This window comes from Zosterops lateralis, assembly GCF_965231275.1.
Source record: "Zosterops lateralis genome assembly, chromosome: 3".
Taxonomy (NCBI): domain Eukaryota; kingdom Metazoa; phylum Chordata; class Aves; order Passeriformes; family Zosteropidae; genus Zosterops; species Zosterops lateralis.
Window position 1 is genome coordinate 12,880,591 of NC_139764.1, and position 72,089 is coordinate 12,952,679.

The window sequence follows — 72,089 nt, forward strand, 5'->3', positions numbered from 1 at the left end:
ACAGTTAATGCCTGTGTACCCCTTGTGAGTTAGAAGCCAAGCTTCTATTGCATGTTTTTTAGATTGATGCAAGTCAGAAGTATTCACTGTTATATGCATATGTAACTTGTCTTACTGTCTGCAAAGTCCTTTTTAAAAAACCCTGCTTGGTTTTCTTTATCCTTGGGCAGTATTTTCACATTTTTTGTGCAGCAAAGGATTTCTTTTGCTATCTTAATTTGTGTAAGGGTGCCTACTCCCCAAGAAAATACTAGGCCAGAGCTGTACGCCTGGATGATATATTCCAGTTAGGAACAAGCTGTGCCATCATTTTAGACAGTTGCTGTATTAGCGAGTCTATATTAAACTTGGTCCTGAAAAATTAGGAAAGCTGACTGGATGAAAAACAAATCTGTGAGTCAAAAGTAGTTCCAAAAGTTATAAAAGAAAGAGTCTGACTCTTGCAGCTGATTATTATGTTAGTATAACAAGAGGCTCAGCAGCACAATCCCAGGGCCTGGCCTGTGAGGATAGGTTGGAAAATACCTCCTCTGATGCAGAGTGTACAAGGAGAAGGTACAAAAGCATTTGCTGCACAGAAGCAGAAAGCTGATAGTGGAAGTGGGTGATGTGGGAATGATGGGAGAAGGTCTCCATTAAATATCTAGGCAGTTTATGTGCCTCTAATTCCAGCTACATGTTTTGGGTAGAAGAGAGATGGAAAGGGAGGTGGGTGAGAATTTTGTTGTTAGATGTCCCTCTCCTGAGTCTGATTTTCTTGGAGGTTGTGCTTGTTTGGTGCCTGGTGGGCAGGACTAAGCACAGCGAGTCAGCAACAGGAGTGTCACCTTTGGTGGCTGGTAGCAGACCTCCAGAAGTTCCAGTTGAGAATGTTTGTGTGGAAGGCCCTTCACCACCTCTTGGCATCTTCCTGCTGGATAACCACTGCATAAAAGTCTCCTGCAGCATTGGTAGCCCTGTTTTTTTGAGAAGGAAATGGAGTCTTTATGTGCACAGCTGTGGCCTCGCTCAGAGCTGCAATGCTGCCCGTGGTGCAGACAGCAGGTACGGACCTGAGAGGAGGAGCTTGAGCACTGGAAAGCGAGGTGGTTCAAGTGAAATAATGAGCTATCCATTCCAAAGGGGCCACTGATTTTGGATGCCCTACTTTCTAGGTGTTGAGACTTAATATCTTGGTAAAATTCACAGAGGAGTTAGAAGCTTCCACTGAAGTGAAAATGAGTACTCGTTCTGCTTTGCTTTGCACAAAAGGAAAATAACAGGAGTTGTCTATGGCTATTTGAGAGATGAATGTTTCAAACGAGAAGAACATTTTTAGCATAACAAAAAGACACATAATCACAGTAGGAGGGCTGAGATTAAAAAAAGGAAAAAAAGGATGGTGAAACATTTGTGGGGAATTAAATATTTGTGAGCCCAATTACATTATAGCTAATAAAATTAGCAATTAATAATTAATTATTATTTCTTAAATACTACTGTGACTTACCACTGGAAAAGTCAATTTATGTCTCTGTATTTAGTGAGCGTGTTATGCCCTTTAGCAGCAGATAACCACTAGTGTATATAGATCATCATCTGTGTTTGCTGCGAGCAGTTGTTCTGCAGTTTGGAGAGGTACTGACTGTTTTCCCAAAATTCTCAGTGTGGGGCTGAGTTCTGCCCATGGCTCTCTCTGTGCATGCAAGGAGCTGCAATGCAGTCTTTTAGAGCACAGATTACTCATTTAGGACGCGTGTGTATGACACGTGCCACTGCGGTGACCTTTCCCATCCCTTCTTTCTGTTTCATTTGGCTTATGCAGAGAATGTCCTTGGGGTTTGTCCGCTCTGTCAGTCAAACAAAGGTACAAGGCTGCTTTTAAATGTAGATTTGCCCACTTTTCCTTTCCTGTTGCTTTTTTTCGGAACTATTGCTTAGGTGCAGGCTGAGAGCTTCTTCTTGGGGATATAGTTCCATGTGTTTTGTGCTGTATTGCTGGCTGCCTTCACCTTGGATGAGTTGGACATAGACAGAACACAGGAATGTGCTGTTCTCCCTGCCAGAAAAAACTGTCTTTCCAAGACCAACGTGGCCTTGAGTGATGCCCAGAACTGTGAACCAGAATATATTTGCCCAGGATCTTGATTTTTTCTGTTGAGTTTTTTCTCAACCTGACATCATGGGTGGTGGCAGAAGGTTGCCAGAAATACTTGAAAAAAGGGGCTCAGATGCTACAGCTCTCCTCTCTTAGGTCTCTGTGCAGTAGATATAGAAGAACTTACCCTAGTCTGCCATATCTGCACACTGCATCTTTGCTTGGGACCTACAGGAGGACTCTAGTGAGACATTATACAGTTGAGAAGATTACGTGTCTAGATAGCTAAACTGCACAAAGATGGATAACAGGTCTAAATATAATATGATAATACACTGCATCATCACCATTGTGTACAAAGCATGTATGTAATATACATATATAATTAGCTGATTATAGAAGCATCTTTGAGTATCTTTGATACTCAAGCTCTGTGTGCTAGACATGGAATCATGATTTCAATTGCCAGCTCAATGCTTTAATGTCCAGTGGGTTTTATTTGACAAGTTCTACTCAGACAACTTATTCTTAATAAATAGCTGAGCATGAAAATAAGGTTTCTTGTTATCAGCAAAGTGAACCTAAGGAACCTGTTGTTACTCTCCAATGGAATTTCAAAAGGAATTAGTTAATGCAATACCAGATTTCTCTAAAACCCTTTTATCCACATTTAGGATGCTGAGCATCTTTACAGATTAGCTTGGGTACAGTGTAGTCAAATTATGGGATAGCATTGCTGTAGCCCAGTTTAGTCAGGTATATGGTGGTTTTTCATCTGATTGAAGGAATTGCTCAGATTTTTTCTACCTGTTGAGTCTGCATTGTTTTTGAGAACAGCATTAAGTGCTAACAACTTTTAAATTCTGCAGGGGATTACACTGAGCCCTCATATTCCTTCACTGTTTAGGAATGGGTTACTTAGTGTGATCTTTATATTTTAAACTACTGGTGAGAAATTAAATGTGTCCTCAGAACCTGGACCTTAGTATTAGGAGTTAAATGAGCATTGGTAGCAATATATTTGTGTCTCATTTAGTGTGCTACCATTGAAATATGCGCATTAAAAGCTTCTTTTTATTAAGATATCCCCTTGATAATACAGTGACAAATCCTTTGCTAGGTATCGTATATATAGCCATACTTAAAGTACTTAATGTAAAATAGATTTCAAGGCAAAACATTTGTGAGTCAACATTTCATTTTGTTTCTTTGCCTTACTGTGAACAGAGAAAGCCATTCTGTTTCTGAAACAAGATACATATGGTGCATGGCTCACCATTTTGGGGAATGCTGAGCAATCCATAAACTTGGGTACACACACTGTAATTGCTTCCAAAAGAGGGATGACTACGGCATGGAGCTGAATTAAGTAATGGATCAATTAAGCTATTTCTCTTTTTTTTTTTTTCCTTACCGTTTACTATATATAAGGAGCATACTTTAAAAATGATTCTTTTTCCTAATTTAAACACGCAATGGTTATATATGTATGTGTGTGTGTGTATATATATATCTCAAAACAAGACCCAAAATATTTCTTTCCTAAATAGAACTGATACATCAGGAAAAAAACCCAAAACCTGTTTCAAGGTGATTAAGGCTCTGTCCTGGTTTAGGGCAAATTTGGGAGAAAACCTCTGAATAAGGTCCCTCCAGAATAGCGAATTCAAGCAGCCCCTCCCCTAGTCATTCTGGGAAAAAAAAATCTCTGTGGAGAAAAGTGGAAAAAACTATTTATTCAACAAAGTGCCCACAAGCACCAAAGATGAATAGCATGAAACAACAAGACCTCTCGCCGTTCTGAAGAGAGATGGCAAAATTGAGAAAGTCCTTGCTGTGGGAGTAGCTCAGCTCTCTGTCTCTTACCAGTCCCTCCAGCTCTGGAAAATGCTGTCCTGGACCAAGGTGGGCCACAGGTGTGAGCTACCAGTGTTCCTCTGGCTTTTCAACCCAGAGCAGGTTTAAACAGTTCCAAGAAAAAGAAAAGAACCAGTCCAGGGAATTTCTCTGCCTAAAACTAACTAGAAGCACAGGCGATCTCTGTCCCACTGTCTGTCCGTGCTGCAATGACACAGTCCAGGAGTGAAATGTGGAGGAGTCAGAGCTGTTTCTGAAAACAAGTTCAGCGCTTCTCTGTCTCCCCCCCTTCACTTTTAGAACCAGTCTTAAAGGTACAGAACAAAATATCCAACATAAACAGAATAGACAACTGGGGATACAAGCATCTTGGAGTCACCCTACGACAGGCTCCCTGGTGATTTTTGGCTTGATCATGTCTTTTGTTGATGGCAAACATTACTACTCCTGAACACAGTCATTGCACAAGAATGCTTTGATGAGATGATTATATTATCTAACTCCTGGAAAGAGTAAATTTTAAATTATTATATTCCTTTAAGCCTAGCTTGTACAAGGGGATAAGGAATTCCTCATATTTTAGGCAAATTTATATTTTACCCATATAATCTAGTAAAAAATAATGAATATGATGCCAAAAAGAATATAAAAATATAATGGAAACAATATAAGAAATATAAATCTCACTTTTTTATTTTTCCCTTAAGATATAAAATCTACTGTGAGTATTAGGGAATGTAATGATCCAAAACCCATGGAGAGCAGACAGGACCAATCAGGTCAAGTAAAAATAGATACAAGCAATTCCTTTCTCTTTCTCTCTCTCTCTTTTTTTTTTTTTTTTTTTTTTTTTTATTGCTTAAAATGGACTTGCTGAGAGAAGTAAGTTGGTAGTTGCTGTTCATTTCCTGAGTAACAGGCCCACCACAGTTGACAGTCATGGAATGTTTTCTCTTGCTGTTCAGAGCTTGGTATCTTTGTAAAGGAGAGGGACATTGCTGTATTTTTGGAACCCTCAGTGACAGCATGTTCAAACATCATTTTAGCCTCCATGAATGCTGAGTTCCCATCTTGGTGGGAGAGAAGGGCACTTTGAGACCAGATTAATCCATCCAATATCCTTAGTGCATAGATATCCTACACTTGTGGGATTCTACACAGGGATGATACACATGGTTAGTATGGGAATGTACAAGATATTGCTGCAAAGAGTAAGCTAAATTTCTACTTACTACATTACTTTCAGAAGCTCAGAATATCTTTTTTTGTTGAGGAATGTAAAAACTCACAAAAGCAGAGGCCACAGCAGCTGTGTGCACAGGCTCTGTGGGTTATGGCTGTGCTGTGCTGGTTGTGGACAAGTGTTAGCCTTACCAGAAGCTGATAATAAAACCCTTGAGTTTCTCTATTAAAATGCAATTGGAGATGAGTCATCAACCTTGTTTTCCTTGTTAGGAGCTATTTACATTGTGCTTGGTACAGCTGCTCTGTCTACAGTTGATGCCAAGCACAGTGTCAGAGCTGCCAGCTCCTTTGGGTCAGAAAAGGACAAATTAAGGACCAGAACAACTGGTTTTGTAAAGCGGAAAATTGGACTTGCAAAGGACCATTCATTGATCTGGGTTCAGCAGGGAAAGGCATTCGGTAGAAAGGTCTGTGTGAGGATCTGTCTGTGCTTTGCAAGGGTGTGGAAATGGGTGGGTTGTTTTCCATATTCTTCCAAGTAAAGTGATATCCCCTGCTATGCTATGGCATAACCATATGCTATGGCACCCTCATCACCAACTCTGTCTTCCTTCTGGCCACAACCATGGTGTTTGAACTTGTGGGCTTCCAGAAACTTCCTTCATGAGAATTGTTTTCTTGTAAACAGTTGCCTCACCTCAACAAACTGAGAGGAAACTGTGAAACATTTTATAAGAGACCTCTTATCTCTTTCACTAATATATGTGGCTTCAATGCTGAATATCTTTAGTTGACTCAGCATTTCCATTAAAGTAATAAGGATAGGAGTAGTTTCTCAATAAATGTTTGCAAATTTTTTCAGTTCCATGGGAATTCTGTTGACAGCTATTCTTTAAAAGTCCTTTAAAATGGATAAGCTTTCTGCCAACATCTCCTGTGGTAAAAATTTTCTCAGTCTGGTTTTGTATTGCATCTGTGCTTGACTATCCCTTTTAATTTCCCTTCCTTTACAAGATATTTTTCCCTCAGCAATGCATAATTGAAATGTCTCAACTCTGCAAGACAAAATGAAAAGTTTATCAGAATTCTCAAAGTGTTGATGTCATTTAGGACTCTTGTTTATTATGATCAAATAGTTTTGTGCTCAGTTGCTTTCCTTTACCTGCATAATGCTGTACAGTTCAACGCAGTTAATAGGTGGTGGCTTGTAAGCAGGCCTAACTGACCTGAATGCTCTGTTTAACTTAATATTCCTTGCCACTAAGCTCTTTATCCCTGCTCTGGCCTGCCTATTTACAGAAAAATTTGGGTTGTTTTCGAAAACCCTTCTTGCATTTTAAAGATGAACTTTTGGTTTCTTTCCTGGTTTAACTTAAGGGGAAAAAAAAGCTCTGCAAAATAAATCAGGGGCAATTATATCCCTGTACTAGCATAGGCCAGCCATGGAAAACCAAGAAGCTCTGAACTGGAATGAAGAATTGTGTTATTGCTGATTGTGAGGATAGTGCAGATTTATATCTGAGGATGCAAGGCTCTTCAAGGAGCAGAGTGGCCTATGGCATGAATTTGTGTCCTCATAAACTCTCCCTGTCTTTGGCAGTGAATTCAAAGGCAGCATTTCCACAGTGGGTGAGTGCTACCGAAGCCATTTTCAGCTGTGCAGATATTTCTGCTACTTTTCTGTGGATGCTGACGTCTGTGCTACTCTAATGGGTGTACAGAACTCTGTCTGTGTCCAACAGCATCTGTGTGTGTATTGATAGGTGAAGTTTTACCCTCACCGATGGTGGGAGTGTTGATGTTTGTTAGCTTGACCTTGGTTCTTGGATGGTGGATACTATTTAGAAATGTTGCCAGGGGTTTGCAAAAACAAGGAATTTGTAGTTTGTTGAAAACTACAGCTGAAGGAGGCTGTGGGCGTAGTTCTGTGCAAGCTGAAGCTGGGTCTGCTTAAAAATTTACAAGAGGCATATGTGTATCTATTAGCCTGCACTTCTGTCCTTGGTGCACCATTCTGGAGATGCTGCAAGGCCACAGCAGCCATGCAGGAATTAAGCTTTGGTGCAGATTTATTTCCTGTAGTGTCTACTTATTTTTCAAACAAGATCAGCTTGATCTAGGGAACTGTTGCTTACCTTGTGTATAAAGGAAGACTTTGGGGTTAGTTTTGCATACTTGCCATCTTCTGAGTGTCCAGCTGAGTGCATGCCAGGTGAAGAGAGCTCTGTGTGGCTGTCTGGATCAGCAGCCAGGTGGTGGCAGAAGTGCCAGCGCAGCTCTCTGCCCTCTCCTGACCTGGCTGTAATCTCCATTCAGAAAGCTGGCTGGTTAAATGCATACTGAGAGCCCTCATGATGTCACTGATTCCCTCGAGCTCTGCTAAGCAAGCTACCCAGGCCAAATTATCAGCTAATAAAAATCCTAAAGAAGTGGCTCTTCCTAGGTTTTTGAGGGAGGGGATGCTCCAGACACAGCCCAGGTCTCTGTATACTATACCAAGTGAAAGGATTTTTTTGCTCTCACTAATAAGGAGCTCTGAGGAGCATTATTTCCATCATGCAAACTGGCAAGCTGGAGTACTTTTATGTGAGATAAATGATTATAGTAATTTATGCTTGTAGCTTTTTTTGAAGCAAAGCACCATCTTTATGTTTTCCCCATCTTTACAGGTGAAGTCAAGGCAGTGAGAGGTGAAATGACTTTCTGCAGGGTCGGAGTCAAATCTGCTTCTTTCAAAGTACAGTACTGCTCCAAAGGGGGGAAAAGTTTCAGAACCTCCATTTTATGACTTTCTCTGTGTTTCTGATTTCTGCAGGACCTACATGTCTCAGTGTTGTGGAAGTTTACTTTTCCTTGAGATTCTAAATGCAGGTTTTTCTGATAAAGGTGGCAGTGTAGTGTGCTAAAGCAGCATTCCCAGGCTTTGCCTGCAGCTGCAATTAAGTTTCTCTATAAACAAGTGCTCAACCAAATGGTGACTTGAAATCATGTTGCAGCATCACTGCTGAACTACCCTCTTAGACCAGGAAACAACTACCCCAAAAGTTTGTTTTGTTTCTTTCTGGAAGCTTACAAAGACAATATTTTGAGTACCGTGCTAGTGGCACATGGGTCTGCAGTGAAAAATCTTGAGGCTTATTTTTTTCCTTTTTTGTTGCTTCATGTCATGGATTTCAAGTGATTTTCCCAGAGGTCAGCAGATTTCCTCTCAAGGAAGGAGAGGTTGGGATGGAAGGAGGTATAGGTTAGAACACTACCCTCGTTCCAGCTCTTTCTGCATTGCTCAGGAAGGGAGATAAAATGACAAAAAGTAGCTCTGGTCTCCTTGCTTTGATCTGAATTAAGGGTAAATGTGGCTCAATGATAGATCTGTTGCTTGTGGATTCACCTTTGATTATAAAGAACAGCGTGGTAAGAACAAAGGACTGCATCATGTTAAATACAAGTGATGGGCTTTCCAGATACCAAAAATTCAAGTACTTGTGTAGAGTCAGATACGTAATGTCAAATATCTCTGCAGTGAAGTTTTTCTGATTAATAATGGAGTAACACTAATTTACACCAGCTGCAGACTTCTACTCAAAAATTAACCAAAGTGCTTGTTCATTGCTGTTGGCTACATATCAAAAATGATGTTGAAAAGGAAACAGATCAGTAGGAGAAAACATAGATAACAATAATACTCTGCAACAGGGAAAAATGCAAAAGTAAAGAATATAATAAAAATGCAGTTCACAGCTCAGAAAATAGCACTGAGGAACTGCTGTGTAATTAATAAAATTCACAAAGTGTCAATCAAGTAAACAATCTGGTTTGGGACAGTTTGAAAATAAGGGGCTAAATTCTGTCTTTAGCTGCTCATATGTGGTTTTGTCTCCAAGGCAGAATTTACTTTATAATCTATGCGTGAATAACAACACAAAACAAGAGAAAGGATATTTTAATGGTAGCCACAAATGGCAGACATGAGGCAAATCTGCTAGATTTAGCTCAAGCTTTAATTGAGAAGGTTGGTCTTGCATAACAGCAGCAGAGTGAGCTGCCAATCCTTGGACCTATCCTCTAATAAAATATCATTTTTAACTGGTAGCCCTGATGGAAACAGCATCGGTTTCCAGCCAGAGAATTATAAGCAGTTGATTGCCCAGACATAATGGTAACAATTACCACTAATGCTGTGTTGCAGCAGTTTTAGAGGACACAGCAGCATGAGAAAGATGTTCAAATGCCTGTGAAGAAAATATAACATTGGTCTTGCACATAAAAAACTTGATTGGCAAAAAAATCATTAAAAAAATGATTGGATTTTTGGAGTAGGCTAAGAAAGTTAATGGAGAAATGTTTGTCTAAGTTCATCTCACCCTGTGAAAGGCAAGAACATACCTTTGTCTTCCAAATAGTGTAAATTATAGTGGATGAAGATCCTGAGATTACTTTTCTAAGATCTTTGGTAAGATTAAAATTACACATCTAAGATGATAATGTCAGTAGTGAAAGTGGTTAATGACAAGGATGTTAATAAAACAAAGGGCTGCGGGGCTAGATTCTTCCCTCAAGGCCCAGCAGTGTAGTTAAGTGTGTGCCATAGCTTTCATTTGACATCCTTTGGACATGAGAAACTGTGGAGGCCACAGTAATTTAGCATGTGTAACAATTCAGGTTGGATACTAGTGGTAAAATTGTCAAAGGACATGACAAAGGCTAAATTTGTAGGAAGAAACCTTGTCATTTATTGAACCATTTAAGAAAGTGGAAAATGAAACCCAGATTTTGGCTTGCAAGCAACCCTTTGGCAAAGACTCCACAAATGACAGTCTCAGAGTCTCCAAAATCCAAACATCTTGTTTTCCACAACTAGGAGGTCACTACCAAAATCAGTAAGGGATAGCAAGAGCTTTTTGGAGCAAAAATTCTATCCTTATCCAAAGTGATGCCAACATGATATTTGGTTGTTTTCCTTCAAAATTGTTAAAGTTTTGGTTACATTCTCAAGAGCTGAGAATCATTTAGACACAAGATGATGAATGTGCAGCCTGGGAAGAGGACTGAAGTTTGTGTTGCACTGAATTCCACATGTAAAACACAGGAAAATGAGTGTGTATAAGGATAAGAACAAAAATAGATTTTTGTTCCAGAAAATCTGTTATTTTCCTTTCCTGTAGTGGTTTAGATGGGGATGCCCTGAGCTCCTAGTCTCAGAAAACAAGACGTAGAAAACAAAATACCTGTATTTTGGAGAAGAGGGGTCCTGTATGCCAGGTGAGTGCAGAGCCTGTGCCAGGACACACTCCATGGGGATACACAGAAATGTAGGGACTTAGTGGCACATCTGTCTTTGCCTGAATCCTCACTTGCAGCTGTTTCTTTAAAGCACATTTAAAACTTCTGTTGTGGATACTCCACAACCTCTTCACCCATGACTTGCTCTAATGACTTTTTATAACAAAGAAAATGCATGTTCTTCTTTAGTCTTCTCTATCAGGTCATTTACATTGATAAGTCTTGATTTAAACATCATATTGGGTTTTTTGCCCTTCCATGGCATCTTTACAAGTTTTTTATGTCTTTTTCTAAGCTGTTGTGGAGAAGAGGACAAAGTGCTTGAATAGGGCTGTTTCTGTACTGAGAAAAAGGGAGTAACAAGTACCTTCTTGTACTCACAGTGCTCCTGTTAGTACCTCTTGGAAAGACACTTGCTGATTATGTCCTAAACTAATAATGCTGTTTTCCTCCTCCACAGAGGAGACTGCCATGCCACACTGTCTCAAAAGCCTCACAAAAGTCAAAATCCATCATATCTATAGCTTTTCTGTGCTCCACAAAACCAGTTATCCCATAAGAGAATTTAATGAGGCTGGTCTGATATGATCTGCACTTGACAAATCTAAGTTGTCTGTTTCTTTTTGGCTTATTATGCTTGAGAGAATTAAACTGATTATTAATATTTTATCTCAGTATCTTTCCAGGTGTCAGTGTCATGCTACCTTGTCTACAAATCCCCAGATTCCTGTTTTCCACTTTTTAAAGCTGTTCACTTTTATTTGTCTTTCCTCAGGCCTCTGGGACCTCACTGTTTTCAGTGAGTTCTTAAAGACAATCACTAATGGTTTGGAGGTTGTTCTAGCAAGTTCTTTAACCACTCCAGGGTGAGTTTCATCAGGCCTTACTGATTTGAATTAATCTGGATTATTTAAATACCCTGCTCTATCTCTTTTCTCTCCTGAGTATTTCTCCTCTTCCTCAAGCTAATTGTGCTGAGCTTTTTCTTCAAAGGTAAAAGCATAGATGGTATTAAACACTTCAGCCTTCTGTGCCTGTTCTTATCTGCCTGCACTTCCTTTCTTTATTATTACCTTTATCTAGAGCTTTTTCCTAAGCTTGAGCAGTCTATGATTCATTTTGTGCTGTAGCTTCTCAAGGTTTATTCCAGGCTGACTCTTGGCTTGTTCTACACATATGCTGGTGTGTTTACCGCATGTCCACTCAGTTTAAATTGTGTCTCTGGTGCAAATGAGCAGGCAGTGTAGAGTTTCTCTCCTCTGCCAGTGTGCAATTTATACAGTTTGTTATTCTGGACTTCTTGTGCCTGTTTTAAAATTGTACCCAATGCCAGTGGATTGTCTAAGACACAGTTTGTATTTCTGACTTGCCTTACATATTTTTTTCTGTGCACAAAGGCATCAAGATGGAAATATGGAATGCGAATTCACAGCTGAATACTAGAAGTCTGTAGTTTTCAGAAATGTGTGTTCAGGTTGCCATATAATAGGGATACTGGGGAATGGCACTATCTTCTCCATCAGCCTGAAATCCAGAAGAGATGAATGCTTCCAGCTGCCATTGGGACAACTTAGGGCTCTCTATGAAGGAAAGACTTTTATGTAGAAAAGATTAGCCTACTGCTTGTGCAATCTTAAATAGCAATGACCTACAAAGGTATCTCTTTGCACCAAGATTTTTGGAGTTGTCACTGGAATAACAATTTTGTCTTGAAAAGGCTGGGAGATATCTTACAGGGTGGCTTATGGAATACTTAAACCACTGTGGCTGTGCAGAAGAACTTTGGGAAACTGCACCACAGTGACGGGAGTTCTGCGGAAGGAAAGGTTTAGTTTGTTGTTACTTGCTGGAAAGGTGAGAGAGGTTCCAAGGCTGTTAGCAACTTCCAAAAGAGCATCAGCCAATCTGCTGCATCAGGGTTTGTTCAGAGGACCATATTGGTCCCTGGGCTTCCCTTGGGTTTATCCTGAGCACTGAGAAGGGAGTTGTTGAGTGAAGCAGAGCTCCCTTGGTCTGCTCAGCCTCCCTCTGCTTCAAGCCCACAGGAATGGCACAGGAGCCGCTCCTCTGGCACTGGTGTGACACCACTCTGGACTTGTTCTGGCATGACTGCCTTGTGGTATCAGGAATTCCTAGGAGACATGATTCTTTTCTGATGTGAGCAGCTGTTCATCAGATGAAATGCACATTAGGCATTCCCCCATTGCAGCAGGAGGTGTGCAGGAGTCTTTGATAACAGTAGCTTTGGGAGTAATTTTTTCTCCGGGCATGTTCTAAGCCACTGTAGTTCTAGTGGGACCTGCAAGGATTTGGCACTCCTGGATATTTGGGCTTTTGTTGTGTAAAATATGTAAATATTAATTCAAGAGTTGATTCAAAAAAGACTCTCTCAGGTAGGAGGTTTTATGGAGATATTACTGCTTGGGTTTTTTTGGTCTGGAAGCATTGCCTGGAGGGCTGGATCAGTGCTCAGGAGTCTGCATGCATAGGTAATAGCAAGGGAGTTCACTGCAGCACAGCAGAGAGAATAAGGCCCATTAAATACAACATATTTCTAACAGCAATGTTATTATGTACCTGAAGTGTTGACAGTAAAAGAGAATAGAATCCCCTTTTATTTTTAAACCTGTGACAGATTAGGAGACAAATCTATATGCAGCTGTATCAATTTGTTACTTTCATTTTCCTTTGTAAAGGCAATTTTGATTGCAGAGCTGTCCTGTGCCACACTATAGACTCCACTGAGACTTCCTGTTGCACTGAATCAGCAGGCTGTCAAGCCTTGAGAACCATCCATTCAGACAAGGCTTTCACTAACAGATAACTATTTTGTAGCCAAGAAAATCCTGTTTCTTAGGAATCTGTAAGAGTCATGCATTGAAATTGAGAAAGGGAGTAACATCTGCATGTGTCTCACATCAGCAACACTTGTGCTCTAGAAAAATAAAAATTACTGGTTTAGTCATTCGAAAATGTCTCTGTCTTACAGAAAGTAGTTGGGGGTCCCAAAAACCTCAGGAATCAACTGGAAGATCTTCCAAACTGGGGTGTTGTAGAAAGGCCTGCCCAGACTTCTTGCGTATTTTGCAGGACACAGGTGTAATTTTCAGGTATCCAGCTTGTAAAATTTCATTTATGGCAAAGGAGTACAGTGGAAGTCTGATCTCATGGAATGACTCAAACCACAAATTTAAATAAAAATGTCTAGAGGTGAAAGGCAGTGTGTGTAAGGGAAGGTGTGGAAGCTGTGTGAGACCAGAGAAATGCTTGTGGGATTTGGCTTTTGCAAGGTCAGAAGTTGCTTAGGTTACACTGAAAAGTAGGCAGGAACCTAGTTTTTAAGTTGAGATTGAGTAGAAATGAAAAAGTTAGTGCAGAATGCTACACCCACCACGTGCTCTTGTGGCTTTTGATCTGAATTTGTACCAGAAAAAAAAAATCTCAATTGGAAACTAAATTTTATCAGCCGACTCTCCTAAAACTTGCATTTGAAGCATTGTTTGCCATTGCCTTATGTCTTCTGGAAAGTTTTTTTGTGCATCTGTGCTGGATGAACTTAAAAATCTCCCTATGCATCCCATGGCAGGCAGCAAACCACACACACGGTGGTGCAGTCCTGCTGCCTTGGTGGGGGGATTGCTTTTAGGAGGAGGCAGTTTTAGTGAAATAGTCTAAGTATTTTTTGGTTTAAAATGGTAATAGGAGATGCACTCTAGAGAGCATGAATGCATGTTGAACAGGAAAAAATGCCTGATCAGCACAGGCACCTGAGACAGGATCTTCCTTCCCTTCTCTGGAAGCCTCTCTGCTCACACATGTGGTGGTGAGGGCTCTCTGCACCAGTTTGCAGAGGCCCTGCTGCATCTGTTGGTGGGTGAGATGCAGTTTCTTTAAGGAACTGAGGCATTTTAAAGTTCACTAAATATTTAAGCATCTTGTCACAAAAGCATGAATTTCTACTCCCTAGTTGCACTCTTTGACCTGAGAAAGAGAAGCCCGGAGACCTGGTTCTGTCAAAATCTGTGTTTCTGAGTGAAATGAGCACAGAACCATGGTGATGAGTAGTCCTGCATGGAATTCCAGCTGTTCCTCCTCCTAAATCTGCTTTGGTCCTTGACATTTGAACAGTTGTGGTTTTGTTTTCTTTAAAGTCTTAGGCAGGAAAGGACAAGGACAGAGCAAAATATGCAAGTACTTATTTGATTAAACACTTGATTTAGTCTGTGTAAACCTTTTGTCTTTGTTAAATATCCATTTGGAAACTTTGATAGATTACAATGGGAGAACATGAATTCAGGGCTCTGCATGAGGTTCTGAAAGTGTCTGGGGAGAGGCACAGGCTGAGAGGTGCATTTCAGGCCTGTGAAATGTCTTCCAGTGGCACTCCCAAAGGGTGCCGGCTTAGCAAGCACTCAGAATTTGTGAGCATTGCTAAGGTAGGCAAATATTTCTCTGCAGTGCTGAAGTATGTTCAAGTATGTGAATAAGATGGAGTCAGATAAATAATTTAAAGAACCCTGCTTTACAGCACTGCTGAAACTTTATGAACCACAAAGATATTTTCCCTTGTATTTCTTAGCATTTTATTTATTGTGAATGCCTCCATACTTCTGTGAACAAATATAGCAATAAATACAATAGCGTTGAAACATTTACTTGTACAGTTATGACAACTGTGCTGGATAGTCAGTATGGTTACAAAGTCCCTACAGAAAGTCTTTACTAACAGTTAGCACCATTATCACTTTGTCCCAAGTATATAATAATTTCCAGCACTAGACTTACAGAATTCTCATTCCAAGCCAGAAGAAAGTAGACAGACTAATGAGACAATGTAAAAATAGATGTTGCTCCCTACTGAACCAACACTGTGGAAACACATGCCTGATGTACTGCTGACTGGAAAAAAACCCTGGCACTTAAATGAACAGAAGAATTGTTATTTTGGAGCTCTCAGAGCCTTTTGGCTCTGACCTTTCTGAGGGTCTCATTATGGACCTTCATAAATAAAAGTAGGACTGAAACTGCCATGATTAGAGAACTCTAGATGATTTAAGAGATGATTGGTAATTGCTTGTGTGCATGTGAAAATGTTTTACACATTTTCTACAAAATTTGATTATTTTGAATAAATGAAGAAGGATGCCTGGCACTGGGAGCCAGGTGCACTGGCTTCATTGCTCTGCCTGAAAGAGTGGCTGTAAATCTTACGTATCAATTTGTTCCTATAGCATCAGGAGCTATGCATTTACATCTGTTTGCCCTTTTCCACCTGACAGAAGTAAATCACTGGAGCAACAAGCCTCCTCTGTGTGGTGTTGCTTTAGGATACATGTCTGGAAATCTGACAGGTGATGGGTTAGATGTTTGGCCATTATTTGATGTATTAATCCATTCTGAAGCTTTCTAAGGGATTGCGTCACTTTTATACTTTAAGAGTTTAGGAACATGTAATAGTTAGGATGGACAGTGTTTCAGTAGGTGTGTAATGCAGTCAGTATTAATTGAAGTTCTATTGTTTCTGATAAATTGCTGTTACTCAACTGGCTGTCTTTCAGGGCACTATTGATCTTTACTAGCCTCAGAGAATGTGTTTTTCCAGGTGCATTTCCAGCCTGCCATGCCCACATGGCTCACTGTGGCTTGGAGTGGAGCTGGTGCAGACGGGAACAAAGCTGCAAGCAATTTGGCAGGGCTACACTGGATGCTGTGGACTGTTTGTACTTCCAGTGGTTCAGCTTTAAAGAGAGCAATTCTCTTGTGCAGTCAAGGTTAAAATGAAGGCTATTAATTTCTGAAAAGATCATGAGAACTGGACAAGTGAAGAGAATTGTCCACCGAGGAGTCTATTTTTGTTTTAATAGTGCTCTTTCGGAACAATTTAAACTGAAATCTGAGCAGGCTTGGGGTCTCTGTTTTATAATGGTGAAGGGTAGTGCAGTGCCCTTGGGCTCTGCTCAGCTGCCACCCTTTGTTTTCAACAGTTCCTGCCTCTGTGAAAGTGATAACATGGCCTATAATGAGTAAAAGTGTCTAAATACTGCCTATGCTTCAATTAAATGAATGCAGTTGACTTGTAGTGAGATTACAGAATTTATGGGGTGTCTGAGGCAGAAAGGAACTTCTGAAGATCATCTAGTCTCAAAGCAGCCAACTAGAACAGGTTGATTGGGATGTTGTTCAGATGGGCTTTGAGTATTTCCAAGCTTGGAGACTCCACAGTCTCTCTGGGCATCCTGTGCCAGCCTTGATCCTCCAGCTCCTTAGACATCTTTCTGGCCCTGTGCTGGTCTCTCACCAGTAGTCCATGTCTCTCTGGTCCTGGGAAGCTCAAACCCTACTTCCATGCATTGTGTGCTTCTTTTTTATGTTTTGTTGGGACCTCCTTGTGTATCCATGCAGACCTTTTGCAACTTTGTTTTCCTTTGACTCACTGCAAGGGCTGTCCTTGGGTTTGGAAAACAGTCTTTGAAAAGACCCTCATGAAAATCCCCCAAAGTCCCAGCTGTGAAACAGAATTTACCTTCGCAGTTTAACCTAATTTGCAAGACCATTCTTTCCTCTTGTGCAGGAAGCACCTGCAAATTTTGCTAATATTTTTCAAGAAACCTTAACGAAACAAGGCAGACAATTGACATTGTATCCTAGATCTCTGGTGACTGGGATATTCTAAAAGTTTAGAATAAAATATTATTGCCTCATTTGTCCAAAGGTAAAATGAATATCATGTTCAATGCAATGACTTTTTACACAACTAAAAAAAATACTAAGGGCTTGGATTCTTCATTTTTTTCCCTGTCAGATACTGGATTATTTTCTCCATGTTTTCATCAGCCTCTTTATGCCGTATTGTCATTTTGGTACAGCAAGCCCCCATTTGAAATTCATAGTGTTTCCTTTACACTTAAGTGATCTGTGTCGAAATTTCCATATCAGAGAGGTTCTTCATGGGGACACTACATTTTTGTGGAGTTATAGAATAATTTGGGTTGATAGGCACCTTTAAATCCCACTTAGTCCTACCCCCCCTTCAGTGAGCAGGGATGTCTTCAACCAGGCCAGGTTGCTCAGAGTCCCACAAACCTGACCTTGAATGTTCCCAGGGATTATGCACCTCTCTGACCAAACTGTTCTGTACACCCTCATTGTAACAAAAATTCTCCCTTACATCTTGTCTGAATCTACCCTCTTAATACACAATAGGTTTGGATGCTGAGAAATGATGAAAAATTAAAACACCTCTGTGTGTGTTAGGGTCTTTGAGGGTGTCATTACAGATGAAGGACTAAACATTTCTGTTGGATTCACTCAGGGTCCCAACACAGAGCCAAAATGTGCTTGGACACCATAGGGATGATGATTAATTGCACTTTCCCACTCCCATTCAAGTTGCCTCCTGCCTATTGAACTCTGAGAATTTGTTTATATGTTACATTTTCACCATTTGAAAGCAAGCTTTAATAGGTGCTGCTCAGTGCAGTAAGACATCGCACTTGGTTTGTAGTTACCTGTCAAAGGTTTGTTTACAAGAGCTTTATAAATCAGTCTGTCACGTAATAACCTTTTCATTGGTAAACCCCCCTCCTCCTGTCAGGGAGCAAGGTGAGGTGATAAAAGCTTCCACACCACAGTGTATGAATAGAGAGCAGAGATAAATATTCATGTTAACAGAAAGGAATAATATTTAGGAAAAAATTACAAAATCACAGAATAAGTCGGGTTGGAATGGACCACAGTGTGTCACCTGGTCAATCTTCCCTGCTCAAGCAGGGCCATTGCAGAGCACACATGGCACAGGAGTGTATCCCAACAGTTCTCGAACATCCCTAGTGAGAGAGACTTCACACCTTCTGGGCAATTTATTCCAGTGCTTGATCACATGCATAATAAGGAATCTCTTCTTTATATTCATATGGAACTTCCTGTGCCTTAGTTCCTGCCCATTGCCTCTTGTCCCATTGCCCAGCACTGCTGAGCAGAGCCTGGTCTGTCCTGTGACCCCTCCCTGCAGACACTGGCAGACATTGATGAGGCTCCTCTCAGTGGCTCTTCCTCAGGCTGAACAGGCCCAGCTGCCTCAGCCTTTCCTCAAAAGTGAGGTGGTTCTGTCCCCTCATCATTTTAATTATCTTCTAGTCATTGGCCTACATGTCCCCCAGAGCACTCCTGGCTCACAGACAGCTTGTTGCCTGCTAGGACCCTCAGTTCTTCTCCCCAGACCTGCTCTCCAGCCAGCAGCTTGGTTCCCAGCCTTAAGTTAAAAATTTAAACATTTTAAGCTTGAAAAAAGTGGGGGAAAAGACTGAAATGAAAATTGGGATATAGGACAGGGATTGCATGTGTCAAATTCCCATTGGAAGCTGCAGAACATGTGGACATCTTTAACTAAGTAGTTCCCTCCTCAATGGTGATATCAGCCTGCCTGAATCTGCATCACAGAAGTGGAGTGTGTATGTAAAGATTGCCTGAAAAAGCTTCACTTCCTTTCTTTTAGAGGGGCTTGAACTTGAGATACACACAACAAATAGGGGTTTTGATATTTTTTCAGTATTTTAAAAACTATAATCAAGAAACTACCTTAAAACAAGTGGCACATTCTCTAAATTGCCAGTGCACAAACGGAAGACTTAAATACCTTGTGTTCTGAAATAGAAAATGTGTGCTAAGAGACAGGAAGTAAATGCACAATAATAAGAATTGTAATATTAGCTAGAACTAAAGTAGAGCTGCCTGATCACAAAAAAAAAATCCACAAAACTCTAGATAATTTAGTGTAAGTGGATTCAGTATGTGCATCAATGAGATAAGCAGATAGGAACTTACTGCTCTTCGATTCATAAACTTTTAATAAAAAAGATATAAGAATGAAGACAAGTCAGAACTCATTAGGTATTCATCAGATCGCCTTCTGGAGAGGACAACAAAATTAACCTCCTCTTTATTTGATGATAAGCAAACGCAAATTCATAATTTTCCAGTTCGCAAACCTTCTGTATAAAATGCCATTAGTAAAGGAATGCAAAACTTACTTTCAGGTGCATTAGTTTTCAGAGGTCTTAGGGGGAGTTCTAAGAAAAAAAGACATGAAAACAACCAACCAGAACCTAGCCTGCCCTGTTGTATCATCTGCAAAACCTCACAGAATCAGAGAGATGGTTTAATGCACTGCTCTGACTCAGATGCTTAATGGAATAATGGTGGAACAGGACAGGCTCTGGGTGAGTTGGGGAGATCCCTGATGACTAAGCCATGGTCCTGCAGGTGAGGAGCACCATGACAGAACAGTGTGATCACAGCCACCCACCAGCTGTGCAGCCCCTCTGCAGTTTGGTCTGCAAGGGAGGCCATTCCTTTGCACTCTCACCCCGCCACGGAGCACACAGCCTGGGGACCTGGTTTGATGTGAGAATACAATGCCAAGTGCAACCTCATAACCTTTCAAAATTTCAGTCTCAAATAGTCACAGAAGGCAACTGGGAGTGAAAATTATTTCATTATAGCCCTCGTCTGACTGAATCACTCCTGAAATCACTCAGCTTCTCAGCACCATTCCTCTGTTATTTCCTTGTTAGCACACTGTCAGGATAGAGAGATTATTTATTGCCCTTCAGCACAAAAGAAGAAAGTTAACTGCAGCAACGCATCATGGAAAAGGGGTTATTTATTGTAGCATATATCACATCATTTGCATTCTGTGGAAATCCTAGTGTAAATTTGTTCATTATGAAAGTATTTGGATCCTCTGGATCTTTACATCAGCTAGGTAAGTGTTGCTCATGTTCCAGGAGATGTGCCTGCAGTTTACAGCACAAATAGGGCTGTAGCAGGGCGCCTGCTTTGTGATTGCACTCTGGTGTGGATATTGCTAAATGGACTTTCATCAAATCTCCTGGTTCCAGCCTGCCCTTCAGAGCCTACGACTGAGTGTGCTGACCTTCCATGTATTTATTGTGGTGCTGAATTGGGTTTTGCAGCTGACAGTAATGCTAAAACAGTGAGACTGAACTACGGTCAGATGTGTGGGGGGATGCTTAAATCCAAGGATGTCTAGATCTGTGAGGCACCCATTAATATATAAACATTTAAATAAATATTTTCTGTCTGCAGCTGAAGGTCTATTTAGATAATTTTGAGTCTAGTTTTACACTATAATTCTAAATCATTATATTGTCATAATACCACCCATGAACTCTCTATGGACTTAAAGACAAAAAATGAGTTTTTGTTACAATTTTCTCTGGAGATATTTTGTACAGTTGCTAAATTTTTACTTGACCATAATGTAATAGTTCTGATTTCAGTGTTTACTCCCATCAGCAGCCTGACCATGACATAGGAGTGCTGAGACTGTTACTGACACTAAGGCAATGAACTTGGAAGGGATTAGCTTTTAGGTTCAGAAAGCCTCTCCCTTCCCATGGGCTGGAGACTATTGCAAGGGTTACAGGGCTCACCTATTCAGTTATTTCATACCACTGTGACTGACATCAATTTAGGTCTGGCAGCCAGGATGCTGGACTGGCATGCAGGGTGCACTGGATATGTTCTTAGCTCTGTCAGTGGCTACACCTGATACACTGACCCAGGCAGGATACATTTCTCTGCCTCATTTTCCCCACCACTTTGGGGTTTTACCACGGTAAAACCGCCTTGACAGAGCTAACTCTATGACACCGCTGAATGTGTTTGGAAACAGTTGAGGACAACACATAAAACCCTGCTCTGTAAAGCAGGAAATGTTTTAAGCAGCATCTTGACAGGATTATATTTGCTCCTGTGGCTTCTAAAGCCTTACTGGATTCTGATTTTCAACCCTGTTTTCTTCTTCCATGGCTATGCCTCCTTTTGGAGTGAGTTGTTGTGCTTGTCACCTTGGTACTGACTTCGTGATAAAAAACCAGATGAAGGTGATGACCTTGCCTGGATGTCTCAGTTGTGTGCAATAATCCATAGTGATGATAAGCATGCCTGGAAGAAGCTCTTCCTTATTCTAACATTCTCCACTCTAAGGATCTCTGGAGCTGTTTGTGTAAATTAGAAAGGTTAGGAAGCCCTTGAGGTCATGGTGCTGCACTACTATTGCTAGATACACAGTAAAGTTAAAGAAAATAGCAGGTATATTAAACTTGGTAAATTGTCCAATCTGAGCTCACAGAGCTACTCTGCAAAGGGATGAAATCTATAGGAGGAAATGGGCCTGTTTGCAGAGCTTTAAAACTCTCAGTCAAGCTTTAAAACTCTCTGTTCATCTTTTCTGAAGACTAAGTTTGACAGGGATCAAAAGGGTAAGGCTCCATCCAGGTCTGCAAGATTCTAGTCTGGTCAGTAGAATATGTATATATTAGGTTTAGTTTTTTTACCAACTTCCCTTTTTTCTGTTTAAAAATACATAAATTTTAGAATATATGTTTTCACAAATTCAAAGACAATAAATAAAGAGATCACAAAGCCTGGTGACTTGGGAAGCACACCTTTGTTTTCCATTCCCTACTCCAGAATACACAGGTACCTGTGACCACACTTCCTGATGATTATGTTTTGCAGAAGGAGAAGGAACTTTTCCCTTCTGCTGCAGTGAATGCAGGCTCAGTACATCTCACTGCTACTTTTCCAACTCTTTCCCTGCAGTTTGTCAAGGTGCAGTTTGTGCCGTGTCCGGGCTGTGCGTTATGGGAATGCCCTGGGGTTTGCAGTCAGGGAATTTCTTTTCAGTGTTGTTGCTTCTCATCTTGAGCTGATATTCCACCCTGTGGTTGTCACTGCTGGTGTTAGAAGTTCTCCCAGTGTCAGCAGCAGCTGCATCATTTTCTGGATGAGAAAAGCTCTTTGTAAATGAATGCCAGTCAGTCCCCATGCTTGGCATTCAGACCTGCTCTGCTGAAAATGCACAGCATCAACCAGCAGAGAAGGGCTGGAAAGTCTGAGAGCAGCTGAATTCACAGCAGGTCCCTGCTTTCATTTCTGACAACAGCATGCAAAGAATCAGCAGAGACAGCTTAGGAAGCTGCATTTACTTAGGAAAGGAAAAAAAAAGAAGGGAGTGGGGTTATACCTATAGCCTAGGTAATTCAAATTTACTGCACAAAACATAGATATTTATTATTAGTTAACCTTAGTTACAATTATTTAGATATTCTTTCTCTTTGAAATTAAAAAGAAAGTTTTAGAAAATAAATTCTGAAACCAGTCAAAAGCAGGAAAATTTAAAACTGTCCACCTGAACAGGCAACGATTTTAGGGCTTTGTGGTGCTTATTTCTCTTTTTTAAATTTCCATTCTTTGGTTGTATCTGAGTCATGTGCTACTTCATTTTGGCCAAATACTATTTTGAGTTTTCCATACCCCTCAGCTCCTTTTCCTCCTTCAGTAATTTATCTTTTTAAAAATTTCTTTAATGAACAAGGTGACAAATGAAAATCAGAAGTCATAAATATCTCCTGATGCCATTGATAAAATTAGTCTTTATGTGAAGAAATAACAGTACATTTAGATTCCTGCCTGCAGGAGTTCTGTGAAGCAGAGTGGAGACTCATCTTTGCTCTGGAAGCATCTATTGTCAGCTTGAAAAATCACCTTATGTCCAAAAAGAAAACTTGGGAATGTAGGGAGGAACTTGGGGACATCAGCAATGGAACAGTGCTTGCTTAAGCTGAAGCTAGAACCTGTGGATCCTCTTGCTGTGTAGTCATTAATTTTTACACCTTGTACAGGATCTCTCTGATTGATTTAGATGGTAAAGTCTTTCTATCTTGCACTTCTTCAGTGAGATGTTCAAGAGAAGGAGCACAACACATGGACTTCCATTTCCAACTGAATTAATCTCTAAGTAGTTTTCAGGGTCATGTGGATATGAATGTTGATAAAAAATGTGAGTTAATTTCTTTCTTTAGCATTTCTCATGGTTAATGTAGTAAAAATGTGTGGGTTGAAGAAAAGAAAGGAATTTTGGTCTGAAAGCTGTACTGAAATCAGGTTGTAATATAGTGATAGCCTGGCAAAAAGTAATAATTTGCCATGAATATATTTCTAAAACCAGTCTTCCTCCAATTAATCTTTCGCCAAGAGCTTGATATTCAGCAGCCCTTCAAAAAGTTCACAGTTGGCTTCCTCTGTCCTTTTTCATCTCCATTTGTTTTTTTCTTTAACTCAGGGAGGAATCATTTTGCCTGCTTAACAGTGGAGCAGTGAAGTACTGCTTCAGTGTGTAGTCTGTGCAGAAGAAAGGGTTGCTAGAAAGGCATTCCTGAATGGTTTTGATGCTGCGCTGATAGCAATGATAGCAATTCCTTCTGTTTGCACACTTGGAGTTGGGAAGAGATTGCCTTTTTTGGTAGACCATATGTTTAGTAAGTAAACGACCTTGATCTTTTGTTTGGGAGAACATCCTTCAAGCTTGTGAGCAGCATGTGACTCATAAGCTGTTGTTTAAGGGTTTCTCCTCTGAGTTTGACTCTTGGCAAATGCATTGCTGAAGGTCTCCTTGGAATGCCAGACCTTTCCTGTGAACTGCCACGCATGTTGTAGCAGCCACGGAATGACGACCTGCTCTTACAGGCACTCCCCCATCTGAAGTGGTACCACGATGCTGGCCAAGGTTGCTATCAACAGTTTGTTCTGTGTGCTGGTTTTGATCCCTTTGGAGACACACAGAAATAGCTCCTGCTGAAAACACGTCATGTGATCCTGTGTAAAGACACCCTGCAATGTGGTTCCTCAGCACGAGCAGGTTTGTGAATGTGTAATTCTCCAGAAATGCTCCCTTTGGAGTTTAATAGGTCTTGTGTTGCACGTGGCTGCAAGGAAACAAACAAACACCTATTCTTTTGTCATCTGTGTGAGAGAAGGATGTGGTGCTGGTGGATCAGAAGCTGGACACAATCTGGACATGTGTGCTGGCAGACTAGAAAGCCAGGGGAGGGAGAGGATTCTGCCTCTCTGCCCTGCTCTGGTGAGGCTCCACCTGCAGAGCTGCCTCCAGCTCTAGGCTCCCAGCACAAAAAGGACATGGACCTGTTGGAGCAGGTCCAGAGGAGGCCACCAAGGTGATCACAGGGATAGAGCACTTCTCCCATGAGGAAAGGCTGAGATAATTGTGCTTGTTCAGGCTGGAAAAGAGAAGGCTTTGGGGTCACCTAATTGTGGCCTTCCAGTACCTGAAGAGAACCTACAAGAAAGCTGGAGAGGGACTTTGAATCTGGAATGACAGGATAAGGGAAAATGGATCCAAAAATGGATCCAAATGGACAAAAAGTAAGTTTAGTTTAAATATCAGGAAAATACTTCTATACTGTGAGGATGGTAAAGCACAGGCACAGGCTGCCCAGAAAGGCTGTGGATGCCTCATTCCCAGAAGTCTTAAGGCCCTGGGAAGCAACCTGGTCTAGTGAAAGGTGCTTCTTCCCATGGCAGTGGGATTGGAACCAGATGGCCCTTTAAAGTCCCTTCCAACCCAGACCATTCCACGATTCCATGGCAAGTTTCTTACCACTGCAAACATCGTTATTAAAAGCCAGATAATATCTCTACTATCCAAAATACATATTCTTAAAGTCTAGGATTTTCCTTGTGCTGCTAGAAATCATATTTATATTTGTAGTGTCTTGATTCACTTCACACAAAGTGAGTTTCTTACAGATATTACATCACTGAAAATATTAATGGATTTTCTCATTTTTTTGAAGTTGTTTGCATGGCATGAACATATATTAGGAGACAATAAACTTTTACTGACTCTAATATTTCTGAAGAAATAATTTTTTTTATAATTTAGTAGAAAGTTAATCTTTCAAATTTTAATTTTTTTTAATATCTTCCTTCAGGAAACTAAATAATAGAGAATATGATCCATAGGAATTCATATGACTCCAGGATATACTTGTCAGGAAAGTATTAGATTGTTCAGAACTTTTCTTACATTTGTACAGATCATCTGTGTTTTTAAGGACTTCTCAGGGTTTTCCTTTTACTATTCAATCCTTAGAACAAAAATACTAACAAAATTTCCAACTAAGTATGTTGGTGAAATATGTCAAATGATGAACCTCAGAGAGTGAATGACTCAACTGATTAAATATTCATTGCACATTTATCTTATCTGAAGGGTTGCTGCATGATGCACAAATTCAATTAGATAATGCACTTTTAGTTCATATGTGAGAGTATCTCTTTTTTTTTTTTTTTTTTTTTTTTTTTTCTGGAAGTATCATAGTTGAAAATTCAATGACTAGGAGTTGTATAATGTGTTTTTGAAAGCAGGAGTTTGGAATGGGAGACTTTAGGTAAATATAGACTAGCAAAATCTTTTTTTTTTTTTTTTTTTTTGTTTAAAGCATTCTAAAAGGCTAAAATTTTTATCTATCTCTTCTTAAAATGAGCTTTCTGGTATAAAGCATAAAAATTACCCCTCTCTGCCCCAGCTTGTCATTCACAGTTAGACATTCTTGTTAGAAATCCTTGTCTTTTCCTAGTTTTTCAAAAGTTCTCTAGAATTGCCCTTGGTTCTCCAAGAGTAGCACTGCAAAAGTCCGATAATCCAATTGTTTCAGTCAGTTACCCAGAACAGAGCTGCTGAGTGTTGAAAATCTAGCCTAAGGCAAGGCTAAAACCCCCTCAAATTATAAATTATTCTGCAGACATCTTTGGAACCCAGTCTGGGCCCATGTAAGTGAATAACTGCCCTTTTCTGTGGGATACCTTAGTAACCATCATTATAAAATAATGATCTGATATTTTAAAATTGATATTAAGTATTTAGGGGCATGCATTTCCCTCTCAATATTGGGAGGTATGCAGTTGAAGGAATTGCATGGCATATTTAGTTCACATTCCATGGGATGCACAGTTACTTTTTGTATTTGGTAAATATATGGAAAAGAGTTTTTATTTTTAAAGATCAAAGAAATCTTAATTTAATACCCATGTTTTGTTCACTTTTATCTCAAATCTGAACACTAACAAAAACACCCATGTTCATTAAAATTTACCTTAGGTTTGCCAGAAAGGTTAAAATATTTTATGTTTTGAATTTGGAAAGTGACATTAAAAGAAGATAATTTCTCTGACTACAATTTGTCATTATAAATGTGTCACACTACTCAGATTCTGCTTAGTTCATTGTAGGTGGCAGGTTTATTTTGTGACATAATTTATGCACTTCTCTTTCAATGTCTTTTTTGATTTTTCAGAAACTAGGATTTCCAATTTTTGAAAATCATTAAACCTATCCAATCCAAGGAATATCTTCAAAATGAACACTTGGGGATATATTAGCTATTAGAAATTGTGATGGAACTTCAGACACACCCATTTTTTATTTTTTGTGGATTCTTACTGCTGCCTGCATAGAGTGTTCTGGTGGTATTTATGATTTTATTGTACTATTTCATTTTGCAAATTATCATTATATAAAAGGATGCAGGTTAATTTTGGATGATGCAACCTGGGGGCTGGGAGCAATTTAGTTTCCTAATGGTGCTTTCTTCTCAGGCTTTCGTGCCTTTCCTTTTGCTTTTTTCATGTGGGAATATTCATAATGTATTCAGTGGTGTGTAATTTACTGATTGCATGCAAATTGATGTGATTTTTTTTTTAAAGGACAGGGTGGTTTTTTTTTTTTTACTTATCCCTCATCTCCCCCCTTTTGCTTTAAAACATCCACACCAGTTTTTTAATAACAGGAAAAGTAGAACAAACCATAATCTTCCAAGTCTCTTGTGAAAAGAATCACAGCTGAGTTATACAAGGAGCTTAAAGAGAAGTCCAATACCAGTTAATTCCAATTGTCTTGGCATTTAATACAGTGTCTGTGTGCATGGAGTGGTGTGCAGCTGTTTGTGTTCCACTCTCACAGGCAGCCACACTGTGACAAGTAGAAAATAGGATAAGGGGAGTTGAATGCATTATTCCTTATGCTTGTTTGCAGTTCAGCCGCACAGAGCTTGTGGCCTTCCTGACACTGAACGCCTTGAAAATGTGAATAATCCACTGAGGGCTGTTTGTCTGCCATTGTTCAAAGTATCTCCCTTATAGGACAGTCATTTTAAGATTGTCAGGTCTGCCATCAGCTCAGTTGGCATTGCACTTGTCCCTGAGTGCTATTTCCTCCTCTCTGCTGAGCTCCAAACCAGAGCCTCATGGCTGGCTGGTCAATTCCTCTGGGGCTGGAGAGAAAAAAAAAAAAAAAAAAAAAAGTTAAGATCTCAGTATGCAGATACTGCAAATTCTGTAATAGAGGTGATTTTAGAAAAAACAACCTTAAAACACTTATTCATGACATGTAACTGTTGTATAAATTGTTTTTACTACTTGAGTAGCTCTACGTATTATTTAGGGAGATTGTATTAAAATAACTCCACTTTCTCACCCCACTTATAAAAAAACTAGACAAAGGTGTTTATGAATCTTGTTCTTTTATTTGATAAGCACTTTTCCTCTGAGCTGAAGAAGGCTGGATGGTATTTAAGGGTTTGATTCTTTACTTTCAACAGCTTCTGTATATTAAGTCAAGTCTTGTGCGCTTGGAACAGATTCTTATCCAGCTTATGCTGCCGTGTGCCATTATCATCCATCCATGAAAATGAATTCCCTCCCTGCCCCACCATGCAGTTCCTGTTACATTGGATGAGAGGGGTGGAAGCATGTAAATAAATCTGCTTTAAAGAAGTGCATTTCTCTCAGAATAGGTTAGCAGTTTGCAAATAGTTTAGCAGGGTACTTGAGACAGCATCGAGCCTTATCTGTATTAAGGCGGTGTAATGATTGTGAGCACCTGAAGGTGTAGGAGGCAGTGCTGGCATGGTCCAGGATTGTTGTTTGGAAATGTGGTGAAAAGAAGGGAGACGAAGGAGGGGAATCTTCTGAAACTGAATAATGCCCACAGCTGGATATGGGCTCTAGAGCTGAAGGTGTTCCCATCCTGTCAGATGCTTTCCCATGAAAACCCTACACAAATGTAGGACAGCTCCTCTGATCTGACATTATGGAGTATCTACATCCCTACGAGATAATGTAAACCTGGCTTCATTTACACACTGCCTTCAAGTAGTCTCCAGGGTTTAATTATATACCTGTATCCCTTTAAACCTTTGTCTAGTTTGCATTCTATAAATGGCTATTTGCTTTAACTCACGTTTTCATCTTGTTTGAGCTAAGAGCGATTTTGAGGTAATGGTGCCTTCACTGTGAGAGAGTTGTTGTTGAACCAAAGTGTGATATATGATATGTTATAAATGCAATGGCAAATATCGGATAAATAAAAGACAATTTATTAATAACAAAATATCGAACACCAGAAAAATGAGAAAGCCACAAAAATAGGAAATGATCAGCGCCGCGCTGGGTGGATAGGGGTCCGCACCGGGGTACAAGACTCCCAAATCCATGCCGATGCAGCTTTCAGTCCAGCATTTTATAGGGTTTTTCTGCCCTTAGGTAGTCCAGGTGTCCAGGATGGGCTGAATAGTCCGAATTTCTTTTCGATGGCCTTCCCGGATCTCCTCAGGTCTCATTGTCTCATTCCGGGAAAAACTCTTTCTTATGTCAATTTCATGTGTTAGTCTTATGCTGATTTCATTTTGCTTGTTGCGCCGGAGAGTTGATGAGATCGCCAGAGAGTTGATGAGATTGGCATCGTCGTCACGAAGGAATTTCTTCCTTGCATTGGCAAGGAAGTGATTCTTATCGAGGTTGGCCAGTGTCTTTGTCTAGCTTGATGATGTTCATCCTGTCTTTGCAACTGAGACTGGCAGGCTGGGGGGGAAATGATTAGCCCTATACTGGATTTCACAATTTTATTAACATTATTCCCATTACACATCAGGTTATTATTTTATACCCGAATTTTTACCCAAAATTTATCACGTGATATAAAATAATTTGTGCTTAGGATTTAAGGGTTTCAAAAATTGTAAAACCACAAGCAGCTATAGAGAAGGGACTGATTTGCAATTGCAAAAAACACGGCGGTGGTGGCAAGGAAGAATTGGATTTGCAATAGAAAAGAGTGGCTTCTGACAGAGATGGGTCTTCTCCAGGAATGGGTCAGATGGGTCTTCTCCAGGGATGGGTTGACAACGCTCCAATGCTGAGCACCCGCTATACATCTACAATAAGACAATTGGAGTTGTCAAGGGTGTGCATCCCAATAAAAGGTTCCCATAAATCAAATCAAGCATTCATCCCTGCCCGGAAAACTATCGTCAAACCAACAGAAAGAAAAGAAGTTACGTGAATATGCTAACCGAGCAAAAGTGACAGAAAGAATGAGAAAAACCCCTGCCTGAGTTGAAAAACTGTACAAAACAGACCTCACAAGAAGCCAAATTTGTGAACAGGGGGAGGTCTGGAGCGATAGAGTCCAGACCCAGGTTCACCCAGCACCGACCCCGGGCTCGACGCTGTCTCCTTTGATTGTGGCTTTCTGAGACCGATTTGGTAGCGCAATAAAATCCATTTTTAATTATCAATTTGGCTACAACGTTTAGAACAAAAGTAACACGTAAGGGAAAGCAGAAGATGGTCGAGTGAGGCATTAAAAATGAGGAAATGCTACAGAAGATTTGAGGGAAGGGCAGCCGGACATCTCTCAGGGGTGCAGTACAAAAACTAAGGCATCACAGGTTGAAACAATGGAAATTCCTATTTTAGATGGAGGTTATTAGATTTCACCATGAAATACTTGAAAAATTTTCACTGTGAAAAGATTACCAAGAGAGATTGTGGGATCTTTGGAGAGTTTCCAAATTCAGCTGGAGGAGATCCTTAGTGATCTACTCTTAATTGGAAGTTAATGTTTTGGACAGGGGCTTGCTCCAGGTGATCTGGTCCTGGCCAGCCTGAGTGACTCAATTTCCCTGCAGGAACCATCCGTATTCAGCAAATCTTCACTGCAACTTAGCCTGGGGCAAGCCTAGTCCTGATGTGTAGATGAATTTAGGATTAGTTTGCAAATAGTTCTGAGGATCTGGGACATCATTCTTATTTATGTTACTTTACTCTCCATTTCTGAAAAAATCTTAAGAGAAGGAAGGTGCATATCCAGACCTCCCTGTTTTCCACAGGAAAAGAAGCATATCCCAGCCTCTATGTCCTAACTTCTAGGCTCAGATTTTCTTTAAGTTGATAACATTTAACAAAGGCAAATTGCTCAGTGATGGTGTGGTTAGGAGGCACTCACAACTTTCTCAGTGCCCTTTCTTGCCTGCACACCCTTGGGCAGCTGAAAGCCAGCTCGATTTTTGTCTTTCAGAGTCCTGTCTGTTGAACAAGCCTCATGCAGGTTGATTCAGGAGGATTAAAGGACAAAAATTGAGGGAGCAGGAAAATCTCCAATATAATTAAGAAGCACATTTTTTAGTTCCTGCTGTTCTTTCTTATTACTTTTCTTTTCAGTGCATTCACTTAGCTTGCTGCTCTAATTTTGACACTTTTAATTTACCCATTAGCTGTGATTAAGATCATACTGCATTCATGGGGAGTGACTTTGCTTGCCAAGAAGCTTTTCTGAGATACTGCAGCTCTAACAAGGAGACACACCTCACTCTAGTCAAGTTTAATCTTCCCTAAAATGTTCATTTGGAAAAACCTGCATGTTTAATTCCAGCTCTTTCTTTGTTAATTAAATGGTAGTTGTTATGTGTCTATACACATGCAATATAATTATTTAATTACTAAGAACAGAATGCACTAAAAGGCTTGTAGTAGGACAACCCAGGAGGGCAGATTTGATGATCAGTTTCCTGTGTAGTTCTTGCTTTTGTCGTAAAAAAAATTTAGGCACTGTTTGATAAGCATGTGAAACAAAGCATTTATGAGATTGAGTTTTTCACAGGGTAAAAAGAAGAGTAATAATGGGTTAAAAATGATCCTCTCTCTGGTGGCCAGTTATAGGACATGAGGAAATGGAATGAAGCCACATCAGGGTAAATTCAGATTGAAAATTAAGAAAAGGCTCTTCACTGAGACGTTGGTCAGTGACTGGAATAAGCTCCCCACAGAAGTGGTCATGACACCAACCTGTCAGAGTTCAAGGAGTTTCTGAGCAATGCTTTTAGTGGCATGGCTTTATTTCAGCTAGTTTTGAGGTGATCCATATGGATCCCTTCCAGTTTGAGGTATTCTGTGATTGTATGATAAAAAGATGTAGATAGATAAATGGATGGATAGATAATACAAAAGCCATACCAGGAAGAACCTTAAAAAGGGAATACATCACACATATATGGAACAAACAATTTATTCACAGTATGATTAATCACAGAATCAGAGTATGTCGAGTTGGAAGGGACCAACAAAGATCATGGAGTCCAACTCCTGACCCTGCACAGAACCATCAAAAAGAGTTTTAACAGTTTCCAGACTATCAAATGAACAACAAAGAACCTCATTAATAACATTGTCACAGCTGTCACACAAGGACCTCATTTCCCTCTGTGCCTTGTTCTCTGTGTCCCCCAGATGTGTATCCTATTGTTGGCAGCCTCAGCTTGCCCCCAGTAGAGCAGAAGAGGGACTGTAAGAAGCCCTGTGCCCCCTTGAGGTCTTCACCAGCAGCTGTTCAATGTTTTTACCTCTTCAACTTCGAGACTGGATTTGTTTTTATATGTTTCTCATCATAATTTGCTCCCTTTTCCTTGGTTTCCTGCTCAAGTTTGGAAGCTGTGCTCTCGGTGTGAACTAACATAAAGGGCTATGTTTTTTCTACAGGAACCAGCAGACTTGGTCAAACTGGTACCACATATTATTAGACTTGCAGAATTTAAGATAAAACAGACTAGGGAATTATCACTCAACAGCTGCTAAGACCTGCTAAATCCACCTGTGGCCAAGGCAAACCCAGGCAACTGCAGAGACTGTGCACTACCAAATTAATTAACAACTATGTTTTTTTTATTTTTATGGCAAGAACACTGTTTTCTCTGCTATAAAGGAGGTGACAGTGGTTTTATGAGTGGCCAAATGCTCTTGTTCAGTGAAGGCTCATTTATTACTCCTTGTGGAGAAAGGAGAACATGAATACAGTTCTCTCAGAGCAGAATATTACAGGTGTGTACATGTGATAGCACAAGCTGCACTACCTCAGCACAACAGGCACCCAAGAGGTCATATGTGATATTCTCAGTGCCACAAAATGCCTTTGCCAACTTCAGTGGATCTAGTGAAGGAGGGTAAAAAAAGAGTGTGATCTTTATTACAGAGACTTAAAATTCTTAATTAGGCTGCTTTCTGAACTTGAAATAATTTGTTTTCCTATTATTGCCACTGCTCACAGCTTGTGTGCTTTGAGTGGGAAGAAAGAATACAGAATTGTCTGAGTTCTTGTAATAATCCAGAATAGCCAAATGTATTATGGCACTTGCTGTCTCTTGGACAAAAAAATTGGTAATCACTTACATGGGACTGTGACTGTGGTGAAAGCTGCTGATTGGATAAAAGTATTTCTGAAACTGCTGGTGACAGACAGTACTGTGACATGGGGATGCTCTTTGCTGCTATCTCTGCTTTGCCCTGGCAAGTGCTGCTATTTCACTGACACTAAGGAAGGTCCCCTGCTTCTTCTGAAATTGAGAGTAATTCCCTGTTGCTTTTTTGCAAGATCTTGTGTCATTATAGTCACAAACATGATCCTTGAGATCATGTGTCTGTTTGTTATCTACATATATTGATTATGTCCTAAACTCACAGTCATGATTTTTATCTGATTTTGGGAGCTTGAACTCACATCTGCTATCAAATGGCACTTTCAAGATACACTAATGGGTTTTCTTCTGGCACCAAGGACACACTCAAGAGCCCATTTTCTAGCTGAACTTCAGCTGCCTGTTGTCTTTGGAATGCAAATGCCCTCTGCTGTTTCTGCTTGTCTGTTTTTGGGGGGGGGACCAGGAAATAATTGAACATTTTGTACATTATAGAGGTCTTCCATCAAATACAAAAAACTTTAGCATGACTTTCTAGCTATATGTTTGTTATATTCAGTACTGAAAATTATTATCTCCTGTGTTATGTATTTATACACATTATGTGAATGTTGAATGAAAGTATATAATGTGTGCAAGGCAAATCAGATGAATATGAAAGTTAGAGTTACCTTCAATCCTGCTATTTCTCTGCTACTCTATGTCTTTGCCTTCCTCTCCAGTGTAATTTCTAATTCTTTGCAAAATCATGAATTTTTCAATATACTGCACAAAGATCAGATTCATGCTGCTTTATAAAAGTATTTGATGGTAAATATTTCTGTCATTTGAAGTAATTTCTTTATAAGTGTCTAGGTAAATTGCTGAGTTCAGGCTCTTAAAATAACAAAATGAGCACACAACAATTGTGCAAATTGTCCTGGTAGAACATGCTAATGTGCTTCCAGAAAGGGTGGCATGGGGATTTAAAATTAAGCCAAATTTATTCTTTGTTCTCCTCTGTCACAAAGAGGAGCAAAAATGATGTGGGAAATGTGGCAGTTAAATTAGGAAAGAATAGTAGATAATGCATTTTTATACCTGGAGGCTGTAGTGCTGGATGAAGGGGAACGCTTTGAAGGAGGAAATAATGAGAGGAAATTATTAAGCAAAGTTTAGATTGGATATCAGGGAACTCATCGAGACAGTGAAATCTGTTACAACCTGGAATTATCTCCCAAAGGAAGATGCTGAAACTTAATTGCTTTGGACATTTTTAACAAGTCTTGTCAAGCTGCATGGAAGAAATGCAGAGAACAATCCTGGGCCTGCAGGGGGATACAGTAGGTGACGTGCTTGGCCTTGCCGCTTCTTATTCTGATTTTTTAACTGTCACCAGGAGTGACAGTGATTACTGTAGCAATTTTTATTGTGGGTAGAGGCCTGTTGTTTATGTGGTAGTTTTGCTCCAATCCAAACTTACTTTCTGGTGTGGAAGTAGGAATAAACTTATGCTGTGTTTGGGGTGATAACAGTAAGACCAGCACGCAGTTCACTTGGATAGCAAAACTTCTCTTAGGTTCTGACCACAGGGAGAAATTTTCTTCAAATTGCACATAGTGGAATATGGTTGAGTGCAAGGTGTAAGTCTCTGCTGCTTGCTTGTGAGACAAGCTGGAGGCTTGGGAGAGGAGGAGGTGGAGGGGAGGATGTGCTCATTTGCCCTGAGGTCCAGTTGGAAGCCTGACCCCAAGTGTTTTATAGCTTTTTTTCTTTGCAGCAGGCAACATTAGAGCAGGAAGCCAATACACAACAACTCTTGTATGGGATGGTTTAATGAAATTAATAAACAATAGCTGTTAAAGTTTAATTATGCCCTCCTCCTATACCAATCCAGAAAAATATTCAGGATACAGGGCTGTAAACACTATGAAAGTAGGAGAACTGCATAATTAAAGACTTTCATATTAGTTGCGGTGAGAATTTTTGCACGGTCACATTTAGATCCTATTAACTGAAATAAAGAGTAAACTCATTTATATTAATGTATGCCACTGTGCAGGCACATGAACGTGCCAGACAACAGGTATTAAGAACATTGCAATTTCTTGTGGAAATACATGGCATAAACATCCAAAAAGTCAAAGAGCAGGGACCCAAAACCAGGAGGAAAACAGTTGTTTTTCCAGGAAAGGAACCCAATGGGATTTCAGTAATGAACAATCCTGATTTTCAATGGGTCTGTGGCTAGAGCTCATTTCTTCTTTAGCCTGTATATTTCTTTGACTAAAAGGTCAGTGTTTCCTGTTTCCTGGTGAAGACTGAATTTTTGATGAAAACACATATGGGAAAGTGAGGGAAAGAAGAGGGAGCAGGGGTCAAATTGTGAAATATCACAAACCACCAGGAGCAAGGTGCTCCAGTGTGTAATTCACCTGCAGATAGGATGGACAGGCAAACTGAAATTTGTTTGTACTCACTGCCCTCTGTTCTTGAAACATTTCACTGGTGCAATTCTGCCTGGAGTGCTCTTTTGTGTTCACCCATCACTGTTCTAGGCAGTGTGGTGGCCTGGGAGGTGCCTGGCAGATGTGTAACATCCTCCTGTTGGTACAGCCAGAGACTGCTGTGACTTGTCCTCCCAGCATGTGCTGCAAAGTGAAGAGCTTGTTTGCACACTTCTGGATTACCCACAATATTCTATAGCTGGATGGATTTACCTGTCATCTCATGCTCTGGTCACTGCCATCTGTTTGGCAGATTCATCTGCAGTCCCTGTTCCTACAGTTACCATGAGAAGTCTTTGGATCAGGGACCATGATTCTATTATGTGTTTGTAAATCATCTTGCAGGATGGGTGTCCAATTCCATTTTGGGACCAAGAGAGAGCACTGCATTTCCAGGTATGCCTGTTATCCACTGTATAGCAAACCCTTTTCTCACTCTGTGCAGTGGGAAAAATGTTTCTTCTTGTCTTACATGAGAGCAGGGTTTACTCCAGTCCTGCTTGTATTTTCACCAGATGTACTACTGCAGTTTTACCCTTTTAATGTGATGCAGTTACAACGTTCAACCATTTGTTGAGTTAAACATCTGTTGTAAACACCTACACGCTAACCTGTGGAAAAATTTAGATGTGTCATGGGTCAGATAGATTTCAAAGAGCTCGTAGAAATAGTGACAGAAGGGTGGCAGTGGGTGATAATACATTGAGTAAATTACAACAATCAATTTTAATTAAAAGAGACTAAGATAAATCTTCAGAGGGATAAAATGTTACTCAGAAAATGTGGCAATAAATGTAAATATCTTGCTGTGCTCCTGCCTTTGCTTTTGGAGAGGGTGAAGAGGGTGACACACTTCAAAGATTCTGCATCAGTTCAGCTGCATTATTAGAGATGTGCTTAGCAAAGAAATATTGATCCTAACAGCACAGTGAATTTAAGATAAGATCTGACAATATTAACAAGAATAAAGCTTGATGGTCTCTTCCATCTTAGAAAAAAGCATCTCAGGATATTAAAAAAATAAGATAAATATACATTTCAACATGTGAAAAATCCAGATGTAGTCTGTGATATAGAGGTGGTGTTTTTTTGTTTTTTTTTTTTTTTTTTTTTTTTTTTTTTTTTTTTTTTTTAAATCCCAACCTACAAATTACTTAATTTAAGTAAATTTGTTCGGATTTTCAGGGTGTGGCCTTTATTCTGTATTGTTGCGGAGCATTTTTCCTTATTAACAAACAAACATAGTTATAGATTACATAAGGGAAATTTTTATTAAGATTCAGCCACAACTGTGCAGCCATGGGAAAGTTACTTAAATATATATATTATATTTAAATGTATGTACTTCTTATGCAACCACTTAAAACCAGACACAGAGATTCGGGGCATGAAGGTCTCACCTTCTGAAATGGCAAGAGCTCCAGGGGAGGCCTTACCAACACCGAGGTAAGAATATCACCAGTGCCCTTGTCTTCTACACTGCTATCACTACAGAGCAATTATTGATGTTTTATTTTTCTTTTTCATCATGGACTGTGTTGACTTGAAGCTTTGAAAATGGCAATTTGTTTCCAATCTGGAATAGCAGCTCACTCCTGTGGCTGTGCCTGGATCCTCAGTTGTGTCCCTGCTGAAAGCAGGGCACCTCTGGCCTGCTGCTCCCATGGGACTCTCTGCCAACACCCTTTTAGACCTCATGGGGGTTTGGAACCAGATGATCTTTAAGGTCCCTTCCAATCCAGGCCATTCTATGATTCTGTGATTAGAGGTGCTTCTTATCTGGCCACAAAAATGTGATATTAATAGTTTCGAGAGCTGTCCCAGTGAAACTTCCAGAAAGAGCTGTTCATCATTTGGCTTTTATCAATTTTCTGTTATTATTAGAATTGTTATTAGAATTGTCTTAACTGAGAAGCTGGACGCTTGCATTCTGGAAACTTTCTCAGCAAGAGAAACTAGAAGCAAGGTCTCATAAACAAACAGACAAACAATAATGTTTTATTGACTACTTTGAACTAAAGGGGAACTTTATATTGCATGCTGACTCCTGCTGAAATATGGATCCTTTGGAAGGTTTGAAACAAGAGGTAGTCTCTAAATAGCAAAGGCTATTTATTGCTCAGACTCTGTGGTCAGCTGAGACAAAAGCAGAGGTCAGATTAATGACATCAGACATAGTGGTAAACGGTTTCGATTCCATGGAAAACTTCCTAAGAAATGATTCAACAGAGGAACAGAGGATCTGAGGAAATTCAAACTTTAATTCTAAAGACCAGCTTCTAAAAATATATGTTCATTGGGATGGGTAAGGGAAACTAAGCAGTATAATTTTTTGTCTGTCTGATGGCTTACAGAAAACCTTAATTAGCATGTATCTATCTAAGAGATTAATACATGTTTTTTGCCTTGTGTAGAAAGAATCACAATTAGCCATTCTTTCCTCCAAAATGTGCAAGAACTATCTTTTAAAGATAGAAAAGTAATGTACCTAGCTGCTAATAATTATGAAGATTTCAAGGCCACAATAATTGAATATTTTAGGAAGCCACTACTCTGGTAACTGACTTACACTTATGGTGGTATTGCCCCAAGAACTAAGTATTGCAAACTTGTAATTTATTGTGTGAGATATAGAAAAGAGACCTTTTTTAAGTGTTTGCTTTTAACTTTACTCTTCTTGGCTTTTATTTTGTGTGATATATAATTAATTATACTGTTGAATTTCCAGAGGCCAGATACTATGTCTGTGGCTTTAGAGATGAGACACAAACTTCCAAATTACACTTTATGACCCAGTGTCCAAAGCTAATTTTAGCCTGTCTGCAGCTGTAGTAAGCAGCTTGAGTAGCTGCTGGTTGATGCAAGTCCCAGTTCTCTGATAAACTGATGGCATCAGGGCCTGCACTTCAATGCCCTGTTTCCAAACCATCTCCTGATATGTCTGTGTGTCATGGTTACTTGTTGTGGAGTGCAGAGAAAAAAACTGGGATTGGTGGCTGAGATGCTGACAGCATTAATGTGATTATTTAGTCAGTCAGCTGGGTTTAAGGCAGAAAACTCTCTTGCCCCAGTTTCATTGTTGGGGGAGTAAAAATAGAATCTCCAAATGGGACTGGGATGCTCATGCTGCTTGATTTGAATTTTCATAGATAACAGACTCTGCTGCAATGATATAATCTGAATTTGTGGAAGAAATAAAAGGTGGGAGCTGAGAATATTAATATATGTGTATCTTTTTTCTCTGTAATTGAAGAACTAGTGAAGCAGCATCCCCAAGAGACCCCTTTGGAATTCCATTTGTATTGCAAGGGGACCTGAGAGTCTCTGGCAATTATTGCTGATGTCCAGTTGATCACCCAACCAGGTACTCTGCTTTTAAATCTCCCCTATAGTAAACCTGCTTCAGGCTGATGTGAAGAATACAAGGTTATTTCGTCTCTTCTGAGAAGGGAAAGCTCATGGACACAGGTTATGGTACTCAGATAATCTCTGAGTTGTTATGCCTGAAAATTGTGTTTTGCTAAACATTTCCTAGCAACATCTCACGAAACTGAGGCTACCAGGTGTCAAGTTAGTGTGGAGTACTTTTCCAAATGAAATTATGGCTTCTGGCATCTGCTCAATATTTAGCTTTCTTCACTGAGAATATTTTATTATTTGCAGTTGATTAACTGGCTTGCAACACTTACTTTGTGATGAACATAGGTACCCAAGTCTTCACTAAATTATGCTCTAAAGGCAAAAAATTATACAAATACTAGTTCTGTGAAGATCAGATAAGTTGTTAAATACTGGGGATATCTTTTGATTTTGTACAGACGGTCAATATGCTCTCAACTGCTGAAATGACATCCTATATACGGACTTAGTTGCCTGGTTTTGGAGAGTTGCCCTTCATTTTTAAAATGAGGTGGGGGTGGTAAGAGAGGCATGAAGTTGTGGAAGAAATGATGAATCATGATATTTTGGATTTCTCCTGAAGCAAATTTCAGGACATAGTAATTTTTAAAAGAAAACGGGCATCCCACTGTGTGTTAAGATGTCTTTTAGGGAAACCTGATGTTCAAGAATGAAGCTGGTACTATCTTATTGAAAAAAATATGGTTATTATATATGCAATTTCCAACATACTGTTGATTCTGGAGTGTTCCCATGTGATTTATCTTGGTCATCCCTGGCTGACTTTTTTGCCTTTATGGCCTCTCCATCTTTTATAATTCATCTTTTTTACCTATTATTTGGTATATTTCCTATTTAATTTTGCATCTTTCAAGTATCTCTTCCCCGCCTGCCTTGCTGTTTGTTTGTGCAGAGTGGAAGAGTGTTTTCCAGCCACCTTGAGAATGGGGTTAACTCACGGGATAACTTCTTGCTTCCCTGCTGCAACACAGGAACAATCAGTGTTCCTGGCCCTGGCAGTCTGGCAGAATGACTCACAAGCAGAGGAAACATATTTCTAAAGCTGTATCATGTGTGTAAGAGCTGATTCTAAATGCTGGGGAGTTTCATTCTCCAGTTTATGGACTTCCAGTCTGATTTGTATGAGATTTATATTCTCTAAAGGAGAGATTGCAGCACAAACCAAAAAACAGTAGCCCATGGTAAACACTGAAAAGAGAGAGAATATTTCCATTACCTTTGCTAGGCATTGAATTTGGTCTTGGTAACCATGTAAACTAGGAGTTAGAGGCTTTTAGCAGTAGCTCTTCTATAACTCCACTAAAAATGACCTGAGAGTAAGCAATTCTGCATCTATGTATTTACTCACCCAGAAAAGAAATGATGAATCAAAATTTTCTACCCAAACACAGAATGGATTTATAAAATTAGAGATTGAAGAATCACCTAGGTTAGAGACACATCTTACACATTTTAAAAATATCTCCAGGGATGGTGACTGCCTCTTCCCTGGTCAGCCCAACTCAATGCTTGACAATCCTGTCTGTGGAAACCTTCCACCCTCCAGCAGATCAACATTGTCACCCAGCTTGGTGCTGTCTGTGACCTTGCTGAAGTTGCACTTCATTCCCTCATCCAGATAATTAATAAAAATATTAAATGCTTCTGGTCCTAATACTAAACACTGAGGAGCCCCACTAATGACTGGCCACCAGCTGGATTAAATTCCACTCATCACCACTCTCTGGGCCTGGCTGTCCATTCAGTTTTTTACCCAAATAATTCTATCTTTTGAAATCCAAGAATCATTTGTAGAAAAGGTTGTGTAGGAATACACAGGAATATCCCAATGTAAATACTTATTCACTGCAGCCAATATGGAAATGAATGTGCACATTGCTGCCCTAATTTTTATTTTTCATAAGATTAATTATGTTTTCAGTTTCTCATTGCAGCTCCACATTTCTATGCATAGCTTAAAGTATTAAACACTCCAAATCCCATTGCTGTTTTTGTAATGGATCCTTTTCACTGTTTGCTGACATCATGGCAGCCAAAGCTTTGTCTTTCTGCTGTGTTCTTTTGCAGAACTTCCTGAAGATAAGGATCCAGAAGATCCTTATTTCAAAAATGCTGTCTTTTGCATGAAGTGACAGCCCTTGGTGGTGAAACCCAAAGTAACTTCATTTTAGAGATGAGAGAGGCCTAATAATGCAATGACATCTGATTCCTACTGAAGGCCAACAGGAGACAAACTATCTTCCCCATTCAAAATCTTCCTGTTGGCCTTTTGTTCTGGCTATGTGTCCTTTGGAAACACTAAGAGCACACGACAACCATGCACATATGTGACAGACAGAAAATTGTGTTTTGCAGAGATAAGATCAGAATCAAAAAATCACAGAATATTTTGAGTCGGAAGGGACCTACAAGGATCATTGAGTCCAATGAGGTTAAAAGTCAAGTGATACACATATTTGTCTCAATTCAAAAACCTGAGCAAAACTCAGGTTCAGGAATATGCAAAGGTGTGTGGGAAACAAAAAAGTGTCCAAAAGAGGACAATGAAGATGGTGAAGGGCCTTGAGGGGAAGCTGTGTGAGGGGTGGCTGAACAGTCACTTGATCTGTTCAACCTGGAGAAAAAGAGACTGAGGAGACTTCACTGCAATTACAACTTCCTTGTGAGGGGGACAGGAGCAACAGACACTGATCTCTTCTCTGTGGTGACCAGTGCCAGGACCTGAGAGAACAGCCTGAAGCTGAATCAGGGGAGATTTAGATTGGATATTAAGAAAAAGTTCTTCACCTAGGAGGTGTCTGGGCACTGGAACAGGCTCCCCAGGACAGTGGTCACAGCACCAAGCCTGACAGAGCTGAAGAGGTTTTTGGAAAATGCTCTCAGGCACATGGAGTGACTCCTGGGGTTGGTCCTGTGCAAGGCCAAGAGTGGGACTCTTATCATTCTTATGGGTCTCTTCCAACTCAGAATATTCTGTGATTCTGTGAAATTGTTTCCAAATAAGAATACAGCTGGCAGGAGAGGGGGGAGGAAATAAACTGCAGGGGAAGGCGGATCTTGCTAGTTGTGCCAAGCTGGAACTTCAATTACCTGTAGCTGTACAAGTTTCTTAGACTTTGCCTCTCTCCTCCTGTGACACTTATTATTTAATGTGAACCTCCCCCACTTTATTGTACCTTTATTGTAATTGTGGAAGTTAGGGGACCATTTCTGGGGGCTGGACTAGATGATCTTCAGAGGTTTCTTCCAGGCCAAACTTACGTGATTCTATGAAGCTGACTGACACCTTGTCCATTTGTACCTTTCTAGATAAGAGGTCTCTGATAAAAGGCTGTCCTTTATTCTCTCACAGCTGAGCTGTGTTTCTATAATCTGCAAGACCCCCAAAATGTGTTTTTGTGATGCTCACTCAAATCTGCCACAGGCGCTAAGTTGTTCATTTTGCAGTTCAGGGAGCTGGTACTGTTGTGCTGTACAGTTGGACACTGCTGTTGTGTATCCCAGAGCTTGAGTTAAAATTGACTCAATTGCAGCTTAATAGGTGTTGAGCAGACTGTATAAATGCAAGTCATTACTGCCTAAATGTTGTGGAGCATTATGGTGAGCAAAGACAAGTGTCAAATCAACCCTTTTATCCCAAGACAGAATAATTCCCTCCTTTAATCCTGAAACAAATGCAATTTGTGAAAAGTCAGACATGAAAGAGACATGTGCTTCGATGGGCTTTATAAGCTAGTATTGGGGTAAATGTGATATCCAGAGAGACATGTCATGCCTGTGGGTTAGAACAAATTTTGTAAATAATTAGTGGGGTAAAGCTCTGACAAATAAATGATAGGTGCTTAATCTGAGATCAGCCTTTGCCTTTGTGAATTGTGATTAGACTATCAGTGCCACATCCATGATACTCTTTTGGTTTTGTTTTAATATTACACCCCTTTTATCCCCCATCCAGTGTTAAGATAAACATAGCTTTCTGGAAAAAGAAACCCTTCCTGACATTAAATACATTCCAGGCACACTTTTAATTTCTCTTCCAGCATCTGACTTTGAGTGGATGTATTTGTAATAGGAATTTTAAGGGATACATGCTTATTTGGACATCTAGTGTTAAATGCCTTCAATATGTACCATGGCATTCAGTTCCAATTTGCATATCCTACCGGGTTTGACTTTGAGATTAAAGACAATATTCCAGTAGAGACTGAAAGCTCACACAATAACAGCTTTTTCTCTAGGTGTCTCATAGGTATTGCATAGTCTTTCTTTTTATAGGAAATATAGAGGTAGATGCTATCCCTAATAGTGCTAAAAAGCCTTGCTTGGTGTCTCTCTGTGGGCTAAATTCAAGTCCCATTAAGATCAATTAGAAGGTTCTTCCTTCCTGCAAGGAGAGCAGAGCAGACCTTACATCTTTGGACTGCACTGGTTGGAAATGTCTTCATCACCCAAAGCATCTTAGTCATCAGTTTGGGAGAAAAAAAGTGCTGACAGGAGTGGGATTGTTTGGATATTCACATAAATGCTACCTTAAAGTAACTCATGAAGGTGTGTGCTTAAGTTGCACATTTTAGAGTATTGTTAATTGAGAGAGTGTTGAGGTGCTTTTAAAAGTTTGGAGTTTTTTTAGGAAGTTCAGAAGAGGCATCGCATTAATAATAGTGAATCTGCCTTGTAGAAATGCACAGCTGCTGTGTCAAAGGCCTTTTGTAGCATTAGGACTGTTGTGAGTATAAAAAGACCTGTGTGTTTTTGTACTGTTTATTTCTGTCTGAATTGTATCCTGTATTTTTCATCATATGTGATGATAATTGTCTAGTTAATGTCTTTTTTTTTTTTTTGCATGCATGGAAAAAACTGCAGGCAATCTGAATAAACATCAGTGAGCAATATCAGTATATATTGACAGTATACACTAAGGGTCAGCTTCCATATAAAGGTAATTGCAGTTAGTTTTGGCAATTTTTGTAGCAAAATTTTGTAGAAAATTTGTCATTTGGTTAACTGCAGTGGAGGTGCTACCTATATCAATCTATTTATCTATCTAACCTATATATCTCTAGGTGCCTGTAAGCCCAGAATGAGGGATGCCTGGGAGCAGACTCAGAGGTGGAATTGTGACTGAGTGTGCAACCATCAGGGATAGAAAGATTTCTGTGAAATTAATTCTCCATAGATTTACAGCCACCTTGACTTTTATTAACTCATGGCTTGGCTCCTGCCTGATGATTTACTTTGCTGTGTCACTGGGCCTGATGTAATTCTCTGTCTTTTTAGCTCAAGTCTGGACTGACTGAAATGCTCCAACCCCAGGGAAGGTGGTGCTTGAGTTGGCATTTCACTGCTCCCTGTCCTGTCCCTTGTGACACCTAGGCTTGCTGAGTGGATTATTTCTGCGAAGACCAGCAGGTTTTCTTTCTCCCTTCATGCTTGTAGAGTCCATGGCTCTGCTGTAGCAGTGGAATACATGGGCAACTGTTTTATCTTACACGTGACCCATGCAGGATATTCAAATTCAGGAAATAATCACATCATTTACTTTTCATGGAGCAATTTCCTTTTAAATTATGTAGAAATGCAGTGGACAGCCTTGTAATTTGTTTATAAAAATAGATTTCCTTCATACATCTAGTTTTATTGTTGTCATTTGGAAAGAGAGAAAAATAAATGTATATTCAGATAGATACAGGTGCAAATGGTCCATGAACAACAAAGGCAGATTTTAAACAGCTCTAGAATTGCAAGCCATATTAATGCTTTCTAATATGTGCACGTATTAGAAATATGTGTTCACTTTTCTGCTGACATACTTTCCCAGAGGAAATAAACACATTTTCCCAGTTTGGCCATAGCACTCATGCCCTGGCTTTTATTTCATAGCAATGGAGCAAAAATCCACATAAGGGTTTGCCTGATAAAAAGAGATTTGTCTTTCCATATCTAGCTATTATGAGGCAGCCATCAAAATTAAGATAGGAGTGAAAGGAAATAAAATCAGTGGTAATGAAGCTAATATTTTGATATGCATTAGCATTTTACTAAATGACAGTCATATTAGGTCATAGCAAAATACTAATTTGTTCTGGACTTACAATTCCAAAAATCCTGTTCTATTAACATGCTATTCTATTTTTACTTCTCTGTGGAAGAGGTAACAATTCTATGAGGTGTTATGGATGCCTATCTACATTTAAAATCTGTGAAGTCCACTGGCTCAAACACTGTCCCAAAGCCCAGGAGCCTGGGTACTATTCCTATTTCCACTGCTGACCTTTGGGGGATCTGACATAAATTACCTCCTCTGAGGTTTGATACACAATTTAGATACAAAGAGATGGGAGGTGGTGTTTTTTAAAGCCCAGGAAAATACCAATGAATCAGAGGCGGTTTCATTAATAAATCTGATAATGGCAAAAAAGTTTTGTCATAAAAAAGTTTTGTTATAATCTCTTAGTTTAATAGTACCAGTCTTTGAACACTCTAAAAGTCTATGTGTATCTCTTTTGAGGAATACATGGGTAAGGAAACAACAAAGACTCCTCTCAGTCAACTGAGAGGTGCAAGCAATTTTAATAGCTCTTTATCAAGCAGACCTACCTAAAACTCACACATGTATGCAAAGTATTAGTGGGAACAAGCGGAAAATAATGCTTTGGAGTCAATAGTGCTCACTTTGCTTTTGTATTATACAGATCTGTTCAGACTTTGAGACCTCATTTTAGAATTTCTGTGTCTTGTTGAAAATCCACATAGGATGCATAAATCTGTAGTCTGTAGCTGTAGCCCCTTAGGGTTTAGGGCTAAAACACATTAGCTGCTAGGAAGGAAAGTGAACTTTGCTGTCAGATATCACTTGTCTTGTCCAGTCTGTTGAAAGCCTTGGGATCTATGAGCCAGAATTCCAGTGTTTTTGATCATGGTAAAAGCAGTGAGATAATCAAATGACAAAATGCTTAGGCTGGAACATAATTTAAAGGACAATACTTGTAAAATGAAAAGCTTAACAGAACCCAGAGTAAGAAGGAAGCTAAAGATATTGAGACTTGTTACAGAGTAATGCTTATTGCAAATTCAGCCTTAAATGATCTGTGAATTCTGTTTATGAATCTAGAAATGTATTTAATCTTAGAGATACAGAAAACAAACAAACCACAATAGTAGGTTATCTGTAGTGGTTGGAGAGGAAATGAAATGAAACTACAATTGTGGAGCTTCCTACGTTTCTATTACTGTTTTTCATTGCAAGGATCTTTTCCATATGGAGACTCTCTTTAATAATGGTGCCCTATTTTTTGCCTCTGAAATAAAACGTAAGGCAAATGCAGTAGGTAGCTGTCTGCAAATTATTTTTACCTCACAGTGTAGTTACTTTTTAATGAGAACTATAGAAATGGATTAACTGTGGTTCTTGCATCTATAATTCAGGCAGGACACATTTGCAAACAGACTGCCCATCAAGCTGAAGTCATCAGGAAATCCTTCTGTTTACAGTAACAGAAGAGAATATTTAAGCCCTTCTCCCAGTACCAAGACTGTAATGCAGAGCCAAGGTTGTGCTGGAGGTGCTGAGAAGTTACAGCATCCATGAAAAACCAGTGTGTGGATGCTGCCCACCCCCATTCACCATGAAGAGAGTGTCTCTTCTGGCCACTGTGAGCAGGATGGAACAATGTTGTTTTGCCTAATACACTACATTAAAGACTGATTTGATAGTTTGGTATTTGTCTCAATAGACATTTTTATTTTTGTATGACTTGATATGATTTGTAATGTTTTTCAAGTTATGAATTATAATTCTGTCTATGGTGGAAAGTTGACATCTGAAATCTCTGAATTAAGATCTTGTTAGCATTCTAATGTGGCCTCTGTGGCAATCATGTGTTGTAGCATGCTTGAAAAGAGGCAGCTGTTGTAATTTTATGAACAAATACTGTATTTAGATTCTGTTTTCATCTGAGTTAGAGGGTAAGTATAGTTTCTTAAATGAAAGGATTGGCATAAAACATATAGTGCCAGTTCTGGAGGTTTTCCACTGCCAAAATATATGGGAACATGCAAGAAAATTATTCCTTTGTCCTAATGGTTTCTATTCAATCATTTATTTTATGGGGTTATTTTGTGCGGCAGTAGTTGTAACCTATTGTTCAGTTTTTCTCTTGGTTTTGCTTAATAACTGTGTGGAGTTGCATTAATACTACAAGCAAATGCAATGTCCTTCCTCTGGAAGGGAGGTGCCAAATTGCCAGCCAGAATAAAGAGGGTCATGCTGCACAAGAAGGTGACTCTCCTCTGTTCCAGCTGACTGGGAGGAAGAGTTTAGCACATTGTAGCATCAGGGTGCAAGGTGGGTTTTGATCTGCTTTATGGCTTATTGTATATAATATAATGGTGAATGCCGTTTACCCTAAAATGACTTATTTGTATTTGACAAAAGAAAGCAAAAATATGAAAATAGGTACTGTATAATAATGATAATTTGACTCATGGCATATGCTTTTTAGTTCAGTGGCTTTCTTGTATTGATTTTTCAGCTTGAACATTAATGAATTTAATTTTCAAGTAACATGCACCCTCTGGGATGTTCAGGCTTTCTGAATGTCATTGAATAAAGGCTGTGGGATGCTCACATGATGTGTTTTTTTTTTCTTGGCTGCTGATGGAGGTTCCAGCTGAGTTTTTGTTCTGCTGCACTGTTTCTGCTTCATGGTTGTTGTCTCTTTTGATTTTTTTGGCACATAATCTAATGGCTTGATAATTTTAATTAAAACATTTGATAAATATTCATACTAATTTGTATATGATTTGCAACATTTTCGTTAGTGATCAGCTACTGTGTTGGGTATTCTCTCACATGTGGGCTGAAGAGGAATGTTTTTCCATGGATTTGCAACCACAGCTTTCTGTAGTTTGGAGGTTTTTTCTATCATCTGTGCAATATTCTTTACAACTTTCAGTTCTTTTGAGTCATTCACAATCAGCTCTCTTGTATTAGCTCTCAACAACCTCACCAGAAAACCATCAGGAGCTGGTTTCTTTACAGAATTGTATTTGATGGTATTTCACTCTGAGCTTGCATCCAATTTTGAACATTTGAGGGTATCCCCTAAGCCTTCCTCCAAGATGATGATGACTAAATTTATATCTTGTTCTTCCCCAAAACAATGACATAACACTAAATTAGATTTAAGAGGAACACATATTTCTTTTGAGTATTTGATCCTATAATCAGTGGTATCTTAACTGGAGAGTAGCTACTCTGGTATGTCATATACTTATTACTCGTACTGGCATCCCTCAGGTAGTTTGAGGCACCAATTTGTGATTAAAACATTGTAAAGAAATACCCAATATTCTTATGGTAGTGTTCTTATGTTTCATTACAGCAGTGATTATGAAAATATGCTGCTGACACACTGTTTACAGTAACAAAATTAAAAAGTGAGAACTCCAAGTTTTATCTTGTCTGTGGCAGATGAATTTACAGAAACAAAACAATTTTTGAAGAATAATATGATCAGGAATAGGGCCCATGTGTAATTATATATGCACTCTGTATGAATGCAAATGCACTTAAGTGCTCCATGGAATATTGCTTGCAAGAGCTGGTGTGCAAATCAGCTCTTTGCTGAGCTGCGAGAGACAAAAAAGGATGACTCTGTTCTTCTGAGAACTGCGTCACAGTGGGTGACACAGCAGGAGGTTAAATCTGTGTGTCACTAAGAGAAATCTCCATGCAGAAAGAGAAGACCCTGCTGTCAAATTCTGGAGTAGTTGTTGGGTTGGAAAACTGAGCCAGATGGGAGTTCAGCCTCTTCCCCTCCTCAGCAACCAGTGACAGGAGAAGAGGACACATCTTAAGCTACACCAGGGTAGGTTGAGGTTGGACATTAGGAAGCAATTGTTCACAGAAAGAGTGACTGGGCATTGAAATGGTCTGCCCAGGGAGGTAGTGGAGTCACCATCCCTGAAGGTGTTTGAGGAAACGATGGACATTGCACTCAGTGCCCTGGTCTGCTTGACAAGGTGGTTGGTCACAGGTCGGACTTGATCTCAGAAGTCTTTTCCAGCCTATCTGATCCTGTGATTTTGTTTGTCCTTATGATTGGCATCAATGCATAGGTTGACTAATCTTTAAGTCATGCCAGTGCCAGTTTGCTCATATCTCTGCTGTCGCAATTATGGACTCGAAAAGACCACACTCACCTGTTCAGTTGAAGTGAGGAAAAAGAGAGAGTTTATTATGGTTTAGGGTTTAAGTAGGATTGGGAACCTGGTTGAGGATTGGTAGGTGAAAAGAACACCTCTCTGACCTCAGTGGTCAATTCAGAAGTCCATCACAGAGAGGAATGAAAACAATCTCCATTGTTTTGAGAGACTGCAAGGGAAAGTATGTAAACAATCATCAGAAGGCTAAGAATTAGGACAACACTCTGGTAACAACTTTCTCATAAAATAAGCTGGTCCTTCACCTGCTCAATCATTTGGCACAGAGGCAAGGTTTAAGATTCCCTATCCTTCCTATCTACCTGCTCACCTTCTGCCTGCAGCAGTGCCACAGAGCCCAAGGAGCTTACCAATATCCCTTAAAAGCAAGGAACTTAAATTTCAACTCCTCAAAAACTTGCTCACAATTCTGCTGTTGTGCCAGGGCCAGGGAATACCTTACTCTAGGGCTGCTCTGTGTGTGTGTTGCATGAATATAAGAACCCCTGCATCTGGTACTACTTATACTCTAAAGCCATGAGCTGGGAAGGATAAAGGATATTGCTAGGCCATATTTGCCATGAAATAGATATTTTTCTGTTTTCTGCTTGAAATATCTCAAAGTACCAAGATGGGCTGTTTTTTCAAGTGATTGCACTTTCTGTTATTATCACCCACAACTAAGTCATCAGATCATCAGCTTTTTTATTTATTTTTAAACTTTTATCTTTTCTGGCATTTATGATGAATAATGGCAAGCAAATTGTCCTCATTATCAGTCTCCTTGTCTCTTTGGCAACACTTTAGAAATATATTCCAGGACATGCTCTCTAAGTAGCAAATGCTTGTTTATTTCTGTGAATGTCACTCGATCGGCTTTTCAGACAGAAAACCAAGCTCATCTATCATTTGCAAATTGCAAGGTATTGAACTATATCCAGGGCCTAATTTGCAGAATCAAACCCCTCTACTAAGCAGCCAGCTGGGCCCAGGGATGCCAGTACCCTTCTATAAACTGGGCTTGATTAGCCCCACAGGTCAGTCTGAGAGGTAATTTTACTGATTGAACTCCTTAATTTCCAAATCAGTTTGGCACCTTTGGAAAAGGCACCCCAGTCAGTCAGAGCTGAGAAATAGGCAGGCGTACTGGGAATTCACATAGACAGCATATATTGCTCCAAGTGAATATATGGAGCCATCTGTTATTGAGTTAAATAAAAGCATCACAACACCATGTCAGTAATGCTGCATGATATCAACAATTCATCTGAGTCTTTTATTATAATAAATCCTGTCCTAAAACTATGCAAGTTCTTAAATGTGAGCCCTTATGTTGTTAACTGACAGCTAGGTTCCAACAGGTTTAAGTGGTTCAAATTAAATTACTGGACAGAAATATTCTCTTGAAGAGAAAACACTTGAATTTGATGAGCCTGTCCAATAGGAATTTTGTAAGGAGCAGCCTTTTCTTCTGGCTGTGCCGTATTTTCTGGGAAGACCATAATCTGCTGTGCAAGTGTGTTCCTCTCAGAGACAATTTATAATTAATATAGTTGCTTAATGGCACGTTTCCCTTGACCATAGCATGCCATGCTGCCCAAATATCCTCTTACATCCCAGTGCCCTGCTGAAAGGCCAGTGGCATTTGTTAAACAGGAGAGAGTAAAGATGCTTCCAACAAATATTTCGTCCAGCATCCCTAGAGCAGGTCAATAAGACCATCATGCCACCCTAAATCTCATCTCATGTTTGTGAAGTGGTAATGTATAGGTTTTTTACACTGTTCAAAGTGTGTCTGTTCGAGAGCTATACCTTTAAATTATATGAATTCTGAGAATTGCTTTAGACTGTAAACAACCCACCTGGGCTGGCAAGGTATTGGTAAATAATACCCATAACCTGCTGCTGCTATGCAAATTTTGTCCTGACGTAAAGGTAATTTTTCTGGGAAGAAACTGAGTTTGGGGTGGCATCCCTTTCAAAGACAAGACAACTCAAATGAATTGAAAAAATGACTGGAAACTCCTTGTTAGAACTTGAGCACAGTTGTTGTTTTGTTTATAGAATAATCATGTTTTGATTTTCTCACCTCTCCTGTGCTTTGCTCTGTTGTAATTAAAAGGCTATTGAAAGAGCTTCATAAAGCTTTTTTTTTTTCTGGTTAATTATTTATAGCTTTTAGATTATACGAAGCTATCTGCAAATTAAGTCGAGTTTAGTGGCCATTTTTGTGTCACATACATACACAAGCTGTCATAAAGAAAAGAGAGAGAACAAACACAAAGATTAAAAAATCTAAGTAAAATAAAAAAAATCCAAGTAAAATGTCAAAAGAAAGTATTTTTTTTAATTATGGGCATTAAAAAAAGAAAAAAAAATCATTGACCTCAAACAAATTACAAAGCAAATCAGTATAAACTGTTCTATTTGAGTAAAATACTCGGGGGAGGGAGAGAGGTAGAAGTATCAGGAGGCAAAAGCATTCCCATTTTCAGCTGACCAGAAGCTGTGACTTGACTTTCAAACCATAATTTACTTTACTAAATAAAGAATAGTGTTTCAATAATTCCAAACTCAAAAGTACTAGAAGTACTACTGGAAAGAAAATGCTGGACGGTATTAATCTACTGTCTTGGAGGTGATATTTAAGATGTAAACCTGGAATAAAACACACTGTGGCATCTGTGGACACATAAACAGATGGCCCAATGAAAAGTGGGGTTTGGAAAGCACAAATTTGCTATGATTTGTTTGGGGCTTGTTTTACTACTCTTGGGATGGGGCTAAATCACCCTTAGTTTTGTTTTACATGTTCACAGGATGGAACAAAGTGAATTTCAGCTGCTGTTGTGATATATGCACAAGGATGTAGCTAAATCTGTTTGAGGGTCAGTGTTCTGTTTTTACAGCTCTTTAAAATGGACCACATTATGTTTCTGAGACTTCATTCTTCATGTATGGTTGGGTTAATTGGCTTAAAGTCAAAAGGCAGTTCAATGCTCACCTCTGCAGCAGTGCAGAATGGCCAAAGTACTTCTAGGATTTCAATATATGCTCTTAAAGCATTTAAGTGCTTCAACTTTCTCATTTTTACATTAGAGGTAGGGGGAAACAAGATTGTGCATCAGCCAGAAATGGTAGTTTTCTTATATTTCTCAGTTTATTGAAGTAAGTATGTAATAAAAGATCCATCACAATCGGCACTTTCCATTTATGTTTTCAAGCTAAAGGACTAGCTTAAATGCAAACATACTTTTGCTTATTCCATAAACTGAAATAATGGACTTGGTGTAATTTTACTTGTCAATAGTGTAACAGACAACAAAAGTATTTACTGTATTTTATTACCCTAAAGCTGTTGTCACTATTTTTCAAACCATGTACAAATCTAACCCTTGTCACAGCCTGCAAAGGGCTTATTTTCTTCTGTTAGATTCTAAGCTTTCCTATAGTATTGTGAAAGCCATTTAACATCTGACCTTTTAGCCAGCAGACTGGAGAGCTGCCCTGCTGAGTTTGTGGAGAGGGCTTGATTGCTCTGCTGGGTAGTGCAGTATTTTGGATATGCAGATGTTACTGACTGAAGTGTATTATCCATCTTGAACTGCACTTAAATTTATGCTGAAGCTTTCCAGTTCTGTTCCTTGAATAGGTCCCAGAGTAATTGAATTCTCATATTGTGCACAAAAAGAAGTCATACCTTATGTGCAGAGCTGAGAACTCCAGTGATTTTTAAGAATTGGCATGAGAAGGCTTTCAAATAAAAGGACGTCCAACACCTGCAGCAATATTCTAGCTTCAGGTTCTGCTGGTTTCATATAGAAATTGATTTCTATTACTGACCCAGGAATGACAGGACAGATGACAATGTGCTGAGCATTGTTATTGCACCTCCTGGAGATTTGCTGAAATTTTCAGTCCTTCATTTCTTTTACCTGCCAGAGCTGTCTTCCAAGGCTCAGCTCTTTTTGTGGAGTTGGTTAAGTTCCTGTGAGCACGGTGCTAAATGAAAGGAGGCTCTCAGAGGAAAGACATGGGACCAAAGAGTCAGACAAGGTTACTTAGTATGAGAACAAAGTAAAGAAATATTTCTTCAGATGTCGATTCAGACTATACCCAAGAAAGACCTTCAGCCTTAACACACTGAGCCTGGATAGTCTGGTGGAGTTTCCCCATATATTTTGCAATCACTTCTGTAGGGAAGGCAGGAATACTCAATTTACTATGAGTTTACTGGGGGGAAATTGCCACTGTGTCCTGGCAAAACTCAGACAACGATTGATTTTTCCCACAATAGGAAAGCGAGGCCTCAGGGACAGAGAGAGATTGAAGAATATGAGTTTACTAAAGTCGAGGTGAAATAACAAACATCCTTATGAAGCAACCAAGGTCCTTGCAGAGTAGTAACAGTTATAACTGAGTTCTGGCTAACAGCTTAAAGTTAACAGTGGCTTAAGCTGAGGTCTTGCTTTGTTGAATCCCATTCAGCTGAGGAGGACGGGTTGGGAGAATTTTGGTACTTCTGTTTTAGTTGAACAGCCATGGGAGTTTTCTGTCCCCTTTCACAGTGCAGTGATTGGCCCAAAAAGCAGCTGCCAATGAAGCAGCTGCTGTTGACTTAATGGGAATCTATATAGAGCTCACAAGAGCACACAGGTCAAGGTTCAGCAGTCACCATTACAGCAGAACCAGGGACTGATTAAAAATATTAAGAAGGTGGAAAGAAGAAAACCCCTTGCTTGACCATGAACCCTATTTTCTATGGACTATGTTTAGTAGAAAAACCTATATAAAATCCTTGACTGTCTTGCTGTCAGATGCAGAGAGCCACAACTCCATGTGAAAGGCAGGCAAAGGCTGGAGTTGCTGAGGTCTTCTGTCTTCGTGTCTGACAAAAAGGGGTTTTACACAATGTGCTTGAAGATGTGGTCTAGATTATTTGATTCTAGTAATGACTAAAAAGTTCTTCAGTAATAAACCACTTCTCCATCTAACACATTGAAAAGGATGGGGTCCTGAGTACTTACAGCAAGTCATGAAACCTTTATAACTAATCGCAATGTTTCCAAAAGGCTATAATTTTCTAATTGCTACTGATGCTCAATTACCATCCCTTGCATGTACCCTTCCATCCATAGTTAAAGACCATTTTATTCCCATGCATTTCTGTTACCAAGCTTTCAATCTTTGTTGGGGTTTTTAACTTTAACAAATATTACTCAAGGTGTGTTGCAGTCGTGCAGAATTAACCCTATAAAAGCAATCCTGTCATCAGGGAGTTCTCCTACCTCTTAAGGTCTGACTGGCAGAAACAAGTTTTCTGGTTGAGTTCTGCCAGTGGTATTTGTGTATGACAAATAGGACCTCAAAAGAGAAGAGTTTCAGGCAAGACAGCGTGATAAATTCTTCTGCAGAAACATAAATGATTTATTATATTAATATGAATTATTAATAATATTTCATCAGATAGACTTGAAAAGCTTCAGCACATTATTGTAAACACTGCACCATTTTGAGTGACTCCAGGTAGGATTAAAGGAAAAAGCAAGATAGGAATCAGAGCTGAGTGTAGGAATTCAAAGTCTCAGAGGGTCACAGAGGGAAAGAGCTTTCATTGGTGTTATGAGATGAGCAAAAAAACCCCATCAGAAAATTTTTTGCAAGTATAAAGTGTTGTAAATGTACAAATGCTAGGAAAGAAATGTTTTCATCAGAAGAAAAAAACAGTTGCAGTGTTAGATATAGGAAATATTTCACAGTAAATTTGGTAATGGCAAACTAAGGGCAGGCTGGCAACCCTTTCCCCAAGTTGTCTGAAGCACTGCAGTGCTTCACTGGAATTCAAGAAGTTCTCCCTTTTCCTGTTCAAAATCTCAGTGGGGATCTCCCACTTTGAAACCGTGGCAGTTTACATCACTCACTGCATAAAACTCCAGCTGCTGCTTAAAGTGTCTACCTGCCTTTGAGGCAAAGGCCAAAAGTCCCTGAAAGTTGTCACCCCAACATGGCACAGCAGAGCTACTTGCTCTCTGCCCAGAATTTGCAACAAGCCTCACTTCACTGCTCTTCACTAGTCTGTCTTCAGTGTACATCTTGGTCTAAAATGTGGTAAAAATTTAGTCATTTTTACTATAAGGGTTGGTTATCAGTTTGGGGAGAACCTTCACCAGGGTGAAAATGCACCAGGTGCATTTTCTTCCGTGTCCTTTTCATCATCAGGCAACATATAGGATCTGCCACATGTGTGTTGGAATATCTCGGGTTTAATCTGCTTCTTTCTCACCCGAGATTCCAAGGCTGGTGGTTCGTGTGGGCTCAAGGGAGTGATTTTCTCTCTTGACCTCTGAAGGATTTAGGGTCTGCTCTCTGACTCTGTGTCTCTGTGTTCTGTGCTGAGCTCAGTGCTCGGTGTTTGGCGCGAGAATGATGAGGAGTCTCAAGGTCTTGGTTTTCTTGGTTTCTCGTGTTGTTTATTAGTTCTGGCCAAGATGTTCACAGCAGCTCGGACATGATGTGATTCCGCTCCTGTGTCCGGCCATGGTGTTCTCAGCAGCCTGGACACGAGGTGACTCCCCCCATGATGGGAGGTCACTACCTCTTATACAGATAACTACGTACCCATTGTTTACAATTCTGTGCCAATGTCTATCACCTGTACTAACAGGGTCATTTCTACTCTGATCCAATCCACTGAAACTACTTTGTGCTCACGTCCCTGCAGAAGATGGATGCCAAGGGAGAAGAAGAAGAACCCAGGGCACCGCCCTAAAATCACCATCTTGTCCCTTTGCATCTACATTCTAAAAACCCAAAACTACAAAATCTTCTGCACAGTGATAACTACACTACTCTCAGTAACACCTTTGTGACTTGCAATTCTTCTCTCTGTTAGATGTTTTTCACATGGACCAAAATCAAAGACTGTGTCTTCCTGGGCTCTGTGCCAGGCAAACCCCCCTGCACAGACCCCAGACCCTCTTTTTTGGGTCCCAGGCCTCTCTACCGAGGTCTGTGACTTCCCAGGGTGCCCAGAGGGATGCCCTGGACTCCAACAGGAATATACACTATAGCCAATGTTTCCCAACTTCTTAACTGAAAAGAGTTGCTTGTTTTGTGAGTTCCTTTCCAATCTTGCTTAGTGTTGATAACATCTTCTCCCCCTACTTGCCTAACCCTCTGTGTCATCTACTTCTAACCTTTCTCGGAGCCTAATGCTTTGATGTAATGCATCTTTTCCTTTATTTCATGCCTTGAATAAACAGTTAATGCTTTCAAAGATGCATGGGGCAGCTTGTTGTGAAGATAAACATTTCAAGGTCTTCAGGGACTTAAAAGCATCACGGATAACAGTTTGGTTTTCTTTAGGAGAGGTTTCCTGAAGTCTAAACTAGTTTTTCTTCTCTTCTGAGACTCTTGAGGATAGATTAAAAAGTTTCTCCCTTTCCTCTCAAGCTATTTCTTTGTCATATTTTTGTTATGGCAAAAGCCTGTTCCTTTTTAAAAGGGTTAGAATAATTAGAGGTGTATCTTGGCTGGAGCATAGATCCAATATTCTGCTTTGGTTCTTTTATGAATTCCTGATAGTTAAGTGTAGTAAAAAATGATGGTTTTTCAACCAAAACTTTTGTTGGTATTTTTACTTTCTGTGTCTTTATTGTCAGGTGAGGTGCTGAGCTGATTTCCAGTGTAGAAGAATAATTTGGTGCATGAAAGCTCTCACAGAGCTTTCAGTCATGAACTTCAAAATATTTTTTTATGCTTTGAAATATTTTTTCTATACTTTTTAGTTTTTGGAGCAGAGCACAACCATGCTCCTTTTAAAATTTCCAGAATGGGAAAAGGCACTACAGGAAGTGATATTTTTCAAGGAAGTGTGACGGTGTGAGCCACTGGCTCCTGTACCCTGCAGAATGTTTGTGTGCTAAAAAAGGTGCACTGACTTAGAGGCTTTGTATGTAAAAGCCTTGGGCGAAATGTGTGTTTTTCTTATGCAGATTCTAAAAAAATAAAAAAAAAAATGCAAGAGGAGTCACAGATATTTACAAAGAGCACGTAGTTGTACAAGTCAGATGGCAAAAATTTGGAAGAAAGGAACTTTATGTCCTTGTTCAATTATTTGTTTTGGGCAAGTGGGTGTGTATTAAATTTGTGTTTTGACCTCTTAGGGAGCAAAAGCTAAGAGCTAAAAATGAACTATGCCTCTCTGAGAGGATATGTAAGGCTAGGCTATGCTGTTAACTCATCAAGATCAAAATAGAAACAAACATTCTGTCTGAAATATTAAACTTTCAAAGAGGAAATTTGACATTTGTAGTGATTATCAATTTTTCTGGTTTTAATGTTCAGGTACTATTCCTCAGTGATACCTATTTTCAATGTTATTATTTCCATTCTATGGCATTTATATAATGCACAATGCGCAGAAAATAAAGCTGTTCCATCATTAGGAAACCTTTTTAAAAGCATAAATGCAAAAATGTATTCTTAAAAATGTCCCCCGAAAATATCTGACAGCACAATGAACATGGACATTAAAGCTCATCTATCAACTAAAATAATTTAAAATAATTTAGGTAGACCTGAAAATAATGTTTTTGTTGTAGACTGATATTTGCATGTATTCAAACAAAATAAGTATTTTTTTTCCTCTTCAAGTCCAGTTTTATATATTTTAAAACTGTAGATAGTCCCACAACTGGAACTGTTTTGGAATAATGTGTTTAAATATTCCTTCTACACATGACTGTAAAAAATTGTGTCTTCTTAAAGATGAAAGATCATTTAAACTTTTCTAAAATCTCTTTCTCTTTTTTTTAAACCGTTTCATGAATTGCAAGCAAATATGTGACCAGTTCACTATCTCACAAGTCATACTTCCATTTTCTCCAAATCTGTGGGTTTTGATGAACTTTTTTGTCTGTGAAATAGTTTTGATCAGCTCTACTTCCTATCCAAGATGGTCATGATAAAATCATGGATCAAAAATGAGACTAGTCAGGTTCCAGTGAAACCATTGAAAAACAGTTTTTAAAATTGTCTAGAAAGTTTCTTTCACACTAAACTAAGTCATTTTAGATGTACCTGCCAAAAGAAATGAAGGATTTTTCAAACATCAGATCTGATCTGCTTCCTTAGGTATTCAGTGATCTTTATGTATTTTAAGTAACCAACTTAGAAAAATTCAGGGAACAGAATATACATATTATTCTGTCCATTTTCTGCAGTGTTAGGCTTTTTGTTGATACATCACACCAATGTATTTCAATGCCAAACCAGAGCTCAGCTATTAAGTATCCTTTTAGTTTTTATTATTGAATAGGATTATTAACTGGCTTTACTACCCTTTATGGCTATAATGGCTACTCAGATGATTTTTAGTGCAAATTAAAATCAAGATGAAATCTCCCAATATTATTTTCAGTAGTCCTATAAATGCATTTGTGAGCTGTACTGTGTTGATTTTTCAACACAACCCTGTTTTTCCACGAGCAGTTTCTTCTCATGGGTTTGATGATCATAATGATAATACATGGAATATGCTATTAATACAATATTTATATACTGGGCCTGATTCTACAGTCTTACAATTTTATACTTTTATAAAAATTAGGGAGTTTTTATTATTATTTTACAGTTTCATGAATTATTTAACTGTAGCTTATATTTTCTGCTTATTTTGGAGAACAAGAATAATACATAAAACCTCAGGTTACTAGAATAGTAAATGTATTTGTTCACTTTGAATATTGCTGTTTCTGAAAAGTTTTTCTTCTTTTAGGCACTCCTTTAGACATCACACCTCCTGGGGAAAGAGGTTACAAGAAAGCTGATGTTGTGCATGAGGAGTATTACAAAATTTAATATAGAACCATTTCAGCTGGTACATGTTTATGGTCAAATTAGCCCAATTTATCTTTTGGTATATGTTGATTAGAGAGCTTGGGCTAAACCCAGATCCTGAACAGAAATGAGATCTTTGAAATGGGCTAAATATGTTTCAGATGGCAATTTCTACTACTGATCCCATGGAAAATGTCTTGAATAAAACATTGTTTAAAAATTGGGATTCTAATCTGTGTGGGTCTTCTTAGATTAGTTTCTAGGTAAATATTAATAATATCCTAAAAGTAGAAAGCTCCCATCTTTCATACCAGAGGAACACAGGGACCTGATGATGCCAATGAAGTTGCCTGTTCAGCTCTTAGTGAGTATCCACTGGTATTTTCTGTAGGCCCTTTTCTACCCTTTTCATAAACAGTTTGTTGTGATCTTCCTTTCCTATTCTTTTAGAAACCCTTTAGATGGTTTCCAATAGAGTATTTTTATGAGGTGAAGGAATTCCAGTGTGGAGCCTTCCTCTTAATTGCACCATAAGAAATTATGGTTCTTCCGAGCTTGTCTCCTGGCTAGCTCTGCTCTTCAGTTACCATATAAACGAGTTATTCCTTTGGGTTCAGATTTCAGACAGAGATGTGATCTTGCTTGGAAGAAGGAGCAGACTCACACTTGGTGGTAATTTGGAGGGTGTTTATTCAGGGCAAAAGCCCAGGGTGCCAGAGCGTGAGTGTGAGTGAGGATTTTGGCTCTCCCCTGCCCTTAAGTACAGGGAGGTTACTGATGGAAATGAGGGGGATTGACTTAGGTACAGGGGGCATTGACATTGCCATTTCGGGGCAAAAGGGGTGGGGGGATACCTGAAGCCTTAGCTGAACCACCTGGCTTTGCCAGGGTACTCAAGTACCAGGGTGTGTCCATAGGTAAGATACCACAGAAGGTACAATAGACTGGGAGAGGGCTATTGAGGGGGTACAATGGGGAGGGAGAGGCCTATTGAGAGGATAACGACAGGGATTAAGGAAAGGGGTGTGGGTAAGGATGAACCATTACAGAAACTCAATAACGAAAATCATACAGAATTTTAGAAAACCCAAAATGCACATTGCGACAAGAAATGTTTCCTGAATTCCCAGAATTTCTCAATGTATCTTAATTTAATAGTAAACACACTCTGTGTATAAACTCTTTGTGCCCACCATTATCAGAGTAAAATGACCTGGGCTGCTCTAGGATTCCTGTGATCCAAGGATGCTAGAGGGAGAAGCTGCATTGGAAGACCAGAAGTTGTCTTATTGTTATATAACTGCTTCATGGTTTGATGGCATTTTTAATAACATTAGGGCATAGCTGTGTTAGCTGAAATTGCCTAAATACCAAGAAAAATACTATTAAAATAGCATTGCAGACAGGGCAAATAAAGGATTTGCTATTTCTAGGACCATGGTAACACATGAGTTGAGTTATTACAATATCCTGATGAATAGTAGAAGCGGATGAACTGAGTCATAAATTTGTTGAAGATCTGTGCTCTTTCCTCAACATTATCCTTCTCCTGGGAGGCATCAGCAGACGCCAGGCTGGCCTGTGACCGTCTAGTTCCTCCAGAGGCAATAGACCAAGCCGACAAGAGAAGCCTCAGTCTGTTCCAGACTGTATTCATCTGCTGTTTCAGAGCTCGCTGCTTCCCTATCCATCCTCCCAAATAAGTGGAGACACAGGAAACATCAAGCAGCACGGAGCAGGCTGCAAATCTTCTCATGTTTTTTATATGCCATGTGCTGGAGAAGTAAAGATTTCTAGCTGCCGTTCCCCCAAATGTAAACCAGAGAAGACCAACTTCTGCTTCATCTTTATGGGGACATAAAACATCTCAGAAGCTCACACTGCACGGAAGGATAAAAATCAAATTCGTCAGTGTAAATCAAGAAGAATGGAAGCAGAAAGGTTGCCTTTGAGCAAAAGGGTGGAAGGTTCCAGGCAAAGAACCAAAGAAGGTTCCAGCCAAAGGTAGTGGACTGCTGGGGGGGTTTCCATACCCAAAATAAGACATTTTAGTTTTTAATTTTTTTTTTTCTTTAAGATGGAAATGAGAAGTTGCTGGACTTGGTGACAGGGTAGATGCATAATTAAAAGATAATATCATTCATAATGGAAGAAAAAAATTTAAACAGTAGATTTTTAAATTACTTTAAGATCAAAGTATTACTTGATACCCCACAGAGATGCATCTGAAATATTGATAACTGAGCTTGCTATGCAGAACAGATGGAACCTACATCTTTGATAAGTGGACCTAAAACAACCTCATAAGTAGTTATTTTCTACTAAGAGAGAAAAGGTCCCTTCTGCTGCCAGCAATTTGACTCAAATACCTATTTTGACCTGGTGGTCAGGTAACTGCACTGCTAGCTCCTCAGACAATCAGAATGAAACAATTCAAAGGAATTGAAAAAAAAAAATTAATAATTTCATGGGTTGGGTTTCCTACCCTGAAAATAGGATTAAGTCTTGCTCAGTACCTGGGCTTGTTGACTCCTGTCTTTGAGTGCTGACCCTCTGTCTGGTGGCAGCAGTGACAGAAGGATGTGTGGTCTCAGAAGAGAGTGCTGGGCTTGGTCTATGTTAGGATCCCCTCCCTGCAGAGCTCCATGCTGCTCCATAGGCAAACCTGCTCATGGTGTATGCCTCCCTCTGCAGCAGTTTTTGTTTCTAGCCCTCCAGCTCCTTGCTTTAGCTGGCATTTTGTCTTGGACTTACTGTGTTGTCCCTGTACATCACATACCAACACACAGCTGTGGAGCCACAAGCCTTCCTTGGAGCACAGGAAAATTAACGGGAGTTTGCTTCAGAGGTTTGTTGCTGCTGTGTCCATGCACCTGGCAGACAAAAGGCCATTTTCTCCAGCCTCATTAGATGCACATCTTTCTTCCAGTTGCTGGTGGGGAGTCCGTGGCTTGCCTGCTCTATTTTCTCATTTTTTACTTTCCCTGGTGCAAACCCCCCAGTTTTCAGGTCTAATTTGTATCTTTTTTATGGCCACTGGCTGACACCTATGCATTCCTTTCACAAACCAGGAGATTTTCTTGTCTTCCATATTGCAAACTTACTGAGACCAATCCTATTTTTTTTCTTAATTTCTTTTCCTTTTACATCTGTGGGAAAGGGATAATTCCTTCCCTGATTCTGTCTTAGAAAATGATATAATCTGGGCATGGTACCATGATGTCTCAGCAAATTGTTCTTGTTGTGCTTTCTAATCCAAACCGTGTGTGCTATATATGTGAATGCAATTTAGGGTGTAATCCTCTCTGACCATAGTTCTGGTTGTAGCTGGTAACTTTTCAGAAAATCTCATTAGCTTGCTCTAGATAGGAGACTTAATAGATCACAGATGACAAATATAATTTTAGAGTGTGCTGCGTGAAATCCCTAGCAGTGAATTGTGTGTGTGAGAAAGAGATATCCTTGTTACTGCAGTGCACAGTGCTGCTTTGCTTCAGTGTGTCCGGAACATTTTAGGGCAGAAATACATTTTAGCAGGTCTATGGACCAACCTAGTCAGAGACTATAAGAAATGAACCTTGAAAGTGCAAAGACTGGATCCAGCCTTTACTCTCACTTGCTCCAGTCTATCCCTGAAGGTAATCATTCCCAAATTGATGTGTTCATTTTCTTTCTCAAATCTAATAGACTTTCCCACTCCCATAGTTGTTTTTCTCATGACAGCTTCTCCCAGGAAATAACCACTTCCATCTCCATCTGTGAGGCTCCTTCCCTTCTGCTGGAAATGTCTCCAGGCAGTTTCCCCATCTGCTTTTTCCTCCCTGTAAAGGTTTGCTGGAGGTAATGAAGGTGCTAGAGGGCAGATGCAATGTAGCCTTTCTTGCTCTATTCTCTTGCAGTTTGAAGCAGAAGTTTGAGATTTCTATCTTGTATTTAAAAAGAACAAACAAACTAGGGAGGACTACTTGAAGGGAAAAAAAAATTAATAATGCCATGCTAAATCTGATTTTCTATTAAGTAGGATACATCCAGGGTGTATTGAATGTTAATAATGTTAAAAGTTGAATCTTCATAGTTTCTGGATCTATGTAGTAAGACAACATGTGTAACAGTCTTGTCAATAATTGTAGTAAATAAATTTTAAGTAGTGGAAGACACATTTGCAGATTGAGTTTTTCAGATTGTTTGCTTAAGCAGGCGAGTATTCTCCACATTTTTGGTCCCAGGAAAAATGATATATTGAAAGCTTGAAAGGCCTTGTCAACTCAAGGTTAGGTAAGAAGAGTCTGTTCATCATGTTTTATCAGGAACAGGAAGAGTACCCAGGGGATGGGGATACTGAGCCTGTTATACAGCTTCAGCATAAAACGTGAGGGGAGCACCAGTCAGTCATGATTTAGGAGTGAATGAACAGGTATGAAATAAATTGTCCAGCTGGTGCAACTAGCAGAATTTTTAAATCCTTGATCAAGAATATTTGACCTTGGTGATCCTGCCTAATACCCAGCAATAAGCTGTTCCTCAGTGTGTGAAGGTGGCTTTTGAAAGCACTGTGGCAGAAAAATCTGAACTTCTCTTCCTCCTGTGGAGAAATTCTCCTGCTCCAGAGCTCAGCTCTGAGACTCTTCTCTCCAGCACACCAAGCCTGACACTGGGCAGAATCACAAGTTTTTGTCTTGTTGCAGGATGTAGTCCTGGTTGACATGAGGACTTTAATATCCTCTTGTGGCCTCAAGAAATGAAAAGCTGCAGAGTACAGGTGGTGTTGTTTTAGAAGGCCAATGAATGCAAATGGAAATGCCTTTTTGCATTACTAACTTGAAAAATTGCTCCTTTTCTGTGGGCAGAGGGTCTTTAGTGAACAAGGAAGAATGTTAAAATAAAGGTTCTTTCATCTTCATCTTTATCCCCTTTGAAAAATGGAGAAGCTACCCAGGGGGTTCTGCTGCTGCTCTGGATCCTCTCCGCATTGTTCAGAATGATATGGAGTGAGAAAGAATGGGTTGAATGTAAATGTGCTGTGACTGTAATCATGAGACAGAACTTTCCTCCAATGCCAGCAGGCTTTGTCTCCTCTTCCATCTGCTTCAAGAGAGATGAAATAACCAAATGCTTTTTAAACCCTCTAACAAGGTCACAAACCTGCACTGAATGTGCAGGACCTGCTGGACCACTGGAGAAACAATAGTAAATACACCTCCACTGTGCATCCCTCATAACGTGGTAACCTCAGCAAGGCTCATAATGCATTCAGCTTTAGGCATGTGGATGTCTCACTGAGGTATAAATTCTGTGTTGTGCCAATGTGTGCCAGCCAGGGACTCACTGCTTTGGTCCTGGAGGTCTGAGGTGTTCACCATAAAGGTTTTGAGAAGAATTACAGGATGACCCATGCAGACAGCTTGCCAGCTCTACTGAAGCCTGTAATGTCTTTCTGCAGGAGGGGTAGGATCATCTGGCATCTCCAGGCAGGATCAAGCCTCTCCCTCTCCATGCACAAGGGAGTGAAATATAATCTGCAATGCTCCTATGTGTGAGGAAGGAACTGCCAAACAACCTGTGAACTGTGAAACTGGGCTGAATGTTTGTATTTTTCCAAGCTTTTGTATAAAAAGTATTCACTGAAGTCCATAGTAAGACACTTACAGACTTTGGTGAGTCTTGTAATGAGTCTTTACTTTCCTTCTTTTTTTTTTTTTTTTTTGTTTGTTTTTTTTTTTTTTTTTTTTTTTTTTTTTGTTTTTTTTTGTTTTTTTGTTTTTTTGTTTTTTTGTAATATTTATTCCAAAGATGCTCAACCAAGACACCAAAGTTTAATAGCAACATTTTGTTTCATATGGGCAATTCTACCTGGAGCTCAGTAAATATGATTATTGCTTGCAGCAAGAAACGAAAAAGGAAGCAACTTGCTGACTTTCCTACATATTTGTGCTTTTAGAAAAATAAATATTTTCTGCTTCACAAACATGCTGAATGAAATGCATGTTTCATTTATCACTTAAATAGTAATAACAGTGCCTGCTGCATGCTGCAGGCTGGGTTCTGACAGAGGTGGATTGACAGTGTTTGCTCAGCGGAAGCAAGAAACAGATCAATAACTGAATGTAGCCTGGGGGGCTGGAGGTGTGACAAGTCAACCATGATTTCGGTCTTGCTGAGACCCTTATTAAATTCATTTGTACATCTGAAAGCAACTGTTGCCTTGTTGGGTTAAAGGTGGCTGCAGGTATTGGTCTGAAGCAGGCTTGAATCTTCTCTGCACTCCAGAGGAACTTGGTTGCTCTTTTGGAAGCCCAAGCAGCAGTGAAACCTAAAATGTAATTAAGAAAAAAGACAATGTTTTGTTGGTTTTTTTTGTTTTGTTTCATTCACTGTAACTGTTTATTTGTCAGTGATGATCTGTGCTCTTCTTTGTGAGAGAGGAAAGAAAATCAGATCACAGTTGAAGCTGAAAGTTGCTGAGTTGAAAGGGATGTTTACCTATCCTCCCCTCCTCCTTCTCTCCTGTTACTCCCCACTAAGGGATGGCAATGGGCCTCCTGGGGGAAGGAAATAACTTGTTCCTTCTCGTACTTTGCTGGAAGAAGTGATAATGAAAGCTTGCCTTTCCTTCTTGCCAGCCAAATGTGGGAGCTGGCTGTCAGGAGAAAAAGTTCACTGTTTTTGGGAAGCAATGAGTCAGGTTCCCACTTTTTCCCTGTTTAGGGCTGCCACAGGAGGTGACCATGCTCAAGTCGTGGCTGCTGTACCTTGGTAAGAAGTGTCCCTAAAGTCACAGGCAGATCTTATAAATATTTTCCTTGTCTTCCAGGCTAGAGAAGGAGGAGCATCACCCATCTGGAGGTCAGTCAAGGCGACAGACTTCTAGGCTTGAGCACCAGGTGCACGTTCTCTTTTTCCATCAGACTGAGGGGCAGGGATAAGGGCACTGGCAGGGAAAGAGCCACGTTTCAGGAGGAGCTGCCGAGGTGCTGCCACAGGCTCTGTGTGGGCAGAGCACGGCCGTCTCTCGCGCTTTTTGGATGGAAAGTGCCTCGTCCTTCTGGAAAGGCTGCTGTAGTGTCTGGCACTCAGCATGCTGGAATGAAACACAGGCTGCTCCCAAATGTCTCCCTCCAGCAGGCAGATCAGAAAGGGTGCTGACCTCACTTTCACAGGCTTCTTTTTGGCAATGACTTTTTATCTTTAAAGTAACAGGTGACTCTCTAAGGAAATGATTTGCCAATATTTTGATATTAGCTCCTTGCTATATCTCCAATTAGGCATCATTTCAGTAAGGATCATTATGGGTAGGGTAGAGACTCATAGGGAGTAAGACTTTTAGTATCAATTACATCTGCCAATTTAAGAGCTTGTTTCACCTGCTTCTACCCAAGAAAACACAGACTTGAAATCCTCTACACAGGATGGTTTCAACTGCTTTTTATTTTTGGGACTATGGGGTGACAGACATCAGTCAACCAATGGGAAAGCCATGTATGTGTCTCTAAAAGCAGATGACAAGAACACTTCTGGGTTGTGTGCATTAGCAGGAAGGAGCCTCTGCACTGTGGGCAGCTGTTTAATCTCATGGGATGCCTCCTGCACCCAAGCTACAAGGATTCCATGAGTTCTTGGATGAAAGCATGGATGTTCCCTGCTAGCTGGAACTGCAGTGCCTCAATTACTGCCTTGCTCTCTGTGACATCTGTGACACTCAAGATGATCTAGACCATGCACAGAAACCCACAGTGCCAGTTAAGTGATGAAAGGGAGGTGAGGAGGATCTGACTGCAGATTTTGCAAAGATAGTTTTATTTTTGTGGAATCTACTTCAGAGCACACGCAGACACTCTGTCACAAAAGGTTACATTTGCAAAAGCACTTAATTCCATAGGGTTTAGATATTGATTTAAATTGTAGTTACAAAAGCATGAACTTTGAAAATACAAAGGAAAAATTAGACTAGGAGTCACACCTCAAAGAAAAATAAATCAAATAACAGTGCAATTTGAAGATGACCCAGAAAAGAGAACAGCTGGTTTTGGTTAAAATGAAAAAATATTTTTTAAAATAAAAAAAATTGAAAGCCATAAAATTTTCCACACCTAAGGTTTATGCTCAGTGATACATCTCTGTGTAAATATAGAAAATAACTTATCCACAGTCGAGATGGGAAGTAAAAGGGAGGAAATGGCAAGGAGAAACAGAAGTTTCACTCTAGTGCTGGAGTCATCAAATCCATCCTGGATTCACTGGAGAAATAGTACAGAATATCTGATCCCTAGGTTTTAGTGATTATCTAACTAGGTTTGAATTGACATTTACAAGAGGTTCCATTGTTTTCTTTGGAATGCACATGCAACTACAGCTAGGAATATATGCAGATCTCTATGTTAATTTCTGCATATATAGAAACAGGATAATGATATAGTGCACCCAAAGTATTGTTATATCTTACTGATAATCAGATCCTTAATTCATTTAAAAGTATAGTTTAGCTTAGTGTGTAGAAATTCATAAAAGTTCAAAAGAAAAATGAAATTAACAAAGCTTTGTGTTCTAGGGGATTAATGCATTTTCACTTATCATTTTCTAATTGTAGAACTTAGAGGTGGAACATCTTAACCAAACAAAGGTGTGAAAAAATATTAACTTTCATCTGTGAAATGAAGGAAGGTGGATGACACAAATCAGTGTGTTCTATACAAAACAGAGGAGGAGAACTTTTTATACAGAAGCCTTTAGATGCCTGCAGTTATTAATGCAAACAAAGCTGCAGCTTTATTACACATAATTCTGTATATTTGTATTTCTATTGATTTGTGGTAAGGGAATGCTTTTAACTTTACTAAAAATGTTAAAAAATCACTAAGTTTCACAGAATTGTTCTCTGTTATTTTAACTCTTCTTTTGCTGGATTTAAGAAGTGAAATATCTTTTTTCCTACAAGACTGCCAAGTATTTTTATGAAAAAAATTTCAAAATTCATTGTTTTTTGTTTCCTAAATTTTACATTTTACGTTATAGTGGTATTTTAGATGCTACTTTTTTTTTTTTTTTTAGCATACTGAAGGACAGACAAATATAAATAAGAAATAATCTTATTTAAGTATATTTAAAAGGAAAAAAAAAGAATTTATTTCTCTATGGAAACAATCTAAACAAGCCATAGAGTTCTAAATCATGTTTTCTAGATTGCTTCAGCCAGTAGGGTATTTTTACCTTGATTATTTAAAATGGTCACAAACCACTGCAAATATTACATTACAGAGAAATGTTTTAGTGGGAGAGGAAAAATTAATTGCTGCATTGTACATCTGTGTATTGAATCATAATTTGCTTTAGTAATTAGTTTTCAAAATAGAGCCAGTAAGATGGATAAACTAACAAAGCAAGATAATTTGTTCTGCCAATCCTCAGGTGATTTTAATTTACAATATGTTTTGGGAGGAATATTTGGTGAGATGCTATTTCTGAACGGTAATTCAGCAGGACATATGTGACAGAGAAAAAAAGAAATTCTATCCTGTAAAAGTAACTGTATGTGGAAGGTAGTCTTATTTTCTTTCACTTAGTATAAATAATCTAGATATATTCTTTCTGTTTTAGTGTGGTGAGAGAAGCATCTGTCTCTAAATTTACATAGCAGAGATGATAAATCTCTTTCTTGTTTAACCTTTGCTAAACTTTGGAGTGATGGAGGTGAAATGTTCTGTGCCGAAGGTCTCATGGAGGCTGTTTCTAACATTAATTGCTAATGAATTAGAAGTATGCCACCAAATGCATTTGCTTGTGCCTTCACATAATCACACTAAAGACACAGTCTATTTTGGCATGAGAATTCATCAGCTCTAGTCTGAAGTGTGCTAAACTCCTAACATTTACAAAGATTTTTTTTTTTCTCTTTTTTGGGAAAGAGTTAGCTGAGAACTACTTCATGTAAATCAGCATGATTCCAGTGGTTCATTTAAAACAAAGCAAAGCTACTTCCCTACTTTAATTATTTATACTTTATTATCCATTATAGCTATGAATATTGTGGAATTAATGATGCTTTTCTAATTTATATCAGCATGGGCATGATATACTGCCCAGTATATGCAACCTAATTGGTATGGAGTGAATGTTGCTCCCTTTAAGCACAGGTAGCCTTCTTCCTGTGCAATTCATTAAAATACATGGGGTAGCTCCTGACTTTGTATAGGACCTCATTTACCAGGCATCATTAAGAGGAAGCCCCACGTGTGTGGTTTAACTCAAAAAGGGGACCTTGTTCTCTGCCCAAAATAATTCCAACTTTCTTCATGCTTGAGGGAGAGCAAGTGTGTGTGTGTGCCCATGTGCAGGTGAGGAGACGTGAGAGAAGAGGTGAAAGAGAGAGGCTGCAATTAATTTGAACACAGCTGTTATGGGAAATGCAACAACTCATTTTTCCTCAACAAACACAAAGTTAGAGGCAAGTTATCAAAAAAAATCCCCAGTATTAATTATGAAGGCTGCTAAACCAAACGCATACCTCTGATCTTTTTGGTGCCTCTTTACTACAATCAACATTTTATGGCTGTGATTTCCACAGACCTTCAGAGTGACTCTGTAGGGACTAAACTGAATTATGGATACAATGATGAAGAGTCTGGACTCCATTTCACATGTCCCTGACCTGTGTATAAGATATTTTACTTTGCTCCCCCTGTACAGAATTTGGCTCCATATATTATGTTCATTAGCCATTGTAAACCCCTGCTCTGTATCTCATGGACTGAGAGGAAATAAAACAGCCATTTATGAAAGAGGTTAGGTCAAAAGAAAAAAAATTCTGTTAGGTAGCATGAATCCATTCACTTCTGCAGGATAATTGTAAGTATTTGCCTTGTAGGACAATTACTTTGCAGATATATTTAAACATTTAATTAATTAAACTGTAAATTAATACACTTATCTTCTACTATTTATTAGTACAATTAAGAGTATGGGAGGAAAAGAAGAAAGAAAGGGAAATAATAGAATTAAGAATGATTTTGTGAGGAAGGATGATTTAATGGAGGCAGAAATCTCTGTTTCGCTGCTGACACTCCAGATAACTACTGAATTACCACACTTTAAGGTGGGTGTAGCAATCTTTATGTGCCTGGTATTTCGATTATAAATGTTTTAGGGCACATTTGTCTTGGGCAAATGCCTGTAAAACCCAAGAAAACCTTTTTTTGGGATCCCAACAAGAAACCCATGATAATTTTTTCATTTCCCTCTTCTCAAGGTATTTAATGGACCTTGCAGAGACATTGTTTCAAAAATTCTATGGCCAGTATAATAGGGAGGAATCAGGTGAATATACAAATTCTTGTTTAAAATAAAAAAGGGAAGCAATTCATCTGGTGCCTTTTCTTCCTCCTTTCTTGTGGTGTCAGTACAGAACACGGCAGACAAAGAGGCTGGATGTGCCCTTGCTCTCTGTCTGCTCTCTGGGCTAGGTTGGAGTTGATTATTTCCATTTTCACTTCCTTTTGCCAATTTAACGGCTATTTGCCATAGCCAGCTCCACTCCTTTGGTGTTATCTCACCTTCAAGATTTTTTTGCCACCTGTTATGCAGCTTTTCTGTTTTTGATTTATGACTGATGTCACGTTGGAAATGAAAAAGAAGTGTCAAGCTACCAGAAGGAGAGAGACATCCAAAAATGAGTAGTTTTTCTACATCTTCTGGGAAATGTCTCTTTCCTTATTTCTCTTTTAAGATGTGCTTGAATAAAGCTTGGCTTGTTCATACCAGACTTTTCTGGGGCTTGGTGTATGCTATTGTTTCTTTTTTTTTTTCTTTTTAAATTTATTTTTGATAGTTTACAAGTACTTCTGTTGTTTGTACAGTGTTCATACATGATGTGGGAGCTGTTGTCTAACTCGTGTATGTCTGATTGCTACATTCCCTTTGCTCTGGCATTTTTAGTAAGATTTAACTTTTCAGGTTTCTGTTTCCTGCTTTAAGGCAAGTCAGCCTTGTAGAAGGGATCTGAATGAGTTTTTGCTAGCTTTGAAGGGTAGGAGGGAAATTTGCAGGATTCTAAAGTTGTTCTGATATCCATAATATTTCCAAGACAACTTGAAAGTTTTCTGGAATTTCCTTTGAAAGCAGTGGTGGGAGAAATAAAAAGCACCAGTAAATACTTTCCTATATTAATTTTTTAAATGCTGGGGACTCTAAAATGAGTTTTTACGGGATTTGTGAGATTGAATGAGGAATTCTAGAGCTTGTTTAAATGCTAGATTGAAAGCTTTTTTTGGTTTCTATGGTTAGAGAAATCAAATGAAAGTAGCATCATTTGGTGACACGCTTAACCCTGTCATGTTAAAACTCTTGGTTGACCCCTGAAATGGTGTTTTCGTATCACTTTTAAAACCTGCTGAGTATTTACTTCCTGGAAAGTAAGTAAATATTGGCAAATATCTTACAAAGGTATTTGACTGAACGGTTTTAAACCCATAAGCATAATTGGGAAATAGAATCAGAGTTTATATGTAGATGTTGTGGGGTGATGGAAGAAACCCAATTGTTGTTTGTAAACGCTGAGGTCAAGACCAATGTCTCCTTTCCATATGCTCAAGAGCAAGGGTGATCAGAGAATGTCTTTGCCTAAGTGGGAGAGCTAAAAGTTTTTACCCCCTACCATTTAAAAAATAATGTTGCTTTCTTGTTTTCCTCGTACATTTATTAGTTGTGTTGGTTTTGGAAGGACTGCAGATTTCTCTGTGATTTTAATTGCCAGGCCTTCATGATAGGGCCTAATAGATCTTGCTGTTCTTTAGAGTAAAATGATGGAAAAAGAAATTCAAATTGCATCTAGCATATGGTAATTCAAGCCCTGACTGCACAAAAGAAGTTTATTTTTAGGAATGAGAATGTATACTTGTGGCTGTAGATTATTAATTTATTCACTTCCTTTGTTTGTTTGTGGGGTTGTTTGTTTGTTTAGTTGTTGTTGTTTTCAAGAATACTTGATTTTTAAGAGCTGATCTGTTATGCTATTTGCTTTCCTGGATCTGTAAGCAGCATTCACAACCAGTGTGCCAGTAGGTTGTGCAACTGAACTGGAAAATGGGAATATCAACTGGAAAGTTGTAATATCATCTTCAAATGCAATGTCCTGACCGGATGTGCAGGACATCTACGTGGAGAGTGTGTGGCAGGGTGGGAATAAAGGTAAGAATGCAAGTAAGGGTTTTGAAGCTGTGAAAAGGGACATCAATGTAATTGAAGATGAGTAAAAGGCTTTGGCTGCTCAGCGTTCGCCCATGCCTGCCAGACTTGTATTACACATGATTACAATGTAATAACTACACTAAGTGCTCG